Below are 72,089 nucleotides of genomic sequence, written 5' to 3'. Positions count from 1 at the left end.
TTTCTAAGCAAATTGATGCATCAATACATCCAATTGCTCTAAAGGTCCCTATAAAAGTGTACCTTTTGTGTGTTTCTTTTTTTATTTAAAGAAAGATATACAGGGTGATTTATTGGCAAATCATACACTAAAATACCTTTATTTTTTATCTATAATTTCATATTTATTTATTTTATCAATTTTCAGTCACTTAAAAATCGTTATTTTAAAGGAAAAAAGGGACAAGTTGTTAAAGGATTAATTAACCTGAAACATGTTAACTTTAATGAATTAATAGTTAACAATAAAGTAATTGAGTAATCATAATACTTTTTTAGATTTTTAAGGATCTCGTGACAATTATAATCTTGGTAAGTTACCATTACTACTGAGCTTCCAGGTGGCACCTAGAACTTTTAGCTTGTGCGTTAGGTGACAGTCAGGGTGAGCATGATAACAGCGAGGTTGATAGTTACTATGATAAAGATAACGATGTTTCTAAAAAATAATAACTAGGACATGAGAACAAAGAGGTAAAATGTTAGAAAGGATACAGCGTGGAACAATAAAGCAAACATTTAAAATCATTACATTTCAGAGCTAGACATGAGTACAGAATTGTTGCTGAGTTAGCAGTATTTGATTGCTCTTTTGAAAATGAAAGTTTGCACCAACTGTAAAGTGGTGCAAACTGAGTTTACTATGCAAAAGATGTTCTGCAGAATGGGACCTTACAGTTACCAATTGAAGCTGCTCTGGTAGATCTGATCTGTAATCTCTTGATGTACAAGCTTTACATAATGTATAACAATAAAGTTAACAAAACTTAAAATGTGTTTTTACTTCAAATGCAGCATTCATACTGTAAGAACAACCATACATATTATTTATCCAGTGATAAGAAATATTTGACCATTTGTGTTACTAGAAATATAATATGTAACATTGAATGTCTCACCTGGTGGGATGTACTGGCAGGATCCTGAAGCATTTACCAGCACGTTTGTATGGAACGTAGCATCAAACCTCTCGTCAGCACTGCAGGGAGAGACAGTGGATAATGTAAAGCATTTTGGAAGAAAGCACCAAAAACAAGGTAAATGGGGAGACTTCTACGAAACAAACAAGAAAGGGGAGTAAAGGGGCTAGAGGTTATAAAGTTGCAAGTTAAGAACCAAAGTAAAGACGGATGCAAAGATTAAATAAAACAAACAGACAATAGCCAGCAAGAAAAACAAAGGTGACAGACAGAGAGACAGAGACAACAGGGATTAGTGTAGATCCAGACAGACACTTTTACTTATTATCTTAAACAAACATGGTTGTCTGCCATGTCCTTCAAACAGAGAGGGATTGTGTACACCCAGAAAGCAAAGTAGGTCTACAGATATCCTAATCACAAAATTATACATTTCACACACGTACAAAAACATCCCTGGAACATCCCAAAAACAATAGAGTCAATTCAATATCTACTGGCTCAATGAAATGACCTTACCCATAATGACATTTCATTCAATGTGTGACCATAGCTATACTTATCGTAACATCGCAGATTTTACTGAAAACTGCACCTGGAGGAATGGAACATAAATGGGAAGGACATAGCCATAGCCACAGACAACTTGCACTTTATTTCATATGATGTTTATGGCATCTACATGTAAGTTAAGAGAACAGAATACGGTATATATTTTATGTTCAAATTAAGTATTGTGACACGTGTATTGTGATATCGTATCGTGAGGTGCAACCCGCTAACTAGTCACACAGCTAGTGAGACAGACGCTGTTTTGACAGAGCCACAAATTGAAAGACACCTATTACTTTTTTACATTTTGTTTAATGTGTGTGCGACACACTGAGACCAAGCACGCAGTGAGCAGTCGGTGTGACACTTCTGCCTCACTCCTGCACCATGGTCGGAAACCACGACGCGCTTGTGCATTCTGCTGCAACCTCAGATTCTCTTCCTGAATGTGTGCAAAGAGACAGAGAATTAGAGGAAAGGAGAGCTCTGGGCGATGGTCAGAGAAAGAAAGCATCCACTCCTAAGGAAGGGTTGTCCGCGTGTTCATGGAGATCCACAGTGCGTATTTTGCATACAGCCATCTACCATTTAGATCATACACTAGTCTGGCTTTACAGCACTTGGCTAACTGGGAGAGACTACCCTGCAGCGCACTGAAGAAACCGCCTTTCCTGCATTATCGTGGGTACTGCTTTATGATCAAACAATGTCAACTATGAAGTCCCGAGGCGGCTTCTTCTTCTTTATCCCACCTAGTGACTCAAAGAAGATCAGATACTTTAAATTGCTGTTTCCTGCAAAGGCATAACAAGCAGCCAGAGCATCTCCTTCAAAGCATGCAGTCACAGAGTGGAAACTCCAACATGGCAGCACTCAGGTTTGTGATCTTTGATACCTGTGTACCTCCTTCACTACCCGGTGGTTGCGTTAGACCTTAATTTGACGGACAGGATTGAAAAAATCAGGATCTATGGTTACTCGTCATTTACATTTATTTATTATAAACGGCAGAGTCTGTGATTTAATCCAATACACTTTTTTTTCCAATTCCTCCGGGTCCGCTAGCTGTTCATTTTGTATGTGCAATGAAAACAAATCTGATGTTCATAAATAGCCCAGGCTCTGTAAATTGGAACCAAACAAAGTGGACCGATCAACTAGAGCTGTACTTAATATCATTTGTTTTCACATTGAAAGCTTCTATTTAGGTTTTCAAATTAAGTTTTACATTTCTGTAAATACTGTTCTTTGTGTACATTGGGAGAACAAACTGTTTTTGACCACAGTGAACATTTTGTTTGACAGCCTTAATGCCAACAGAGATGGACAGTAGCAGGATATGTTGTTCAATTAAAACGAATTTTGGAAATCATTACATCTATTATATCTGAGTTTTGGACTGAGGACTTATATGGTAGTACACACGCTGGAGTGGCAGCGATCTCAGTACTCGATGTGTGTGTGTTTGATTTTTTTAAATAATAAATATACAGAACAAGCTTATGGACTGTGTATTTATAAGTTAATGGAGAGAAAAGATCAGGGTTACCATATTTGCCTTGGACGGACAACTTCTCATGGCCGTTTTAATCTTTTTCTGAAGGCTTAACACTCGCTCTGCTGCCACACCGTAATTAACCAGACTCTGAACATGTAGAAGCAGTCGCGTCACATGGATGACAAATCCCACAGCATGGGCTCCTTCTGCACCTGTGGCACAGCTGCATCATGCACCTCTGTGATCCTGTCACGTCTGTTCACAGACGTGCGCCAAGGCCTCCAGTCCATCGAAATGATGGACATGCCTTCATATTTTTCTGTCATTGTTTTAAAGATTCAGTCAGTGACAAAATATTTGGTTCACGCGACCTCTGGCACTACCTGTGGCTTCTTCCCCACCGCAGAGCTGACAATGGATCCTACCCTCACCGCACGCATGATGACGGAGCACCAGACCTTTACGACCGTAACAACTAACTTTACTAACATGGTACATCTGCCAGTCCCCCTCCCATGCTTGGCTCAAGGAGGGCTCCTCAGTCAAGCCTTAAGGCCGGGGTATGCCTAATTAAACAAACAAGTGTATACAAAGTGTCCACAACGCCGAAAGAAAAATCAGTTTTTAAGCTGTTCCAAATAGCCACAATTGAAGGTAAGACAGACCTTGCAGGAGAGACAGTGAGTCATAAAACAGAAATAAGGGGATACGCTTTTGGACAGTCTCTACTGAAGATCATTTGTGTTATTGCACTTGGTGATACTCAGAAAATAATGAATCTTCATACACAGATAGCCGACTGGCTCTGGAAGCCCGCTCCCTCCACACCTTTCCAATGGGAATTGGGCACTTTCCGACAATTTATATAACTTTACATTCTTGACACAACTATTTTGGTCACTTTTCATGTGAACAAGCACAAGCAACACGATGAATGGTTTCATAGTGTTTAATGTGCGCTGTTATCCAAACAACATCATGTCTTCACGCAAAGATTCTTAGATTTCCTGGTGTTCTTTTAAACGTTTTGTTCTCGTTGTCCCAGCTGAAGTCTTTCTACTGCAGTGACCTAATTTACAGATGGCGAACAGTAAAAGTTAATCTTTTCTCATAGTTTTAATCTCTCTTCCTGCTTGCTTTGTTGCTTCATAAAAACAGGAGTTAATGACTGTAATCATGATTTATAAAGTATGCATAAGGAATGTCAGTTTAAATCTGGGTCTCTGTCAGGACTATATTGCTGTTATCATTAGCGTTCACTGATCCCCACTTTAAGATGCTTAATGTTCTGTAACATCCAGGTTAGAAAGCCAAACCTCTCTCTTCTCCCTTTCCGTTGTTCATACACTTATATGTGTAAAAAGGTTAAAAACACCGAACTGCAGTACAAGGTAAGCATGTTTTATTCTACTTCATTTTTGAATATGTTGCGAAGATCAATCACAAGTCAGTATAAAAGTAGGATATAGATTCTGAGGGCCTGTGGAGTAGAGATTAAATATGACATTTTTATATTAATACTGATGTGACATTATAAAATATGTTATTACTTTCTGAACTGACTAGCTTAAAATGTTCAAAAGTGGTATTAAGTAGTATTTAATCAATACAACTTTAAAAGCAACTCTCACATAGCAGGTGTATGAATACAGCAATTAGGGTCATATTAAGTGGGAGGGAGGAGTACAAAACAAGGCATCATGAGGTGAGACAAGGCCAAGGTGCGTATGAGTGTGCCCTACCTGTTGTAGAGGAGGATATCTGGGACCCAAACCAGATGAGAAGGGAAGCGCAGATTCTGAACCCCAGGGTAGCTCTCTTGATTCCATGAAAGGTAAATGTCTGTCCAATACTGAAACAACAACAGAGAGAGTAAATGAGAGAGACGTTAAGTTGAGGGCATTGACACAAGTACAACGCACATATGAAAGATATGTGAACACATGACAGAACAGAGTTAAGAAATAAACAGATGTTGAACAAAAATGAAAGAATTCAAGACTCATATGGAGCTTCAGTCTCTAATTCTCCCTGTGATTACTCTATCAACTGATTGGGGTGTGTCCACTTTAAATTAACCAATCAGATGCTGCACTGTGTCCTTAAGCCAATCAAATCGTTGCTGTCAAACCTTTAATTAGGTTCTCCTCTCTGCTGCTGTCAATTGTCTTTTCGGCTCAAAACCAGATGCAACCCTCCTCCACCCCGGGATCCTCCAGTCAGCATTCAGTCCTGCTCGGGTTACAGCATCTCCCTTTCTGCCTTAGCAGAACTCAGCATCACTGCCCCTTGATTATCCGATTTCAGTCCAATCGCCTCGGTTCTCCCGTTTGAGTCCATATTGAGCAAGGGGCTAACTGAGCCCAGCATCAAAGCATCTAGAGGCAGAGGGAGCTAGTGTGTGTTACCTTTGTGCCTCTTTTCATGACTTACAATCTGTAGCAAGATGATATGTGTGTGTTACTGTTGTAGCTGTGTTTGTATGTGTGTAAATATGTATATGTCTGTGCAGCATCCGTATAAAAGTCATACAGATGGAGGCACTCAGATGTTGTAGCCAAAGGGCACATTCTCTGTGGAGCAAACACAGTCCCATAGCTAATGTGGCCTCTGTACACTGGGCACATCTGTTTGTACCTACATTGATATGTATGTCTTTGTGCATACATGGTCATCATATGCATACGATGTACAATGTGTATTTTTGTGTTTGCATAAATGTGCTCTTGGGATTGTCAATGTTTCCATGCACATGCCGACATGCATATGCACCTCACTCAAACAATTTCAAAGAGGTGCCATCCTTCTAAACTGGGCCTGCTGACATATGTGTCCACTCATGCAGCTAATGACTTAATCACTACACTTGTCGTCTGTGGGCCGTGGCTGTTTGGTGCTACAGAGCCTTCCTTTCATGTTGTTCACATGTCAGGAATAGACAAGCAGGACACTGGGCTACGTGAGGTAACAGCTTTCTAAGAATAGGTTTGGAGTCACATAACAGAAATCTAACAAAGCGTCACTAATTTGAAACATCTAGGTTCTCATTAAGAGAGTGAGAAATTCATTCTCTGAATGCAATATTTAGGGCAGTATTTTTGGGGTGTAGGATGTAAATATGCTCTTTATTTATCACACTTACCAGGAGAAGTAACATACTAAATAGTTGAGCAGGTGATTACATATAGTACTGATTGTCTTTTGTTATTTCACGTTCATGTACAGTACATCCTCCCAAAAAATCTGCTGCCACCAACTACAAAGCCTGCTTAGCCAGACCATTCAGTATACTGTGTGCAGAGATAATAGTTTTAAGTTTTTCCTTCTTCCATTATTTAATATATTGATATACACACACACACACAACACTTGCATTTAAGTTGTATCTGGATTTAAACCAAGATCATTACAATTCACATAAAAAAGCCTATCCATTCGGATGTGGGACATTCATTGCCTGATAAACCTGAAATCCTAAAATCCTCTGGGATGAAGCGAAAGTGAACGTGACCCTTCTCCGCCTGCCTGTGATCTTCTTAATGTACTTCTCAAGTCTCTTTCAAAATCTGCTGCATCTGCAAAGCCCCCTCAAGCCATCACACCAAAGTGGATGCCCGTATTGACAAGGTGGCTTCCTGAATAATTGATTCATTCATAACTTGTAAGCCAAGTCAGCAACCAAGTCAAACTGAATGCGTGTAGGCTGTGATATCCTTCTGGGGTGTTCTGACTGGGGCTGCTGTGATAATGAGGGTGTTGCACCTACCTTACTGACACGTTCCTGAGAATTGTAAATTCCCTGTACCATTAACTTCATTTCACCTTTACATAATAGGATAGTTGTGCTGTAGCTGAGCTAAGTAGCTTAGTTTCCTCATGCCGATGGCAGTACTTGATGCTGTTAAGCTTTGACAACTCAATGACGTATTCACAAAAGTATTGTGCTGCTGTTTTGACTGCTAAACCTGCACAAATGAGACAAACAATAAACCATGTAAGAGTTTGGAAGGTTGTGTCTTTCCAAAAACTAAAAGACAAAAGCAAGGAAATGTATCAACCCATCAACTGGTGAGGACATACTGACTTCCTAGGACATTGAGGCTGAGCTTCTCTTAACTTTTAGCACAGTGTCTTTCATATGGCCATGAAAGATCTGCAGTCATTTCAGCCAGAAAACTCAATGGTTGGTCAATGGTTAAGACGTTAATCTTTGGGAGAACGGAACGCTCACAAGCATAACAACAGCCAATGTAAGGCTTAACAATACATTGTCCTGAGATAATATCTTTAACATTTGTATTTGCTTTCTCATTTTCCTGTGAGCCTTATGCTGATGATGATGGCCTATTAATTTTGCTATTTTTAAGTATAAAATAATAAATAACTCACAACATATAATTTTTGACAAAACATAATGGTACTGCCTTTTATTTCGAAGGAAACAACGCATCATGACATTTGACACTTAAGGATCTTGTATTTTTTTTTGTCACATGAAGCCCTGGAGATTCACTTATTCATAAATGTCTTTGTCGGTCACAGAAAACAGATTCTGTTCATAACTAAAGGTTATTGGTTGCAACTCTAGTCTGGCTCAATGCCTTCAAATGCAGTGAGATGTGAACACTTTTTGAAAATGAATGAATAAATGGCCGAGCCCATAGGACACAAGCATCACACACACGCTTTCCAAAAATAAACCAAATGACACTTATAACACAGGGATCAAACAAAAAGAGCTTGAAGAGGGGACATACCAGCTGCAGCCAGGCGTTTGTGATCAGCACCTGGTTCTTTTCATCCTGCAGGGGAAAGGAGAACAATCAGCATGGAGGAGACATTGCTGTGGACAGATAATGAAGTTATTTATTTTGCAACGTGAGAGAAAAAAAGAAATAGAAAATACATGTCTGGTAAACATGAGGCGAGATTATGAGACAGATCGGCAATAATGTCAAACTGCAGCTCAATAGACTCAGAGCAGACATGCTCTCCGGATGCCAATGATGCACACTTTTTTTTCCTTCTTTTTTCTGTTACAGCACTCTTGTGATGTAAAGTAGCAGAAGTGGTGTTTTGCCATTTTAAACAATTCATAGATACTAAGGAAATAAAAAAAGAAATAATATAGGTAAAACTGCAATTTGAACCTGAAATAGACATTGAGCAGAAATGATGTGGCTCTTCAACATAGAGATGCGTTTACAGCTATTTATATCTACGGCGTGAAAACAAATAAATAAACACTATTAATTCAGCTGCATTTCATGTATCCAAGGGTCAGTTCATGGTCAAATAACCAGAGAGAGAAAAAAGGGAAAATGTGGACGAAGGCGTGGGGGGGAAAAGTAAAGAGAGGAGAGTGAGATCTATAAGAGTGGCAGAGAGAGAATCAAAACAGACAGAGGCTGAGATCATGAGTCAGCAAAGAGAGAAAAAAAGAGTAAAAGAGGTCAGACGAAGAGCCCCAAGAAAGAAGAGCAAAGACGTCTCGTGTGAGGTTGGACTTCTCTAGAGTCTGTTTAGCACAATCCTACATGACAGCGACAAGTTGTACTCCTTGTTGAACACTGGTGCGCTGTGTGTCTCACGGATTACCGCCCTCTTACCTCTGAAGAAAATGAGGAAACAACTCGGCAGCATGCTCTATTCTGTTTCTTCACATATTTGTTCTTTTTCATTCATTTTTGTAGAATCACTCTTCCCATTACTCAAGATACAATTACACCGCAAGTTCAACCCTTTGATACTTTTCCTTTCTTGTGACAAAATCAATTTGCTCACTTTATTTCTTTATATTTGTCATCCCACCAGACCTCATCTAATTCATAGTTTTATTTCGTTTCATACACTTTTTGCTCGTAGCAGCCAGCTTTTCTTCCCTCACTACATTTTAGTTCCAGATTTTACTGAAAGAAAAAAACATGATATAAGCATGAGAGATACAACTCTTTACTAAAGATTAAACCACTGTTTTTTGGCTTGTAACCCCTCACAATTAATTAATTAATTGAGGTTCCTTTTCATCCTCCATCCTCCTCCTTAGAAAAAGGATTTTGGACAGTGATGCAACAGAAGTCATGAATATGGATTCACTATACACTCAAGTTTGGAACAACTACTAATATGAAGTATTGTTTTTCCGATCGCATAACTGTCGAGACATTATGCACCTGACTATCTTAATAGTTAAGCCCAAAAAAATGACCATATGTTATAGATAGTCTATGCAAGCAGATTTGTACGACCCATATTAACCTTTGTGTTTAGGCTGTGACCTCTAGTAGCTGTAGAAATTATGAGGGAAGCAAAGGAGGAAGCCAGGTGTCATAGTTTAAAGGGTGACCAAGTCTACATAGGAGGAGCTCTGGGTGGATGAGTAAAACAAGTACTAGGAGACCGCTGTTTACCCCCCGTGTGAAACCAAAAGTCAATGCGTTGAGTTATTTAAAATTATGTATGTAATTATGTTAGTACGTAACCACGTCACATATGTCATGTAACAAACACACTTATGTGAACACGAACCACGATCACATTCACGTCAAACAATAGTAGACATTAAATTTATTATGTCTTTTAGGTATAAGGACGTGTTGCTTAAAGTACATAATTCCATCATTATTCTTTGACATTATTATTAAGATGTATGGATGAACCTTAAAAGGTGGTTAAAATCGGTGTCATCGATGAACAAGCAAAGCAAACATTGCTGCTTTTAATTTGTGCTTAGTGAAAACAATTTTCACTCATTCACCGCTCACTCTCTCATCCTCGCCTCCTCCCTAACTCCCTCCACGCTCCAGTCTTATCTCCCCCTGTATCTCTGATTTTAAACAGCCTCCTTTCTCCGCTGCTGAAATAGAACAGCCTCCAATTGTGTGCTTCACAAAGCATGTGTTTCTATTCCGTTGGCGAGAGTGGTGCGATCGAGCTTGCTATCATGGAGATTTGGCTTTGGTTTCAAGGTTGTTGTGTTTTACTTTGTGCCTGCCCTTTCTTTTGTTGTGATTTGGGAGATTTTGCTCGACTTCAATAAGCTGTATCAGCCCTGTCACACCCACTCTAATCTCCTGGTAAATCTGCCCTGATTGGTTTTATACAGACTGGCAATGGACAATTGACTTCAAAGACACTCAATTGAAGAAAAGAAAATGTGAAGAAAAGAAATCATGAATCATCTCTTTAGATTATACTATATATTATTATATTAACTATATAGTGTAAAGCAGCATTCATTCAGAGGAATGTTTCTGGCCGTGTTAATCTTCGTCAAGAACAGCACTTAGTTTTTGGATTTTTCTGTCTCTCTTTCTCTTTCATTCTAGACTTACATGTTAGTGTTTATGCATTTCATGGAACCTTGAAAGTGGTGCAGGAAGTTTTCAGGTCCTAAAAGCAAACATTTGAGAAAATACTGAATTTGCTTTCCGGTTGCCGAGTTAAGCCCCATTTGAAATGGATATATTTATATAGAGAGGTGGGTTTATTTTACCATTACCTGCGCGCATATGGGGTACTTTTTAACCCCCAGTAATAACTACAGCTGCAGTCCCCTTCCAAGTTTTTCTGCGAGAAAAGCTATTTCCATTCCTTTGCGTCTGTGTGAAATTTCACTTTTGTGTGCAAATGGAGGAAATGTTAAAGGTTTTGCTTAATCTGTAACACAGAAACATGTTAACATCATCATAGAGACTGGAAATAAATTAAATGTTAGCATATGGTCACATTTGGGAGAGACAGTGTGTGTGTGTGTGTGTGTGTGTGTGTGTGTGTGTGTGTGTGTGTGTGTGTGTGTGTGTGTGTGTGTGCGTGCATGCGTGTGTGTGTGCGTGTGTGTGTGTGTGTGTGTGTAAAAGAGAGACTTTGTAGAATGTTTTGGAACTGGGTTGGTGTGCTGCTTGTTGATTGAGTTATTGGATGGCAGTTTGTGACCCTGAGTATGTCTACCAGAGGGAACTCAAATGCACTCAGGGTATTTAGCTTAAAGGAAACTCACTAAAATAGCTTACAGGAGCTCAGGCTGTTCTGGGTCAATAGGACTCAAATCTATTCAAAAATGTTATTGAAAAAGTGTCACAACTATCACACATTTGCATAACTGGCTGTATAAATAGTGTCAGAAATATTAGTATTTTGCATTTTCGTGATGTTTATTCCTCAAGCCCCCGGTGAGTAAAAGCCTTTATAGTTCCAGAGCAGCAAGGTGAATATGTTATTCACCACCTATAACACTGTAATGTTAATCCTCTCCATATGGGGCTTTAGATGAGGAGATTGATGCCGCTCTCATATTTGTCAATTTAATACAAAGCTAGGACCGGCAGCTGTTAGCTTAATTTAGCACTGGAAGCATGAGTGACACAGCCAACCTGGATCTCTGCAAAGGTCACAAAATGCTCCGACCGAAAACTTACTAATTAACATATTATATCTCATTTGTGTAAACCATGTACATTAAAAACCACAGGTAAAAATTACAATCCTCCGTTTCAGGGGGGGTTTTGTGATGGACTATTTTTTGACTCAGTTGACAGCCATCCAGTAGAGACTCCAAGAAGTCACCGATGAATTGTGTTACCTTTGGACAGAGCCAGGTCAGCTTTTTCTCTCTGTTCCCAGTCTTTGCCGTTTTTGGCAAATTGAAAAGCATTTTGGATAAAAACACTATATAATTGCAGCTATTTATTTATATTTATTTCCTGTGAGTGTGATACTTTTATTATAGCATTATCAATACTGATGTACTAATGTGTAAATAGCATTTTAATGTTATATTTGACAAAGCGTACTTAGTTACTGAACCTTGGCATCTTTGTTAGCTACATAAGGCACATGGTGGCCCTTCCCATACTGGATGGTGACCCGTCCTGTGCTTGTCTGTCAGTCTGCCTGTGTATCTGCCATTATTCATGCTGAACTCAGTCTGCGGCTTCAACCTGCCCCAGTTCCCTGGTTAGAGAGTTACCCAGGAGCAGATGGAGGAATCAAAGGCCACATTACACACACACACACACACACACACACACACACACACACACACACACACACACACACACACACACACACGTGGGAACCAGCTTTATATTATTTACAAACTGCCCAATGAGCTTATCCATTATGTAGTGATTTTGCGAACAGTGTAGTTAACAACAATATCTAAATAGTAAACACACATATCAATCACATGTCAGCCATAATCAACAAATGTTTTTCTTTGGTTTCTGTACATTTATAGCTAAAGTATGTGATTCGTTCTTTCGTTTGTTCTAATTCGAGCATAACTGTTCAATCAACAGCACCTTAATAACATAAACTTAAAAAGCACTAAATACTCTTGTCACATTGTGCGCCATGTGTTCTCTCGGGAGAGGCCTCGGCTCTTGACTGTGTCTCCAGTCTGTCGTTTGCAAGTTTCTAAGAATACATTCAAATGTTGTTATATATGTATGCTTAGGGGACTTGCCCATATTAATAATAGAATAAGAATTATATATTATATCCCACCCTATATATGGCTTTTACCACCATGTAGTTATCATAAGAAGACATACACATCTTGTGACAGGGCTGGCTCAGGGATGTGACGAAGTGTCGGCTTGGGTTTTTTGGATGAGTGCGCCGGTTGTGTGGTGGAGCCTACAGGCAAAAGGTTATGTGTGGGTTGGAGAGAGGTTAGGTGCCTGAGACGGGGAACAGGAGGAAATACACAACAAAGCGCATGGTGAATAAAGAAGAAACAAAGAAACTCTACTCGACCACATTGAGCTAAATTAGGATTCTGTGTGTTTCTGGGTAACATTGATATCACTCTAGAGAAGCAGACAGTTATTTGTGGTTAAAGTACTAGAAACAACTAATCTGGTTCCGTAGAAAGGTTTAAAAAAAAAAGGCCAATGACCAGACAATCTGCTGTCAAGCCAAATCCTGAAGCATTTGTATGACTCAGCAAAGGTAATGTAAGTGCCATTTCAAGTTTGAATGGCAGTCAGTGTTACTGGTGGAGGCGGAGTATACCATGTACTTCATCTTGTCTGCATTTAAACTCTAGCCTGTGATTCAGGAGGGATAATTGGAAAGTATCAAAGACAGACGGAGGACGAGTCAGGGGCTGGAGTGGAGCCTGGGGCAGATAAAATTGTATCGTCAGCAAAAAAACGTGTCAAGGGAGAACACATTGTTATCAATGACTGAAGCTGCAGCTGTTATTGTGCTGTGACCTGTGTTAAGTGGAGTTATACGCCTCACTTTTTCTCGGCTGCATTATTTGCTTAAAAGTGAATGCTGAACCACGTCTACAGTTTGTGTTTATTCAACCCAAACAACCAATGTAACAGTGATGGTCACAGTTACGTAGCCAGGTGACAAGCAGAGTCATTGTACCAGCTCTCACTCTTTATTCGTTCTGCTAAACTAAGCTGCTGCTGTAGCCGTATGTTTAACAGACATATATGGAAGTGGTATTGATCTTCTCATCTAATGCTCAACAGGAAGAGAAATAAGTATTTTTTCCAAAAAACGAATTGAACTAGGAGACTCACTGTTGTGACCAGAATGAGAAAAAGCTCAAAGCCGGAGGAAGACTGAGGAGCAGCTCGGGAAAAAAAGCAGCAAAAATGTGCGAGAGCATATCTCAACACTGAGATTACATTTTCTTGTTGAATGAAAGAAAGGACTGAGAGCCTGTGGTGCCAGAAAATGAAAAAGGATCGAGGGAAGAAACAAAGAAGTTGCTCTTTCAAAGACAAATAGTCTCAGTTGGTTTGGTGCTGCAACTGGTACAACAACAGTTTTAACTTCAGAGGAAGAATGATGTTTAGTAAGCACAAATGGTTACATCAGCATGCACCACAGTCACTGAATCAGATGGAATACCTTTAACACAAAAGACAATCCTGAAAAACTGTTTCATAAAGAGTACGTCCTCCTTTTCACCGTTGATTTTAAAATGAATTCCACACACATCCTTGCTTTCTTTTTGTCTGTCTTTAAACATTCTCTATACCTTAAATGTGCCAAAACACACACAGGCGCACACACTCACCACGTCAATGATTTGTAGCAGTGTGAGGCCGAGTTCCACAACAATGGGCGCAGAGTCGTTTTGGACGGGTCTTTCCAGACGATTGTAGTTTACCATCAGGTCGCGGTACAGCTTCCGTTGGTACACACCGCCATGACAACCTGGAGAAACAATAGGATGGAATATGAGAGTGGACAGAAAGAGTGTGAAGGATGAAAGAGAGGAAGAAGGTTAAAGGATATAAATTGTTGTGGGTTGTAAAGGAGGGAAAGAGGTAGGGAAAGAATAATCGATTGTGGTTTTACAGGAGTAAAAGAGAATAGTAACAGGTGAGAGAGGAGAAAGTAGAAGAATGTCATGGTAACTAAAACCATGACTTAAGTTTCTGCCCTGCCTATGATGTGTTGACCCAAATGCCATAGTTTCTAATACTCATAAGCAATAAGCATTTGATGAGTGGTTATTAACCCACTTAATGTAATTGTTAGCCGACACAAGTGTTCATTAATGTATTCATCACAAACCATAAGTCTCCCGGTGGATTCCTTTAAGTGGAGGCTGGTGTGAGAACAGATAACGACTGACAAATTTAATAAAACACAGGCTGTAATAACATAACATGTCTTCATGGGGGAACTTGTTAGAAATTAGTAAGAAATACTATACATTATTAAACACTTAAAACATCCTTGCATTTGCTTAAATAGTATTATTAAACTATAGTTTAGAACATTTTGTAGTATACTACAAAATGCAAAATTGGCACTACTCAATCATTTAAAAATAATTCTCTCAAGTTAAGGTTGCCACCATATAACAAACTCCCAGACTCCCTCATCCTTAAGTGTCACATCTCAGCCACAACTGAGAAGGTCTGCTGGCATCTCCCGGATGTTGGAACATATCCCAGCAATTACAGAGTGACAGCCAAGAGGCAAGTTCACCGACAGTGGCTGAGTGGATGACTAATTAGCTAATAAGGCAAACATAAGCAAAGACAGCTCCCTGTGTGTTTGTGTGTGAGGGTGTTGGCAAGTGGTAGGTGGGGCACCCCTAAATCTTAGCATAATGAGGAATCTGCATAATGGCAGCCAGCAAAAGTGTTGAGAGTCGATGGAGCGAAGCGAATTGAGCCAAAACAAGCTGAACATCTTTGGGCTTAACAGTTAAGAACCCTGACAAAGAGCTCCTGTAAGAATGAACACATCTCTGACTGGGTGGCATCGTGGGCTGTAAATTGCATTAAGTCATTAAGTCAATGCCCGACTTCCTACCAGAGTGTTTTCATTGTTTGCAACACATAGTGGGTGTATCACTTTTCTACAATAGTGTTCTTGTCCTTTAAGTAGCACTCCACAGCAAACACTATGTACCTCCTGCCTGTGAGACAGAACACACAGTCAAAGACAGTAAGTCATGAACAGTTTGTTTTTAGGGTTCAAGCTCGGGAAGACACAGAGTACTTCCTGAAGAAAGCAATTGTCATCAGTTATTATCTTCAGAAATCAAATGCTGGACCCCCAAAAACCTTCTCTACTTGAATGAAAACAAACCCCCATTTTTAACGTTATCAGCTGATTGCTTGGGTGTTTTCAGTGGTTATCACTGCCATTGTAATGCTTCAGACAAGCCACAATACATCTCCCACATTGTGAAAGTGAAACATACCATTGTGACCGGATCCATTCTGCCTACATAACTTAGACTCACATAGCCTCCGTGGACAGACTGAGCTACTAACAGGTCCAGTAGACTGCACGAGATACATACAGTATGTTGTTAGTTGGTTGTGAAGAGATATTTTTTGCTTTTGCTGACCTCCGGCCGTTGGACTTTATACTTTGCTGTAGTGATGTACAAATGTACTCCAGGGTGCATCAGTACACCATGACATCACTGGTGGGAGTGGTTACAGGTGCAAAAGAGCTGAGGTGGAACAGACTTGAAACTTTCACCCAGAGATGGCAGTAAAACACTGCGTTTCTGCCTGGTGTTAAGTCACTCTTTAAAGACCTCTACTATCAACACCAAATACTAGCTGATGGCAGCTTTACTCCCTAAGAAAAATAAAGCTTAACTGATATTAATCTGCCTTAGCTGAAAAAGTACAGATCAATATCACTTGACAAACCTAGAGCAAATAAAACAGCGTTCCCTTTTGACCAATGAAGCAAGGAGAATACCTAATGTAATGTTCAGTGTGTTTAACAGCCATATGGGGGTGCTGTAAGAGGATCTTAACTATTAGGCCCTTTCAAGGGAGTTTATGTTCTTGGGGTTTTCTAATGTCGCATTAAACCTTTAGTACTTTTTAAATATAGGTTTATGTTGAGTGAATTAAAAAGCACATAATTATCTTAGAGCTATTATTTCTTTTGCAAGGTCAAGCCATGTAATGTGTGGTATATTCTTCACATTAAAAAAACAATTGTATTGTTTTAAATGACAGAATTTTAATCTGAAAATCCACTAACTACAGTTTATTTGGGACCTGCATGCGCAATATAGGTTTAGGCAAGATTTTGTGTTTCCCAAATGTTCACAATGGAGGGGGCAAGTGCAAAATGTGCCTTTTCTAAACATTGTTTCTGTTACAATCATAAGCAGTATGTGCACATTTTATTCAAAATGTCACAACAAATGAAAGTAAAAAAGGCGCATTTACATCAACTGGTTTGGAGTAAATAAAGTAGGCTACAGTGTAGTTTCAATTAGTTTGACTTATTCTTTCATGTCAGCAGGTATTGCCCATGCTTCATGCGGTCCAGAGACAAAGACAACCATTCGCACATTATGGGAATATTTAGGAAGACAGCAGAAACATTTTTTTGCCAAACGTACTTTCATAATTCAAGTCGTGTATCAAATCTTTTTAAAGGCAAAAACCACCTTTATCGAGCGTAAAACATATTGTTGCACAATTTAGGAATTTTGCCTTTTCTATACAGATTTTACAAAGCGATACTTCAAAGTGAGCGTACACATACGAATGGAAACAGACGTGTCAACCGCTGTGTTGTATCTGGTTGTTGAAAAGAGCCAAACAAATACACTCTGCCTTATTCATTGTATACATCCCATGCTGTTGCATAATGTGGTGTGTGGCTATATAGCATCTGGATTTGGAGGGAGAGACAGATGGACAGATAATTAAATGATTCATTGAAATAAATGAGGATAAAGTTCTGTCTCGTGAAAGATTGCTTGAAAACGCATGTGTGTTGTGAAGGATAACAACAGATAGCTCAACATCAGGGTTCTACCCGAGTGCACTTAACGTGGCTGACAGTGTGAACTGTCACGATGGAGGAGGTCACTAGGGTTTTAAGGAATAACAGATTACGGTCTCATTATGTTGTGTGGCCTAAGGGCAACTACTGCAGTGTGGAGAATGTACAGGAAAAAATTATTCCATGATAGTTAACCTCTTATGGATTGTTCATCTTTATTTCTTCAGGAAGAGGCTTACAATGTTGTGGTTGTCAGGAGCACCTGTGTAAGCATGGATGTGCTGAAAATCAATTAACATAATGCTCACAGCATCATTACAAAGAAATTGGAAAATGAATACAATACACGGTTTTGGTTCAGGGAGGGAAGTGATTGGTGAGTCTCATTAGTTGATAGTAGGGCTGCAACGAACAGTTTCTTTCATTATTGATTAATAAAAAAAATTGAATTTAATAATTGTGTCTATCAAACATCAGACAACAGTGAAACATGTTAATCATGGTGACTGAGAGCCCAAGATGTGGTAATGAAATGTGTAATTTCACTCAGTCCAAAACTCAAAGATATTCCTTTTCCTCAAGTGTAGGTAAAACAAGCAGCAGAAATATCACAAAGAATGTAATCATCAAAAGGTTGTCATTTTTGCTCGAGAAATCACTGAAATGGTAATTGAATATAACCATAGTAAATACTACAACAAAACCTCCACCAACAACAATAACAACAACAACAATATATATATATATATATATATAAGCTATACAAAATAGTAAATAATTGTTAGATACAGTTAGCAGTCACAGTTGAAAGACGCTAAGTTTCGTTGTCAAACTGTCCCTTTTTTTTAAAGAATCCTTATTGTCCCAATATTCATGTTGCCCTCAGAGCTTCCCTCTGACATACATAATTCCTGCCTAAGTGCTCCACAGCCACACCATAGTGCTCCTCTTGTCGTCTTTTGCATCTCCCAGCATGTCGTTCCACAAGCTCTCAGTGAATTGCTCCACGATCCAGAGCCTCATTAGAGATACTGAACATACCAATGCAGACAAAGCCCTAACGTGGCCTGGAGGCATCTATCAATTTCAAATGACTACCATATATCTCTCTCTCGTGGCATTGGAGACCTCGCTTGTTTACATTTCAGAGCCCACTGGGGGCCTCGTTCGATCCTCAATCATTAAAGCTCAGTTGTATTGTACAGAAATAAAAAAGGAGTCTATTATTGCTGTGATGCTGCAGCAGTAGGTACACAAGTAATTCACTTCATGAGTATAGCTCAATCTTGAAACAACTCCCTGCCTTCAAAATATTTTGTACAGACTTATTGTTCATGGTGAGCTTGTTATTGTCTTGTCATAAACAGTGACACTCACAGGTTTAACAAATCATTGAGACAAAACATGCCAACGGTGTACTTGAAGATTTACAAGTAAAAATGTATGCCTGAGATTACGTGAAGTAACAGAAACAGTGAAGTGAAATGCTATGTGAATCAATTTGAAAGAATACAACCTGGGAATAATTCAGTAATGGACTATGCTATGACAGGTATTTTTAGTAGTCTTGTCAAACTCCACACCTCCAGTTCGCCACACAGACTTTCGAGGAGTTTTATCGCACCATCGGGGTTATTTTCTTGAGAGCTACATGAAATGAAACTGTGCTTGCATAATAAAAGTTTAAATTCCAAAGTAAAATAAAAACTACAGGTCCATCAAAACACCTGTGTATCTCTAAGTATCCCTGCTCTTCCTTCCTCTTTTAGCTATGCAATGTGGCATTTCTACTTTATACTCATGCAACGGTTGAAGTGAAAGTCCAGCAACATTATATTCGGCTGACAGTTTTTAGTTTTTTTAAATAGACCTCTGTTTTCAAAAGAGGAAATTTAGTTAGGTTTAAGCAACAAAATTCCTTGGTTAGGTTTAGTCATTTAAAATAACTACAGAAGTGGAGTTACTTAAGTATGAAAGTCACATAAGAAATAAACCAACGTTGACTTCTCGTTTTACACGTGGCACAAATGACTACTTCCTGGTTGAAACACAGATTTTGTTTGCTCATTTTCAAAAGGAATGACTTATTTGGATCAATGATTGCTTCTGAAAATGTGCATAGAGTGCATAGAGTATGGCTGAAGGCAATGTGTGTGTAACATTGTTACCTGCCTTTCCATAGAGCCTCCAAAAACATTCACATGCAGTCAATATTAAAAAAGAGTAAATATGAACCATTTGTTTGGCTGACCCCAGCGTGCACACACCTTGCATGATCACATGACACACCCTTAAGGCTTCTCTGTAGGTCAGTAGAGAGCAGGTGCGGAAAAAAACTTTTTACACCCCAAAGACAAATCCTAATCTGTTTTTGTTTCACTTGTATCATATTGGCGCTTTCAAGGGCCAGAAGACTACCCATAACAGAATGCTGCTCGCAGCAATAGTCACTTTATACTAAGAGGGACAATGCCAGAGAAGTGTCAATGATTAATGTCCCCAAGAGGCAGTGCAGTTTCCAGATTGTCGTCAGAATTATTAACACATGAAAAACTATTCTGAATCTATACAATAAATAAAATACATATAGTACACAATGGACCATTGTCACCACAACCATTTGAGTATGAGCTATGAAAACAAGAAACAACCTGCGATCAATCCAACAGGTGACTAAATGACAATAATATTGTATAATACTTTTAAAATATTGTTTTTATAGCTTCTGCTTATCCACATGTTGGTTTAAGCATGAATACATTTTCTTTGACAGATGTTTCTTTGGTTTTTAACGTTGATGTTGCTTGTGCATTCAACTCAAGAGCATGACAGCACTCACAATGGATATCCCACCAGAGAGAGGAGAGAGATTAAATATTGATAACCCTAATCAAATCACATCAAAGCAGCTGGTTTACAGATAGCTGTAATAAATCAATAAATATCCAATATATGAAAAGCAAAGAAGACAGTAGAACAGAATACGATGGGGTCAACTGATGTTCCTCGAGAATATCAAACACGGTCACTTTGTTAGCTTGTGTAAATATATCTAAACATGTTTCCTCTGACCCAAGACACAATGATCAAATTCAAATGTACAAGAATGATCCATTTTGGTGGCTGTGGTGCTGCATCATCTTCTTCCTCTAGGGACAGTTTCTTAAACCTGCAGCAAAGCACATCCAGCAGACACAGAGAAAAACAACCATTCATTTGAAGTTGTGTTGATGGTCACTTTAAGAATGTAAGTTCAATATTCACTCTCCATTTAACTCTCTTGTGGAAAATACCTGACTGTTAAGCTACAGGCCAACCAACAAAAACCATTGAGCTGAAAGATTCCCATTAATAATATCAGAATATTGACAAGCGCATGTTAATTAAATTATGTCATCCCTATATAACATTGTCTATAGGAGCTTGATAAAGAACAAAAAAGCACCCAAAAGCATATTAAAAGGGTGTTAAATGAATAAGCCAAATTGTCACCAGGGTAATTAAGGCAGTTGAATAGTAATAATCAGAAACCATAAAGGACTTGTCTGTGAGTCACCTTGGATGCAGATGAGTCATTCAATTGCATATTTCTTTCATTTGATATATGCACAGTGACGTAGTGGCTAACAACATAGACAAGCCATCAACAGGTTTAGATATTCGCAAGAGTACATTTGACACCCTGTGCCCTGAGAAGCCTATTGGAGGGACTGTTATGTGCAGCTCGACAGGAACACTGGACCCAAACGCCGTCAATGATGGAGAAGCAACTTTATTGCTAAACAGGATTCCAAAAACAGGCTTCAAAAACCAGGATACAAAACACGCACACAAGATCTTCCACGATCTAGACAAGACGAACCGACAAAGGGGAATGACATGAACAGGACTTAAATACAGAGGGCTGGTGCAGGTGATTGGACACAGGAGGAAACAATCAGGAACAGGGCAGACAATCACAGGGACAGGAAGTGAAGAGAAACAGAGGACACGAGAGACAAGGACTTCAAAATAAGACAGGAAACACGAAACAACACTTCAGATCCTGACAGGGACAGCGTCTGGAACAGAGGGTGCACATGATACAAACAGCTAATTGCGTGCACAGGAGGGAATGTGTGACCCTGTACTAAGAACTTAAATCCTGCTTGTATGTTGTTCTAGAAAATGTCTGTTGAGACACCAAATCACTCCCCAATGAGGAAAAACATCACTTTATTGAGGGTAGAAATCTCCTTGGTACTTCCAGACATTTTCATATAGACATTTCAAAGACATGCAGCTCAGGTTAATAGGACTTTAATTTGCCCGTAGGTGTGAATGTGAGCGTGAATGGTTTTCTGTCTGTGCCTTGAGATAGTCCAGGTGAACTCTGCCTTCACCCAAGTTCAGCAGTTGTCATAGGATCAATGCACATTATGATCATGCAGAGCATTGAGTTACAGTGTCTCTCTATTGTCTGCCTTCTCTACTTTAGTCAGACAGAGCAAAGGTACTAAACAAGTGTAGTAAAACATGATTGTATGAGTACAACTTTTATTTTAAAGAAGAAAACGTCCACATTTGTACACCAGGGATTCAATTAGAGAGATGCAACCTCCTCCGAGGTTTCTCCGCTCCAATGTAGTCACGCATTTAGCAATCCTTTAGCTGCAGATTACATTTAAGGGATGAACGGCCCCAAATAGGCTTCCCGCATCACCTCCGGTCCACGCGCTGCACATTTAGTAACACCGACGTTTATTAAACTGTGGTGATCTCAAGGGATTCAGCAGCAGAAATGTAAACATTTGAATGTGCAGTAAGATTCATGCTGAAGGTGATTCTTTGAGTCCTACTTTAAATTGCTATTCTGAATGAATAGTATTACTTTTTTTTTTTTCTTGTCTAATAAAATATATTGTTCGGACAACTCCAACGCCTTTGACAGTTCTGCAAGCAGCACCAGACGTGCAGTGCACTAAGCCGAAGTGTGTATGAACTGCATGACGTTCAAATGACACAATATATTCATCCGTTGATAGGCAGACAACAGCCTGAAGGCTCCATCAGTGACCCACCTTTACAGCAGAATGTCGCCCACAGGTAAACTCCAATCAATACAGATCCAGGACACTTCCGAGGCTCCATGGCAGCGGCGGAGCGGAACTCCCTCTGTAGCCCGCTGGGGATGTCAAACTTCGAGGGAGTGCAGTTTTGTCAGACTGCTGGTGCCTCTCTCTCTCTCTTCTCTTTCTCTCTCTTCTCTCTCTCTCTCTCTCCTGTCTCAGCCACCGTGTGCGGCGATGATGACAGCCACCTGTCCGCTGGCTGCTCCTGCGCAGTGGCGTCACGGTGTATCCCTTCATGCCATGTGGGCTTTATCCTCATCTGATTTATAGGTGATGGTGACTAAAATAGGGACGACCACGCACGCAGGGATCCGCAACAGACATGCCCCCGCCCCCTATCGTTTGGAAAACGTGTTCTACGCATGCAAATGTTTTTAATTAAACATTTGTTCAAACCTTGTTGAGTGCATGCTGAACTTGATCACCAGGATCTTGGAGGCATCCCTCCGTTTTTGTTTTGGCAGTGGTGAACATGACCTCTCTTCCAACCAAAAATATGGCTAAAATCTGTGACAGCCTCATCAATGTCCTAGTGTCCTCCAACAGGTGGGAAGGAGTCTAATGCAACTGAGCAACAATAAAGAGCTTCCTGTAAAAGCTAAAGTTCAGGGACCAGACCCACAAGGCAGTAATTTCCCCTCTCATCCTTATCCTCTTTTGCAAGTCGTGTCAGACACTTTATTGCAGCACTGTTTTTTCCTGATGCTGTTTTTCCTTATAACTGTGTTCCTCCCCTCCTTTTCATTGTCCCCTCTTCCCATACTGTTTCTCCCCTCAATTTTCATAAGCTGCCCATTCATTTAACTGAGAACTGTTAAGCATTGGTAAATGGTAATCCAGCCCGCTGATCAGGTGCCCATGACTCTTGTGCGTTCATGTCTTTCTCTGCATACAGAGAAAAAAGAGTGTGCCTATTCTGATAATGAATAAGTGAGATAAACGACTTCCTGTCAGAATGTACCACTGGGTCCATCCCAATCAATGTGGCAATTATATTCAATAAAGTAAATTGTGGCGCATGATGCCAGTTGTTAAAGCTCATTGCAACACATAATTATCTCCGATGAGACAGCCTGAGCTTCATGTGGTGCTGTCAGCGGGGAGGGAAACATCTTCAGGGCAGCACACTTTACACCGCCAAGACTTGAGATTGGAGTATTATCGTGTGTTTGTGATGCTTCAAGTTGTTGGTTGGTGTGATGCTTTGTGTCGTCATCTTAATGCTCTTCTCACTCCTTCTGTCGTCCTCTTAGTCACCCATTCACTCACTCTAACTTCCTCCAGTTTTCTCCTTTCTTTTACCCTCTGCCATACCCACTCATTCATTGTCCCTTCTCCTCCTTCTCCTCCTCTTCCTCCTCCTCAACCTTCCCCCTCTCTTCTCACCCCCTGTTTCCTCTCCTCCACTATTCTGTTCTGTGCTCTCGCAGTGAGCATCAGATGCGGTGATGTCCTCAGACCATTACGAGAGTGCCTGCAGCGCTTCTCTAGCCCTCACTATAAATCACTTCTCCCGTTTGCTTCAGTCTCAGTGTGTAAACCTCCATCTCCCCTCCTTGTTTTTCTGTCTGCCCTTGGCTTCGGTCTGGACATCGTGTTGTACATGTAGGTAGACTGCCATCAGCTCACATTAAATAAATGTCCTATTGGATGAACCTGAAAGGATTGTAGTTGGTACGGCGTGTGTGTGTGTGTGTGTCTGTAGGTGTATACTTGTGTGGGCGTCGGTTTTCTTGTGCCTTTTTCTCTTTGTGCACCTGTTCATTTACAGTACGGTCCTGTCTCTTGTAGTCCAACTGAAAGGCCCCCTCCCTCCCTTTATCACACATAACACATATATATATATATATATATATATATATATATATATATATATATATATATATATATATATATATATATATACATAGTATGCTGTAAGCCATGCTTGAATATGCAGCTGCCCTTGGCTTTATGGAGCTTTATAGCGGGTTTCACCAATCTAGTTTTGCAGCTACCGCAGACGGCTGTTCTCAGTGAGACAATTGTAATAACCAACTGGACTGCCTGGTGAACATAGTGGAGCATGTGGTTTGGTGGTGAGCAGGGTTGTCCTTCAATCAGAGGATTGGCACTTCAATTCCCAGCTCTGCTAGCCCATGTCGATGTGTCCTTGGGGTTAACCCCAAAATTGCTACTGTAGCTGTGCCTACGGTGTATGAATGTGTGTCAATGTTAGTTAGTCCTGATGTGCAGGTGGAACCTTAGTTCCTCCCATCAGGGTGTGAATGGGTGAATGATGATGTCATGTAGTGTTAAAGGGCTTTGAGATGTCGGAAGACTAGAAAAGTGCTCTACAAGTACAGGTCCTTCCATAGTTGCTAACTTTGTCTGTCTGTTAGATGTGGACAGGTCGACTGGAACAGTATAGTACGCTTTCTGCAAGATAACTTTTCTTCTCCTGAAAAGCTGAGGAATGAGCTGAAAGATGATGAAACGTTCTGCAGAGCTGAGGGGGATGATTCTCTATCTATTCATATTGACGACAATTCTCACATTACTCACTGTCATTTTTTGTCTTATTTATTATATGAAATACAGAGATCAAGCTTTAAAATCAGCCCTGCTCTATTCAAGAATGACATATTTGACCTTTATCATATCTACCATTGACACATTTATTTACACAGGAGTATGAGCAGTGTAGGCTTGTCTTAAATCCATAACCACTAACACTATGTCAATGTACCTCTCAATGTAGCACAAAAGCTAATCATTCTCTTTGTCTCTTTGGCCTCTCTATCAATTTCTACTCGTGTATTTCTCTTGTGTCTAGGTGGGCAAAAAACATGAACTGAAGGTCATGATCAAAGCAGGTTGCATTTTCTTTGAACGGCAGTATCAAACCGAGAGACAGGGGAAGTAAGGCTAGCAATGTGTTGCACCACCTAAAATGACTGTATGCCATTGTTTGTGTTATTGGCAGTCTGAGTCATATACTTGGGGAGTAATGAGGCTCTCTCACACACAGTTTGTATATGTGACGTTATAAGTTATAGCAGGTGATACAATCTTTTTGCTTTGGTCTCTGGCAGTTCAATCAGCTCCCTCCCATCCACACAGCTCATTAAGAATGAGACTATGTGGAGAACTTGTGTTTCAGCCTCTCCATCCAGATAAGCTTCAACTTTTCAACAGTGATAAAAGCGGAAAATTGAGTCTTTCGACCAAGAAAATCCCCAGAGTGGTACCCTGATCAGCTTTTCAATCTTTTCATGTTCATTGCTACTGGAGCTGTACACAGGAATCACAGAACATCAAGTAAGGCAATTAGGTATTGTGTATTTCAAGCCTCTGTCACGCAATGTTATGACTTTAAATTGCAATACCTGATATATATAAATATCATATATTGGTAGAATGGTATATATTGGATTCAGACTGCAGTAGATATATAGTAAATTGTGTTCACTCAGATGGATTAGGTTGCCCACTTCTATTCAGTCAAAATCTCTAACAACATAAAATAGTGTATGTAGTACAGAGTATTATCCCGAAATGTATATATGCAGTTCCTATTGCATAAATATAAGCCACGCTCTCTGCCTGGCTCTAGGGATAGGATGGTCGTTCTGCCAGACTGAAACATCTCCACAACTATTGGATGGATTGACAGAAAGGTTTGTACAGATATGTTTGACCCTTAGACGATGAATGCTACTGACTTTGGTGATCTCCTGACTTTTCATTCAATGTTATTAGTAGTGCTTTACTTATCCTGTGAAATGTCATATAACATATACTAGATGAAGGCACAACATGGTGTACATAGTTCCCAGAACTTTACATTCTGGTGATCCCCTGACATTTCCACTGGCCTCCACCATGAGTTGGACATGTGTGGTTTTAACTGAAATGTCTTTACAACTGGATTTCCATGACATTTGGTATAGACATTCATGTTCCTCTGCATTGTAAAAACGTTAGTGATTGCTTAACTTTTCATCTAGTGCCATCATTTCTATATTTCTTTATCCAAAGACCTGAAATATTGTTGAATCGTGAGGGGTTAACACCCTGCTCTGTCATAGTCTGTCTGTGTCACAGACACACACACACACACTGTGCCCTTCTCGTGCACTCTCATTCTGTCACACCCAAACAAAGAGATACCTGTGCATACACACACGCACACCTGTCTGCCTGAGTCAGATCTGTAGCTGTGAATAATAGAAGAGTGGGCTGAGGTCAGACTGTTTAAGTGCAGGGGAAACAGGGGAGATACTTTCACTTAAGCATGCAAGGCATTTTTAATAAGTCAGAGAACAAACTCATGTCTCTCTAGAACTAGGCCAAAGCACACAACACAGTGACATCACTAGGGACTGCCACTTGTAACAATATTTGGTGGGTGACAAAAACCCCGAAGGCTAGACAAAAAAGTTGCAGCTGCTAGTAACCGGAAGGTTGACTGTTCAGACTCAGCCAGCTGGGAAAATAAGTGTGTGGGAAATGAACAAACCACTGCCTCCTCTTGTAATTAATATGGTAATGTGCCCTTTAGCAAAGCTCACATCTTGGGGAAGCTTAAGTATAGCCGATCAGAGGGGGGTTGACAGTATAATGCTATATGACCTATACCCCACCACTACAAATATGGGCTTGAATCACAACAAAAAGTCAACATTGTGAGCTTCATAGAGTATATTGTATTGTGCCCTCTCATTGGATGTCTGCACTGCTCTGTTGGATAAGAATGACTGCAACCTTCTCCCATGCAGCTACTCATCCAGGTTGGAACTGTGAATGAAGATACATAATTAGTGTCTCAACATGGCCACAAACATATGCGCCATGGCATCCTGATAGGTAATGTGTTAACTTCTTATTTGTGTGCGGATATATACTATATTTGAAATACTTTTTATCACATCAATAAAGTCTGTGAATTAAAATCACCTATTCATAAAGATATTTGCTGCCATTTAGTGGTGATACTGTGTCATTACAGCAAAAAACAAAAACATAATTGGTCCACTCGGGTAGTCTAAAGTTTATCCCTTAAACCCAGGGGAAAACCCCTTTCAACGCTGTTTCTTGGCACTGTGCATTGTGTTTTACTTAGTAATTAGGAAGGAGTTGGTACAAAATCCTGGGGTTGTGTGAGGTGTTTATTTATAGTCTGTGTTTTACTCACAGTAGATGAGCCTTCAGTTAGGGTAAGGGGGCGGGAGCAAAGCCATGTACGGTTGTGGACGTGGGACATCTGGAGAAAACGTATTTTAGCAACCTAAAAGAAAGGCCTACCTAAAAAAATCTATATCAGTCTATGCTATATATAGAATATCTTCGCCTTTTTACCTTTGCCGTCAAGACACTTTACAACTGGGATCTGAAGTTGTTATCTTCATCTTTGCTATCCGAAGAGCGAAGAAAGATCTTCAGACCTCGATCATTTAGTTACTTTCTACTATTGTGGGACTTTGGTGAATCTGAAGTAACCCTTTAAAACACCAACGCCACACAATAACACAAACAAAATAAGTGATCGAAGCAGTGGTAGACCAGCAACTCCGGTGTTCTGCATGGTAAAAACTGTTTTTGGGAAAGGAGTCGTGTGGCTTTGAAGAGAGCAGATAACGGCTTCAGTAGTCTAGCAGAAATATATCCCTGATGCTTTTGTGTTGCAAACAGTAACACATTAGCAGTTGATCAAAACCACACACACAAATTGCCATGCTGCACACCTACAGTCCTCCATTGGATAGTTGCCCACTTTGCAAGGTTGTAAGCAATAAGTTCAAAACAGAACAGGAAAATGATTTGGTATATTGGATTTCTTTTAATTATCATCATCATGACAGCATTTACAGCTGGCTGGACAACATGGTGCATGTGTGACACACTGCATGTCGTTGCATGTATAATTAAAATGTTAGAGTTATACACACATGCTTGTTTAAATCATACACGCGACTATAACCTACGTATTGCTTTCATTCCTTTGCACTCCTGTGCATGCACCTCACAATGGGCGACACGGTGCATCTAACACTACAGTTCAACTAGTCATTACAAAATGCAAACCATACTTTAGAACTGCTACAAAAAATAAATATGCAGTGTGAATAGTTTATTGAGCTTTATCATTAAGTCACTGTCAAACAAGACAAACTGTAAAACAAGATGGAGCTGTTGAGTATTCATGAGTTTGTGTGTGACTTCATCACGGTGTGCTGAAGAACAACGTCAGAGCAGGGGTGAAGATTAGGACAGTTCCCAGTATTGACACTGTGAGGAAAGCCCAAAGGAAAATCCTGTCTAACACCTGAGCCACGAACTTCCAGTCTTGAACAACCTGAATGAGACAGAGAGATATATAGATATATAGACAGACAGAAACAACAGAGAGAGAGACAAAAAAGAAAGGTCCACAGGTGCAAATCTGTGTCAAAGCAATAACATTCTTCATTAAGGACACAATAACTACTTTTTGTCATTTTGATAGCCATTATTGAGCAAATAATAAACTGTAACAATATAAACTAGAATTACTCCTCCACCTCTCAGATGTCATCACTTTCATTCCATCGAACATTTGTATAAAATTGTCAAAATTAGTATATGAAATCCTAAATTTACGTCAAAAACTGTGACCTTGAACTTAAATTCTTCTCAGTTTATCCTTGAGTCCAAATAGACTGTTGTGAAATATTTAAAGAAATTCCCTCCAGGTATTGAGATATTGTGTTCACAAAAATGGGACAGACAGAATGACAACCCGAAAACATAATGCCTCAGGCCATGGCGGTCGCCGGCACAGAGGCATACAAATTAGAAGAGAGTGTAAAACAACATGCGAGCAAAGACTTTCATCCCATGTCTGCCCACACACCTCTCGTATGAAATGCTCCTTTTTGATGTGACGGCTGATGTAGCGAACTGAATTTGTGGCTTTCTCCAGCATGGCCAGCCAGGCTTGGTTCTCGTCCTCCTTCCCTCTCTGCTGACCGCCATTGTGGCCAGGAGCGCCCCTCCTCCCCACACCTTTGCGGGTCTTCAGCTCCGGGCTGCGCATCTCCATATCTGCAAAGTGGAATCTGAGGAAATTGACACCGACTGTTATATTTTGCATAGTTATCTTCTAATGTGTATTGACAGATATTAAAAGAATAGCGTATCAGCTCGCCTGGCTCTGGCCAAAGGTAACACAAGCTGACCACCTCAACAAATTGCTGACCATTACAAAAAAGTTTGTTTTAACAAACACAAATGTCAAAAATGACAATTTGCTTTTTCACGAAGGCTGTATTTCTTGGCCAGGGCCAGTAATTTCTTTGGCTTATAGTTATGCTAAGCTACGCTAATCTTCTCCTCTAACTCTTGGACAGAAAGCAAATAAGCATTTTACTCAAAATGTTGAACCATTCCTTAAACTATAGATGGTCCTATATTACCTGTCAGTGTGCCCCCTCATACACAGCAGTCTGGGCAGTCTCTGGAGGAAGAGGCTCTTTACCCAGGGGGCCATGGGGTGGTAAGTGGCGGAGGAACGGTGGTGGACATTAATGACAAAGACGGTGACGATGATGGAGAAAGTGACGAAGATCATGATGAAGAGCAGGTATTCTCCAATCAGTGGGATCACCTGGTGAATGAAACATTTAAATGTTACTGTAGCATGCCTGTTTTAATAATACACATTGACTGCTTTTTAATGGGCCACTCCATTAATTTGTTCACATAAAGTTAAGTTTGCTCTTCAGGGGGATTACCATTTAGCCTGTGAAAATAGCTCTCCTGTGGCTCTAGAGGGGTTATTTGTACATGTCCCTTTAAAAACTTTCATTCATGTTATAGAAGTTTGAAATCTTGATTAGTTTCTGGCAGTTTGGTAACATGAATTACACTTATTCACTAAGACTAGGAAAACAGCTAGTCACAGTGGTGCAAGCAAAGTGCTAACATTATATTATATAGGATTAATATGCTAATGTTTAACGTTTCTTAGTTTAGCATGTTAGCATTCAAACATTACACTAAAGTATAGCTGAGGCTGTTGGGAACATCACTAGTTTTGCAGGTTATTGCTTGGAAACCAAAGTATTGGAACATCTTGACCTTGAGATGGCGGCAGTTGAAAAGTCAACCAAACACAAATACAAAACTACCCACAATGCATAATGGTAGTTGAAGATTTGATAGTTTATTGCTTGTTCAGTACTTTTTACGTTGAATTGAGGGATGATTTTGGATGCAGTCATTGTATTTTGAAGCTCTGTAAGCTTCTATATTGGACCGAGATGAATTTGACGTCACTAGCTTCTTCCAGTAATTGAGTTGACATGCAGTTTAAGCTGCAGTAATTGAGCGGGCTGTGGTTGTGATCTGGACATAATGCAATTAAGATTACAAAAAGTAAAATAGATTGAGAAATTAAAGCCCAGTAAAAACTTTAATATGAAAATAGACTTTTATGTAAACCCCCAGAGGGAACCCACCTTTGAAGATGAAGGGATGATTTCTTCTATGACAAGGAGGAACACAGTGAGCGACACCAGCACAGACGTGGAAAGTGACAGTTTCTCTCCTTCGTCGGATGGCAAATAAAACACCAGCACAGTTAGAAAGGAGAGGCCGAGGCATGGGATGATGAGGAAGAGGGTGTAGAACAAAGGCAATCTCTTAAGGATGAAGGAGTAGGTAACAAACGGGTACCAGTACATCTCATCCCTTCTGCTTCCCCTTTGTCCTGTTGCATTCAGGATCTCCCACTCCCCGTTATCGAAGAAATCTGTACGGTCCACGTAGTGATCCACTAGGACCAGGTCCACCATGTTTCCATCGTAAGTCCAGGAGCCGAACTTCATAGAACAGTTCTGACGATCAAAGGGGAAGAAGGTGACGTCCATGGTGCAGGAGGACTTGTAGCTGGCCGGTGGAGTCCATGTTATGGTACCATCCCAACGCACAATGGCTTTGGTCATCAAGGAACCCTCAAAGCGACCATCCGCACTGGGCGAAGATGAGAAAAACAGAGAAAGGATGAGGTTGTAAGGACATTAACACACATCGTATTGTCTGATCAAAATATGATCTAAGATCAAATAGACTTGACATGGGACAGTGACGACACACATGTTACCCTGCAATCATCATGGCATAAAATGTACATGACCAAAATATCAAAGAAATTATTAATGCAATTGATTAGCTTTTTATAGTCTAGTTTAGACTATTTTACAAAAAATCTAATTAAAAAATATGGTGGAGATTAGTTTGCCATTTCAATCAAATATATGGCAAATTGCACCATTTTAAAGTAAATCCTACATTGTTTTATCACAGGCGTATTTCCTAGGTGGAAATCTGAATCACCTTAAAAGCAAGCTCTTCAATCATCACATTGTTGGAGGGCCCGCTCTCTCTATGGGCCCCCTCACCCCACAGGCCCCAGTGCAACCTCACTGCCTGCACTGTCTATATTTACACCCCTGGTAAGATGTCGAAGAAACATCAAAAAGGAAAGGAACATTTATGTAAATGCATCAGTGTTATTAGACAGTTCCTCTGAATGTGCTGCTGATGTGTAGAGTGCAATATAACTCACTTTTCATATAGGACGATATCAGGCAGCCAGATAGTCTCTGAAGGCACTCTGATGGAGGTTATACCTCCATAATCATCTGGGTTCCACTTCAGCTTCAAGTCAACCCACTCCTTCAAAGAAATAAATAACACCGCATGATAAGTATACATGATTGGACATTCAACTTAAGAAAGCTTAAGAAGTCTTGAAGTGCATCTTTTTTATTTCAGCATCATGGCCACACCAGACTGTTAGCTGCCCGAAGCAAATGGAAACTATCATGTATAACTTTCATGTGTCTTTGCTTTAATATTTTATTGTTGATACCCTTCAATGCTATGTTTTGATTTTATATACCAGGGCCTACCAAGGATAATGGTTAAGAATGCTGTAAAGGATAGACATAGGAGTAGAAAAAAGTTACTTGATGAAAGTGAAGAATAAGACTCATTTATCAAGCATCATAGATGCTCATATGTAAGACAACCACAGACAAGGAATTACACTACATCTGCCATGTAAGCATTTGTTTAGATTTTTCTGAATCAATTCAGACACAAATTGTATGTCATTGCACTTATAGAAATATGTGTATATAAAAAAAAGATATTTGCATAAACAATGCTCTCACAATGTTCACACAATTTAACTTTAATTGTCAGTTTCAGTAAAAGTATACAAAACTCAATATGTGACATTAAATCCTATATTGGCCAGAGTATATTTCAGCTCATGAATCTTACCACATGTTTATCAAACTGTTCAAATCAACTGATCCAGCCTATTTTTTTTGCACACTCACAGATGTTAAAATATCAACTAACAATTTAAATATTCAGTTTTGGAGATGGTAGCATTGTTTTTTACCTGCCAGAGCCAGACATTTGTCGTCATCAGTTGGTTCTTTTCATCCTGCAGGAAAGGAGACAAGGAGGAAGTTGTGTTCACTATGTATACATCATTGTGATGCTTACTATGAAAGATAAGAGAGGCTAATGAGGAGGTGAGGAGCAAAGCAGAATCTGGAAACAAAAGGTTGAGTGGGATGAAAGAAATAACTTAAACCTAGAGAAACAAAGTGAGTTAATTGCTTCTCTTGCTTGCCGCTAAGAAAGCCCACTGAGACAGCTTGGGGGTTAAGTGCCTTGCTTCAGGGTACATCTACAGATATTAATGAGCGAGAGAAGCACAAGATACTGAGTGGCCAATATCACTGGCAATACTTGCATAGGCACAGCTGCCTCATTTGTGCAATAAGTATCGACATATAAATTACAAAAATAAACAAAGAGAAAGGCACTGAGTAAACCTGATCACGTACCCATCCGCTCTGAATAGAAATGTATTGGAGGTGCAGTAATTTAGCTAGAATACCACAAGATGGCACTCTTCTATATGTTAATTGTGCGTGGCAGAATGTGACCCTCTGTGTAATTGTGGGAGCAGCTTTGTGTGTGTATATGTGTGTGCACCCATGCATGTGTATGTGTGTGTGTGCCCTTGTCTAAATTATACATGCGATCTGGTTCCTCTCAGCCTGATGGCCTCATTACTTCCTCTGCTACTATGTAAGACCACTTTGGACCACTCTTTTAATAACCTTTCTTCTTTGCTCTTCTTTTTATTCTCTCTTCTGCCCATTTAAATCCATCAGCTCCTTATCCTCCTCCTTGCTTATGCTCACACTTGTGTCCTTAGTGTAACTTCCATACTATACTTTCTCTGTTGACCATGCCTTCCCATCTCTCTTAACCTTCCTTTCTGTCTTTTGTATTCGCCTTCCTTTGCCATGGTTTCCTTTATCATTTCTTCTGAACATGAAATAGTAATGCTCTGTCCTTTGCTAAACAGATGATGAGCCAAAACCTCTTTCTATAACTTCCCATGACTCTTTCCAGATAATCACCCGTTCTGCTTATTCTTATGTGTCTTAGTGATGATGAGTTTCACTTCATCCCTTCCGTCTTCCTTTCCTCTCTCATTACAAGAAATAACCATTATATCCTGAGAAGACTGTAACAGGATTTTATTAACCATGTTACAAAAGGTAATTTTATTTTCTGCATGGAGCTTCCTTAACAGATACACATGGAGACTGTTTACTGTGTTGCTCTCCTGGAAGCATTAGAGCCTCTGTGTCTGGTTCGACTTTGCTCAAGGGCGCTCAGGATGCGATCAATGTAGAGTCTGTTTAAGATACCCCCATCTATCTAATATTAATAAAACACATAATGTGTGGCATGGACAGAGCCAGAGCTATTCAGGACAATGAGGTCATGTCTTCAGCATTCTGCTTTATGTGTCTTTCTGATTGGCTTTTCAAAGGTCAGCCTTCCTATATTGATGTTCCTTATTTTGTTCTGCCTCTGTCAATTGAACTAAAATGCTAAGTAATTTCAAAGGCTGCATACAAATAAGATGGAGAAACAAAATCTGTTGAGTACGCCATACAAATAAAAATGGCCTAATCATTTTTCCACTTTGTTATATATTTCATGTAAACCTACTCCCTTTCCCATCTAATTCAAATACAGGAACCTCAACAGCACAAACTGGCCTTCAAGATGACCGAACAGTGGAAATTTGATCAAGATAAATTCCACAAAGGTAGAATTCATGCAGATGAACAGGATACGAAGATGCAGCATGTTTGTGTATCCTGGTGTTGTTTCCTCACCACATCAACCAACTGTGAGATCTTGAGTCCAAAGCATACAGTGATGGTGTCGTTCGAGTGCAGGACAGGCCGCACCCACTTCTGGTAACCCCTGAAAAGGTTCCTCAACAAGGAATCCTCCATCTGGGCCAGCGACACAAAGTCTTCCTGCACTGAAAATAGCCAGAGAAGAAAATAGAGATGACGACGAAATAGAAAAGAAGATGTTCATAAGAATATAGCTATGAGTATGATTATAAGTAGTGCTGAAATGTGTAGATCATTCTAAAGCTGCTGCTGCTGCTCTGCAAACATGTTGTGTTTGCTCCGTGAGCTGTGTCTGAATGTCTGAATGAACCCTGTGCAGACAGTGATGGATGACTGATATATTCATGTTTTGGTCCTGCTTGGCTTTCCATACCCTTGGCATGCTGTAATTTACACAGCCACGCTAGCAGCTCGGTGAGGTCGTAAGGCTAACAATGACAGTGCTAACATGCCGATGTTGAGCAGGTGTCATGGCAGCCTGTGCTAGACGAAAAGTCAGAGGATCGCCAACGTTGTTCGGATTCATCCTGTGGGTACTGTGGATATCTGTGAAAATATTGACAATTCATTCAATGGCTGTTATTTCAGTCTGGAATAGGGATCTTAAAATGTATACCACAGTATTGTTAGGGAACATATATTAAGTAAAAAATAAAAGAAATACAGATGTGTTTTTTGGGTCTGAGAGGGTCTTGCTGAGCAACCTAGGTCAGGTCGGTATTGCAAAATCCATGTCGTTGCCCAATGCGACACAGGGATGAAAGCGGTATAACGCTCACCTCTAGTCTGGACCAGTGGGGGACTGACTGGTCAACCAACAGATCGACATGGCCATAGTCAGAGCCATGCCACTAAACATGGACAAAGCAAGACGTTTGAGAACACTATATCTTTTTTGCATGCATGGAATATTCATGTGCACAGACAGATGTGTGCATACATGTCAGCTATTTCCTCCATGTTTAAGAACATATAAAGACACAGTTGTGCATGAACAAAGTTAACCACCTCCCCAGAGTCTGAAAAGCAAGTGGAGGGAAAAATTAAGTCAAGGCCTCAGAGTCGGAGCACACACACACACACACACACACACTGTCAACCCTGGACTGACAGCTGGCCATGGCCGAGTGAATGCATCTGAGCTCCCAAGGCTGACAAAATGATCATGCTGACATGATCACCTCAGACAGAACAATTGCCAGGGGAGACAAGCTGAGCTCAGAGCGCTCTGTGCATCCAGGCACGAGACATAATAGTCAGTTAAAGAGTGATGCTCACTCTAAGCAGGAGACGATGCATTGCAGGAACACTTTTCACATCATCAGCCACCCGGTCAAGAGCAGACAGTTAGGAAATATCAGGGCTTTTCGGTAGACAAGTACAGAAAACACACTTTAATTCAGTTTGGTTTAACCCAGTTAAAAGTACATTATCAGAGACTCCTCCGTGGCTTAAAGTTATCATACTTGATTCTACTGACAACCATCAGGAGCCGTATGTACTGTCAAATTGTCCTTGAGCATGATACCGCACTGCTTCCCTGTTACTCATTATAACTCATGAAAGATGCGGATGACAGCAGCATTTGCTCAGAGCATTATTTGGTATTTATACTTGAGCTGCACAACAGAGTGTCCCTCAGTAACTCTGTCAACACTGAGTTCGGAGCACTCAACTGCTATAAGAGGATGGCATTTGGCACCGCCGATGGTGTTGCACCAGAGACGGCGGCTGATAGACAGAAAAGAGAAGTTTGAATCAATAGCCTCTCAAACAAGGGGAATGGAGCAGAGGAGTGGTGAGAGCTGATAAGGAAAGGAGTGAGACAGAGTGACCCAGAGCAATTCCCTCCAGTTACTGAGAGAAACAGAACAAGGGGGCAGGGAGAGGTCCGTATCTGAGGAGAAGTTAACTGGGGCAAGGGGAATAAGTACAGACAGCAAAACATATAGAAAGTTGAGAGCTTATTTCTTAACACAAGGTTATGGACTGCTCAAGCAAATCTGACATGCTTTATAGATTATTAATGTATCTTCCCCTGAATTTACAAATTCATTATCCAGAACAATTTTGCAATAGCTGTATCAATATCTGTTTGTATTTCTTGTTTGAGTTCTGACTTAAAGGGGCTCTTTTGATATGAAACTTAAGAGTTAAAGGTCTAGGATTGCATTTCAAATGATTTGTATTAATATGTTTTTACAACTGAAGGATATCGTAAAAAAAAGTACAAATGTTTGTATTATACCCTATGGCCAATTAAACTGATTCAATATTGCAGATCATTTTAATTCAATATATTTGTCAAATTAGTTTAGTCAATTCATTGTTTTATGTTTTTATATAGTTATAGTCTTGTATCTTTTTTTAATGTTTGTCGTCTAAGCATTTCAGGCTACAGCTATGTCTTCGTTTTGTAGAGTTACCATGGTTACAGGTGTGGTTCTCGTCCATCGCAAGGTGTGTGGAATATGCATTGTTTACTTGTTCACACACACACGCACACACACACACACACACACACACACACACACACAATCACACACAAACACACACACACACTCACACACAAACACACACACACACACACACTCACACACAAACACACACACACAGACACACACACACACACACACACACACACACACACACACACAGTGTCTATGTCACTCTACTCTGCAATAAAACAACCCACTCAGTCAATCCAGTTATCATTTCCATCTGTTTGAACATAACCTCTCTTGTTCCTGCTCACCTGTATTAGGCCTAATGCAGTTGTTTTGTTGCATCTTGTTGTCTGAATTAAGGCAATGAATACTTTTCTCCAAAGAACAGGTAGCTCAATGGATTTGAATACACAGACTGTACTTGTTAGTAGAATCAATTCATTGTTGGGTTTGTTTGTTATTCAATTCAATTCAATTTATTTTGTATAAACCAAAATCACAAATTTGGCTCAGAGGGCATTAAAATCTGTAGATATATGACATCCTCTGTCCCGGGACCTCACATCGGATCAGGAAAAACTCCACCAAATCCATTTATCAATAGTTTCTACTAATTAGTACAGTAGGAAAAACATATATGCGTGTTTTCTAATACCTGTGTACTGTGTACATGTACAACCTTGTCTCATACAATTAACGTTGCTATAAAAGTATACATTCTCATTTATGTTCCGAGAGCATACATTAAAACATATAGTTGCATTTTTTTTTTGTGGTTTACATTATGAATTGAAACAAAACAAAAATGCTCCAAAAACTACTTGGTTATGTTCATGTAACAAAACTACTGTGTTAGGTTTTTTAAAGTTTCTTGATTTGGCTGATGTATGTTTTGTTATGTAATTTGAGTTACGTAAGTAACTTAAAAACCTGGGTTGATTTCACCCAGATGAGGACACTTACTGTGGTCTACTGGGTTGAAGTATGTGTTTGTTGGATCCATCCATCCACCCGTGGACTTTGATTTGAAAGACTGCAAAAAATATTATTTTTAGGAGACCAGGCTGCCATGTAACAAAACAAGAAAACAAGGGCTCAAAGGTATGTGTGTTCACGGACACAAATGTACCCTTATATTCTCTGTTTTCAGTCTGTTGGAATCTGAAGTTAAAATGCACAGCCTTTTTAGACTCAGATTACCTCCCATTGCATCAGATTCCCTGTGAACAACAGTTTGTAAGGGCTTGGAACGGCCCCTCAGTCTTCCTATCTACCAGCTCTACAGGAAGCGACAAGACACAAGGGCCAAACTAGTTAAACACCATAGGGATGGATTCCTCTAAGAGTCGGCTCATTCCCTCAGATAGAGGCTAATTGACTCTGTGTGTGTGTGTGTGTGTGTGTATGTGTGTGGTGGGAGGGGGGTTGATTGAGCAGAGGTGAAGGGCATTCTATTGATTCGAACATGCAGAGATGAGTAACATTGTACACTGTGTGCGTGTGTGTGTGCATGTAAGTAACAAACTACAGCGTGCTGATTATTGATACAGACACAAGCTGGTGCAGTGGTACAATCACCTTGTCCCATCCACCAGCTGTTCACTGTGAAACACAGCAGGATATACCATTGAGGGGGGTGGAAGGATGGGAGGTTTTCTTCACACTACATAAAGAAAGACTGTTTAACTTTGGGTTTTCCCCTTTCCTCAATGCAGATGCCGTTGATTATATAGTGATATTCTTCCAATCCTTTGGGAAAGGGGATATTTTTAAGGCAATAATCAAGAGAACATCATAAAGAGAGAAGCATGGTTTCCCCATAATGCAACAGGACAGGTATGGGGACATTATTATGAATCCCAATGTTTTCTTTTTTGCACTCAAGCACTAAGATTGGCCAGTCATCCATGCTCTATGAGCTACCAATAACCTGATTTGTTGAGGTCCTATGCCCTAACTAATGTCCAGACTCAACCAATCATCTCTGCCTAAACCAGTTACGCAGGGCGGGTCTTGTCAAGAATGGAGTGGATTTATAATTATGGCTGTTGGAGCCAAGACTTTTCACAATGGTTAACCCAATCAGTCATTATGCCCTTGAGGCATGTACTGTAGTGTGCATAAGCATACACGCCAAGACATGTCGGTTCACACATAGTCATTGGATGTCACAGACACTCAGCATCACATGACCAGAGGTGACTGCACGTGTGCTATATTACTGCACACAGCCTATGCCGTTTCCTTTGGAACTATTTTCAAATAAATTGTTCCTTTGGAAACTCAGCAATTTATCTGGAATATCCAGAGTAACTGGGACATCAATTCTGAAATGATAGGTTGTGTTTGAAATTGTAAATTGTAAATGCATTTTCCATTCAATAATTGAGTTGACGCCATACATGTCGAAGACCTATATTTGTTAGAAAAAGGAGAGAATACTGACTTTCTGTAACTCAAACCCATAGTGACACAATATCTGATTCTATACTTTTCATAACGACACCATACCTGAGTCACACCTTTATTATGTTATGTACTTATTTTCCCATTAATTGCAATGTGTTTTATTGTCCCATATTGTTCTCTTGCAGCGTGATATAGAGCCACGGACTCAGTCACACATCCCAAGGGGGGCGCTGCGCTCCCATTCTTTAATAAATCATGGCCGTGCTCCTCTCACCTGACCCCATCATTTTGTCCCGATGCATCCCGCACGATTAAAAGCAATTGCCTCAGATTTGTACAATATGACCGCCTGTTTATAAAACTGTTTCCAAATTGTCCAGGGCGGAGCACATTGGCCAATAACTCTGCTAGATTAATGAGACTATAAGGCGGCATGATATGCTGTGTTTTGATCACGCAATACGATCGCAAATGCTCACCAAAAACACCCACATATGTATATCCCGAGTCAATTTTTCCTCAGTTTAGACAAATAAGAGGAACTGTACAGGAGCTCAGCTTCAACAGTTATAAGACGCCTGTGTTCCCCGAGTCTTACCTTCCATAGTAGCCTTCCCGAGAGCAAGGAACAACCACAACATCGCAACCGCAAACTTCATGCTCCCTCCCATCATTTACACCACCGGTCGGATGTGTGACTCCAGTGCGAAGATCAAATCATATTCCTGTTCTCGGACAGTCCCGCAGTGTGCACTTCATCAGCCGAGCGGGACCTCCGGAGGAGCACCGCTGTTTAAATAATACAGGACTTAGTTGCTGGCTTTGTACAACACGGTCCGCCGTCACAGTGTCGAGCAGCAACAGCTCGTGTGGTTTATTTTGTGTCACACCTTCTTCTGTCGCCTGGTCCGGTTCCCCGCAGCCTCTTTTCGCGTGTGTGTGTGAGTGTGTGTGTGTGTGTGCGTGTGTGTGTGCGTGCGTGCGTGTGTGCGTGTGTGCGTGTAAGTGATCCAGAGCGGAGATCGATGCTGCCGGAGCGGAGCGGAGCTGGGCTGAGGGCGGGACAGAGGAGGGCTGGCCCGGTTGAGGATGGAGGGAGGACGCGGACCGGGGAGGAAAGATCCCATCCAGAGGTAAATAAATAAATACATAATGACAGACAGACAGACAGACAGACAGACAGACAGACAGACAGACAGACAGACAGACAGACAGACAGATAGATAGATAGATACAAGGCCAGTTGGATGTAGGTCAAATGCAAGGCAATGCAAAATATAACAACATGAGGAAAAGTCTTGCCTAATATAAAATCTAATCTAATATACTTTAAAAGCAGTGTACTATCCTCTCGAGTTCAAATAGCAGGTCAGTAGCATTGCATATGTACACCATTGATGGGTGTGATCATAAGTTAAGGGCATAGGAGTGGTTGTGCACTTATTTAACATGTTATTCCAAAGCTATCACCTTTCGCTGATACAAGCTGAAGTGATGAGGATGAGCACTTACTATGGCGCAATCTATCTAATTACCTGCTGTGCAAGTTGAGCGGATGAGGTGATCTATACTTATCGATCTGGAAGAGAGTTTCCATACACTGTTGGGAAATTGAGAAATATGCATCTCCTCCAGTTTAGTTTACTACTATGAGAAGAATGGGAGTGGATTTATGGAGGTGCAAAGGTCCGACAGCCAGAGTATCTTACAGCGAACAGAAAGCTCAGATTAATTTGAATTGTGTAATTTATTCAAGCAATCAAATAAGCTGTTAGTTGACTCGTAAAGAACTCGAGGCGAGCCAGGGTAGGAGATGGACTCTCTCTCTCTCTTTCTCTCTCTCTCTCTCTTTGCCCGCGTAATTAATTTTCAGCTAACAGCAGCTGGAAGAAGAACTGCAAGGTGAATCATTCTGCATCCACGCACAAACACGCAAACATATGCATGGGACTTGATGGTTCATTCATCATCGACATGGACACATACCTCTTTGCTCACATGGCACTCGGATGCTTGTTGGCTTTGAGCATCTCATTAAATGTTGTCTTGCTCAGGCACCTGATCGCTGCTCTGCTATTGCCATGACTTCCCCAAGGGGAACCTAGCCACACACACACACACACACAAGTTGACACAACTTTCTTGCTTATCTAATAACACCCAAACAAACTCTTCTGTGTCAGTGCACACAAATTGCTTCAGTCTTGTTATACAACGCTGGAGGTAAATGTAGATTTTGGATGGTCTTTAAATTGCAGACTACTTCAGTAATTAGTCTCATTCCACTTCCAATCCATGTTAATTAAGGACATTATTTTACACTAAGGTCATCAGCGCTGAGGGAAGGTCTAGGGCAATCTGTGCTTTAATTATGAAAGAAAGCAAGAATTGTCAAAACTCCTGAATATTTTGGAACAGGCCATGTTTTTGTTTCAGAATGTGGATGTGTGGTAACCTAATGCAATGTTTTATCTTAGATTACTCAATCACTGTAGAGTTGGAGCTGCCCTTTCAGGTAACCTCAACAGGCCGATGCTTGATGCAACAACATAAAAGCATGGCTGCCTGGACACACACACACACTGCATATGCAGGCAAACAATGTCCCTGTGCTCTTTATCAAACTGCTGTTGTTCCAGCTACTATTTAACAGTCATGCTCCAGTGTGTGTTCAGTGACCTTTTCAATCCAAACAGAAAGGTAAACAACAATAAATAAATAAAAAGCATTTGCCTGTAGCTGTGTCACAAGTGTGTTTTTTTTTGCATTTGTTTTTATTCAGTTTGAACCCCTCAGACCAAGGAAACAGAAGCCACCTTATCCCAGAGTTAGGGTGACTGTTAATTGAAGGATAACTAATTACATACAAGATCAGTTTGGTCGTCATCAAGAGTGCAAGCCTACTCAGCATTTAAAAACAGAGAGAAACACATTCCCTTATTAATGTCATTAGGGTGACCTCTGTTTGGGCTTGGCGACTACACATTTATAACAGAAAGCCTTGCGTTAAAAACTGAAGTCGTCTGAAGTTACTCATGCTTTTGGAAGTGAAATACTAAGAAGCTTGACTACCCTTTTATGGTTGAGGTTGGGTACTTGAGAATAAATTTAATTAAAAAGTGATGAAATAGAAAGGGAAATGTGTGCGTATGTATTTACCTACCAAGCACACACAAATCACAAATAGACAAGACATGCCTGATGACTTTGAGACCTGATCTATGCATTGCAGTATATGTTAAATAAGCTACATTTCACACTTGAAGATTTAGAGAAAGCTGACATGATTTTGATTTTGAATCCCTACTGCATAAGCTAATACCTGTGACTTCAGCTGCTGTCATTTGTCATACAGATCTTATGTCACGTTATTATCCTTCCCTGAACTCCTCCTGTCCCTCCTTTTTATACTTGTGTAGGCCTACTTATATTTTACTTAAAAGTTTTTTATTTTACTTCGCCTTGAGAGTCCTGTGTTTCAACAACAGCATTTACTTCACACACAAGTAAAACAGGCATCTACTCATTAACTTGAACACAGGGTGACAATGAGAGGCTGTTCAAAGACTCACCCGTCAACACTGATCCAGTTTGGCTGAGCCACCAGCAGCTCTAGCAAGGAGCAGCACCCAGGAGAATAAAGCTAAATATTCCTCTAAGTTTGGTCGTCTTAGCCAACGAGTGAGAGAGAGTGAGACAAAGTGGGAGATGGACAACAGAGGAAAAGAGCCTAATAAAGAAAGAGTTGTGGATTTCAAAGATAATTGTTTAGATTGAAATACATGTGTGAAAACCTGCAGCCACCACTGAAGGGGGAGGCGTACAAAAAGATAAAATGGCCAGAGAGGGAAAAGAGGACATGCTGGTGGCTTCGTTATGACACCAGTTTGTGCATAAAAGCAAGAGGATTGATTGATTTATTTCTGTCAGGGGGCGGGAAGTCATCGCTTCATTGTCAGGCATGTAACATCATGTTGTGTGCAGTAACACATCAAGAGCTGAACGGATGTTTTCTTTGTCGAGCATTTTGTTTGTTGTCTGAAGACAGCTAAAGGACCTTTCCGTGAAAAACGAGGGCATCACAGACACACACACACACACACACACACACACACACACAGACACACACACACACACACTCACGCACACACACCAGAGGGACAGGAGTTGGCATTAAGTAAAACCAAGTCTGTCATTTCCACTCTACTTCTCTGTGTCTTTTCTGCTGAAGCTGTCACAAAAATATTCTGATAGAGAGACAGAGATCTGAGTTAGTGCGACTCACTGTCTGCACTCGTGGATCCTGCGTACCTTGATACATGCACTCATGCACCATCTGCACACACGGACGTACACACACGGACGTACACACACAGACGTACACACACAGACGTACACACACAGACCTACACACTCCTCGTGCTCCACCACTGAAGTTGTCACAAAAATGTTCTGGACCCTGAGTTAAAGGTATGACTCAATCAGAGTCTTTCTCTCTTACTTATTTAGCTCCCTCTACTGACGCACACACACACACACACACACACACACACACTGAAAGTCTCAGTATATGTATGCATGCTCACACACACACACACACACACACACACACACACACACACACACAAACCCTGTGATCTACTGTATAATACCACCCTGGAACAGACCAGTATCTGAAGCTCTGCAGTATCCTGGGGGTATAGCTGTGTCAGCTATCAAAGAATAATGATTCATCCAGCCATGCCTTAATATGGAATATTTTTTTCTCTAATATGCTTACAGACACACACATTGTTCTTGTTGTATTACTCTATCCATACTAAAAATAGAAACATGTGCAATGATTCATAAGCCTTGCATGTGATTTATCATGAATGTCTGTCTCTGGATCTTCAAATATCTACAAACGTGTTCATATCATTACAGTTGATTGATTATTCCACTCTCGTCTTCGGTGGGGAAAAAAAGTAAAATATATAGCATTATGAATCTTCGTTCTGATAAGTTAACTGACTCATTGTGAAGAATGCTTTTGGGAAATCACACCTTGCGTTGTTTAAGCGTGCCTGGCAAATCTCACATGCAATAATTGGAGATGATTGAAGCTAAAACTGTGGAGGCGAGGCTCGTGAGTGCTGCACATGTACAAAAAAGAAAAGTTGATACTAAAAGAGCGATCAGTGTGTTATTATAAAAACATATCCCTTGCCGCCCACTCCTCTGAAGAGCTCTTAGCGCTGGGGTCTTTAACAAGATTTCTTATGAGTAGGTCATTAAAGCTCTGTTATCTTGTCACAGTGCTATCAGCTTGTACCACCACACTTATTTGAGAGGACGAGAGGCAGGAGGAATATGTCATTCCAATTGTCTCAGTGTGTCAGATCATATTGAAGATTGCGTGACTTCCCTGAATCGACTCTTTGATATCAGTGATCTGGAGCGTCCTGAGAGAGCACTTTAAACATGAGTACCGTGGCTGACTAGATATAATGATATTACCTGTTTTGACCACTGCACACTGTCCTTGTATGTTTATGTTTAATCACGATTTCAGCAAAGTTGCTTGATCTGCTGTGATTATTTTCCCATGAAAATGAATGTAGCCCAGTCATTTTACCAATACCTCATGTTTTTGCATTTTTCCCAAGAATCTCTATAGAACCTGTTGATTTCCATATATTAACGGAATAATTGAGCATTTAGGGCAATTCAGTTATTATCTTTCGCTGAGCTTTAGATGAGAAGATCACGTATCATCTCTTTGTATTAAAGACCTGGTGAAAAAAGTCAATTATTATTCAGTTTCCATTTTTTCAAAATACCTCTCTTATTTTATGTTACGATATTTTCGATGACTCATCTTGAATTTGTGGGCAAAATAAATTAATGGGATTTGCGTCAATCAATCCGCCTACCGTATAAAATAGCACCTGACCATTAGCTTGCTGTAGTAGCGAAATGAGGAGGTGTGCATTAGTGTGTCAGTTGGCAAAACCTGTTTACATTTTCAAAATCAAAGCAGGGTTGACCCTTGATTTATTAATGACTGTGTCCTGTGCTAGTGAATGGTCATGAACATCTCCGTAACTCTCTACAGCTCTGTATTTCTCTTCTACACCCTGTTTTGCATTGACAAATCAAATTGTTAGGATTGCATTTAAATACCTAGGCAACAATCCCTTTCACTTGAAAAAGACTGGGCGATGGGAGAAATACAATAGCTAGCTGGCCTTTCTTTAACTTTAAAATAATATGATTATCAAAACCCTAAAGCTGAACTTGTATGTTGTTTAATCTGTAGACATAATATAACAAAAAGACGCTGGTTTTGTCTTTACTGTGATCATTTGCTGTGACTGTTTTGATGAACAGTGGCTAGTTTTTATGCCAAACTAAGCTAATAAGCTTCTGGCTCTATAGCTAACACACAGACAGTGTGGCATCAATGTTTCCCAAAATGTTGAACTAATATGTTAAAGCATAATTCTGGTTTGTTCCAACTTTGGACTATAACATTGTTGGCTATTGGTTAACATAGGGATCTATTTAAAACCTTCATAAACATTTGACTGTTCATGTTTCTTGCATTTGTAGACTTCTTTTCAGATTCAGAGATCAGTGCTTGGTTATTATTACAACTATAAATGATGGCCGGCACTTAAAAAAAAAAGACACAAGTTGGAATAAACAAGGGTTTAACAGAGGTCATTATACAGTAAGGATGTACTTAGTCCACCATTTTAATCTCTTCACTTACATAAAATGTCTTACTTGTTCCTTCTTTCCTGTCTGACTTGTTGGCTATAATAATGAGTACTACACACGTGGGGTTGTTCAGTCAAATACACATATGATACTTATCCTGCCACTATGTACTGTATACATGAATTATGTAAATACATTTTTTGAGGAATCAACATTTCCCTGCTGACGCTGAAAGAGCCTTATATGTTGAACAACTGTTAACCGATCAGATTTGTCCCACCATCTTCCCGATGTTATTGTACACACAGAAAGAAATTATAAAAGTCAGAGAGGTTGGCCAGTGAATGAGACCATAAGATCTAGGGATGATGCTTGGGTCTGCCTGTGGGACCTCTGGGACATGAGCACAGACTTGTATGTGATCCTGAGGCAAGCGCTCACATGCCAGAAGGGTTCAAATCAGGGGTTCTGAAAATATGATGACCCAAAAAAACATACTAAAACCATGAATAAAGCAGTAAACAGAGCTAGACAGGCTGCAGTTATTCAAAGCTACTTTAGAAAAGCCAGCACAGAAAACAGAGATTCAGTCTGACTCTTTGATAATCACAGTGGCACACCTTCCCTTGTGTTAGGATATTTTGTTTAGTCAACTGTCAGTAGGTTGAAACAAGAAGACATTATAATGTAAATGTATCCTTTGTGATCAGTAAACAAGAGGTAAGGACTGTTGAATTGAGATACTGGATATATTGTTCCCATTTTCACATTAGGTGTTAGCTATTCTGAATTAACTAAACACAAACAAAGCATTATTTATGTGACTACAGACTGTAGGTTTGGACCCAAACGCAGACACAGAAAAAAGGATTGAAATAAGAGAAAGGTTTTATTGCAGGGATAATGGGTGGTGAGAATGACAAGAGGCTGAGATGGAGACCGAAGGTGAGAGGGCGATGGTGGATGACTGAGCCGAGCAAAGCAAGGAGCGGACTGTGAGCACAGCAGGTTGGGGAAAGAGCTGGCGATGCACTGAAGTACACGGGAAGTATAGGTATGCAATAACACAAGGAATAAGCTCAGAATACCCCATTTCTGAGCGGCCAAGAACAACTAACTACCACTGTGGTTACAACAACGACCTGGCGATGAGTCGTAGATATACCGCTGAGTTGGTGAGAAGACATGTGAGGTGAATGAGCCCGGAGGAGACCAGACACAGAGACAGACAGGGGGAAACAAAGAGACACCGGGGAAGAGGGAAACACAGGGCCAGAACTGTGACAATTTATTTTTGTTTATTAATCAGAGAACTGACAATCATCACTCAAAATCTCTCTCGCTCTTTTCCCTTTCTCTCTTTCTCTCTTTCATGTCACAGTCGCAAAACAACCACTTCATTATTGTGGGGCATCACAATTCGAAAAGGTTGGGAGCCACTGCTGTACCCAATGGTCATTCATTAAATCCATGAAACATAATATTGTTGACTCTTGTGTCTGTTGATTGCTGCTTGTGCATAATCTGTGGCATTATTGTTTTTTTTATAGAGAGATATGTTTATGAAGGCAGGCTTTTGAACCGTACAACTATTTCCCTTGAGCTGGATATCTCCTCTTGTGTTTAACACAAAATGACATTGTAACTGTTGCTTATGTGCATGAGTACGCATGCAGCTCGCCTGAATTTGGACTCAAATACTAAAAAAATAACACTTTGTCCCTTTACTTTGCTTCAAAATGCTAGAAATCTGTGTTTGTCATGGGTATGATTTTATCCTTGAACCTTTTGCATTGTTTTGCATTATGCATTCCCTCATTTATTTGTCAGAATGTTTGTTTGGAAGCAGCATGCAATCATAATATATATTTTGCAGCGAATTCACAATATCATCGGCAGTATGCGATGTTGTTCTAGATCTCCCTCCCACTGTTCTGTCTGAAGTGTGCCTGTGAGAGTTGCTCAGTTTAACATCGAGCATTACATCGTGTGATTTCCTGCCTCCGCTAGCCATCAAAGAAACACCTCTCTGCTGCTGTGGACCACATCTCTGTCTTTCTTCTCTTCCTCTACCTCTTCCTCCTCCAAAATCCCACAAGAAAAAGAGGAAAGTCAGAAACGCCCTCATAAGTACAGCTGAAAAAGGTACGGGAAGGATTTCAGTATATACAAAACACCTTGTATATGTCCAAAGGTATCAGAATCGGTGTGCATGTTCAATACACGTGTCCTCCAACAGAAACACAGGGTTTTTAAAGGAAAACACGTTTTTCTATTCTTATCTTGACGATAACGATCATGTGTGTGTGTTAAAGACTCCGTTTCAGAGCTTTGTTGGTGTGGTTGTTCTTGAAAGGGTATTTCTCTTTATAAGTGAGTCGCATTTCTCAGTCCATCATAACTCTTAACACCAATTCACTCCAGTGTTTACACAAACTATTTAACATGTATTTAAAACTGATGCTCAGCTGTTTGATACTCTTTGTCAGTCACTATGTGAGCAGAGCTTCAGATAACACAATATGCAGTCATAGATGTGCATACTTTTTTATTGCAAATACTTAAATGTCCTAAAATAATAAGGACATTTAACAGTTTTCAACACTGTCATCATCCCTCTTATTAATGTTATCAAATATAATGTCTTATTTACCCCCCGCAATCTCTTTATTAAAAATAAGTCATGTTATAGTATGTTTAAAAACGTCATTTAAAAAAGTCATAGTATAGTATAGTATGTCCAAAAGTCCTACAAATATTGTATAGTATGTCGAAAAAAGTTATACAAAATATAATCTAGTACAAGGGTATTCAACTATAATTCAGCGAGGTCCAGTTAGAGAGAATAATGTCTAACTTGCGCAATTTAGTGCCATATGTATTGAAGTAGCCAATAGTTGTATTAACGGCTGTATGAAGTCAACAACTGACTTTTAAATCAAATAAAGAGAGTTAAATTATATAATAGTTTAAAGCATGTTGAAAAATTAATTGTATATAGTATGTCAAAAACCTCATTTAAAAATTAATTGTATAGTGTGCCAAATAAAGTCACTTTAGTATTTTGCAAAAAGTCATGAAAATACCCACAGTATAGTATATATACAAATGTTAAATAAAATAAAATGTCATAATAAAGTCAGTTTAGTATGTCCAAAAAGGTCACAGTATTGTATAACAAAAAAGTAATTACAAAAGTATGAAACAATTTCTTCTTTATTTTAGTGACAGTGCAGCCGTCAGTTGACACAGCATTGACATCATATTTATCTGAAGTTACGAAAGTACAAAAAAATACAAAAATGTTAACAGAGTCCATACAGAATATAACAAACTGGAAAAGCCATTTAATTAGCTTTTCCAGTTTGTTGTCCAATTGTTTTGTTAGGTCTATATCCACTAGGCAACAATTAGTTGCCTCTCGGCATGTACAGTGTGTTCTCTTCTGTTAGCAGATCCCTGTTAGCTGCCCCTGTTCACTGCATCACAGAGGCCTTTCCAGCCTCTCGGCTACAGCCATGTGTTTCATGCTCGGATGGCACCATAATTTACCATAGAAGAGATTATCCAGTGAGTCAAACTGCTCTTTGATCTCTTTCAAGTCTGTTTGTTTGTGGGTGCGTGCAGCCGGCATGCCTTCCATGAATTAGGTTCATATACAACCATAGTGCAGATTGATGTTGACTTTTTATTGCAATGCAGGGATTCAATGAGGCGTTCATAACGTTTGTAAAGATCGGGTTGGTGGATGGATGTCTACTGTATGTGTTTGCTTTCTACTTTCAATGTTTTAACACAATCTGTATATTGTCACCAAAGACATTTACAGGAGAAAACATTTTGAAAAATAATTCTCCTATACTTTGACAGAAGGATGTAAAGGCATTACATTTGTATTACTTTATATGTGATTATTGAACATTTCATCATCGGTATTTTACTTTTTTGTCGGTATTAATCTTCTGCTATAGTACAGTACTTCCACAGTAATGTTAACGATCTTTTCCTAACCCTAAGCTAGTAGTTCTAACTCACACACCTCATCGCAGCCGCAGTGAACTGGTGCAACTGAGCGTAGAGAGGGCTCCGTGTAGAGAGGGCTCCGCGTAGAGAGGGCTCCGCGTAGAGAGGGCTCCGCATCAGCGGACGCCTCATATGCTTGGAGCAGATCGACAGTGTAGACGTGCATAACGACAGTGAAGGTTGCGTTCCCCGGGCCTTTGCTCGGGGTCTTGGTGAAGGTTCCCTTTGATCAATCGGAGCCCTCCTCTCTAAAGGTGTTGTTAAGACAGTTTTGTTGATGGCACTGACCTCAGCTTGTGTGAACTCACCGCCCTGTCGGGGGACCCCAGTTGCTTGCTGCTAGGTGGTGACCGCTGCGGGGCTACCCTCAGACCACATCGCTCCTTTGTTCCCAAGAACTTAAAAAGTTATTTCAGGTTGATGGTTATCCAGTCGGATATTTTTTTTCTTCCACCCCATGCTTTGTCCAGTTTGTGCTGAACCAGTCTAGTTTATGTAGCAGCTGTTTGTGTTTTTTGGGGACGGTGTGGCCGGTGAAGCCATTTTCAAGAAAAGCCTGGAGGGATGGCTTTGTGTGTGCATCTCCTCTTATCCTCATGGAATGTCGCACTGGGGCATGCATTCATACACGTTTCGTGGACGGGGGTAAAAATGGTGGATATTTTCAAATCCAGGAACTAGTGACTAATTACAGCCTGCAACAAATTACTCTGCCACTGCAACATACCTTTACACATGAACTTTTTGATAGATAAATATGATTATGTGGCGCTGTCATGCATAATGATGCATTCAAATTGGAATTAGACTTTGCAACTGGAGGCTGAATTATACATCCTGTGGCTGTTTTTGTGCATAAGGGAAACAAAAGTATCCCAGAAATCCCCCCGTGTCATTGTGTTAGTGTGTGTGCATGTAAAATGCTTTTGTGTAAAGTCCTCGTAGCATATTTTAAAACCTCTACCAGCAAATATTATGCATTTTATTTGAACAAATATTGTATTTATTTAAGTTCAAAGAGAAAAGCAAGGTAAAGATCATTTGTACAAACATGTTTGCTCCCTTTAGCATGAGTTGTGCATTTCCTCATCATATAATCAAAAAGTATGGGGATAAATTAAATGGCATAAAATAAGCAGTACCTTTACACAGATGTAATCCAACAACATTATATTTGTGATCAAAGCAATGCGTTGCATGTTTGCTCTTAATAGTAAACTTAATCAAAAGTGAAAATAAAATGAATAGGCTTGGAATTGGATGATAGAATCCTCTCATAAATTAATAGAAATGCTATTTCAGGAGCAACTAATCAAGTACCATTTAATCCAATATTTACCAGGCCAACCAATTACCTTGTGGAACATTAATCAGAGAGAACATTTATAAAAACATGGTTTCTAATTACAAAAAAAGAACAGCCTGTCCTTATTTGCAAAAAGAACTGCCAAGTGCTCCTGAACTCTAATTGTAAATGACACAAAAAGCAGTGAGCGCGATTGGCTCTGACAGTGAGCAGCTTGATTCGACTGGGGAGCGGGCATGACAATCATCAGTCAGCTCAATGGGGGAGAGTTGTTTGCTGCAAGGTGGAGTTCAGTGTGGTAGAGTTTGTGTCACTTCTACTGCAGGTGGAGTGTTCTCAGTTTGCTAAAAATCTGTTGAATTAAAATTCTCTGGCCCCAGTCCTGAAGGACTACTAGATGTGCAAAGTTTTGATGCGACCCAAACTCTAATATCAATTAGGACTGGGAGGCTAAAACACAGTAAATAAACATGTTGTCAAAATTAAGTAAAGACCTTTATATAATATCAGTGAAGACAGGATGTAAGATTTGATAAAAGAAAAAAAACTAACAAAAACAGTTAAAAAGGGTCTCTACAACATGACAAACCTAACAAAACAGAGAGACATTTAATTATTGTAAACTGTAAATTATTCATAATTTAAATAAAGTTTGTTTTCTTAAACGTATAACTTGTGAAAAATGCTGAATGAACACATTTTGAGACTGCATTTTAACCTTGTTTTTATGAATGTTATCAGAAAGGCAGAGTCCAGTTTTTGGTAAAAAATAAGCATTCTTAAAGGGCATAAAAATTAAGGCATTATAACCTTTGTACCTCTTAAGCAGTTTATCAGCCAGTCTGAAAACTTCCATTGTTCTATATTACTGCTCTATGCAAAAGGCAAGAAACAAAACTAGCACAGCAAATAGTCCTTTAGGACTCAAAATGCTGTCTTCTGATTGGCCATCCGAGAACTGAGAGTTAGTAGCTTGTTCAGGATTGGTCTATGCAGGGTGACAGTGAACCCTAATCGGTTGGCAGTTATGAGAAAAAACTAAGAAGAGGCTGGAAGAAGAGGCCCACGGTTCCCAGGACGCACACTGTCACAAACACCCAAAGGAAGATTCGATCGATCACCATGGCAACATACTTCCAGTCATCCTCCACCTGTGAGCAAGGGAGGGGAGAAAACAGGTGTGAGAGTGTCAACAGTGACAAATGAAAGACGAAAATTGAGGACAATTGTTTTTTTTAAGCAGGTGAGGATAGGTATGCAGTGAAAGAAAACAGGTGATTTACAGGTGAGAGGTTTGTGGGTGGGGGATGTGCGGATTACACAGAAAGGATGGAAAGAAGGCAACACCCACACATTTCTTGCAAGCCAAAAGAAAATATATACATAATTTACATTGGAGGAATTGTCGATGATAGTTGCATTCAAACCACAACGTTAAAATAAACGACAGGCAATTTGACAAAGCTCATTGAGCCACAATATTTGCATATCAAAGACTTTTTCTACCCTTTGGGAGATTTCAACCACTGTGTTTATAACAGAGAGAGAGAGAGAGAGAGAGGAGGGAGAGCTCTCGACTCACAACTAAAATGATTTGATTCTAATTTACACCAGAATTTACACCAGAATTACAGTAAAACTCTCCAGGGCCAGCTGTTCAGAGTTGTTTTGCATACATACATTATGCATTGACACACTTGCTGTGTTTTTGCTTCCTATGACCGGCTGGAAGTTTGTATAAAGTTTAGAAACTGGAATATTATATTTCTTATGTGACTATTATATATATTATTATTTCCAACAATGGTAAAGCTCAGAATAGTCAAATTGCATTTACAATAAGAGGGCATACTGAGCATGTTATTGTCGGATGTGTTCAAATGCACACGTACAATAGATAGGGCTTTGTCTTTATGGGACCACACAATGAAGGCTGTTTTGTGTGAAGGCTCTGAGGTGTCTTTCGTAGTTTGGCCATGTATTATTAGATTAACGTCTGACAGGGCAAAATATGGGTTGTAAAATCTAAACTATTCCTGTGCAATAATCATTTAAGTACAGTGGGTCCAAATATACAATGGTCTGTAAGCTATGTATGTTTAGCATAGTTTATTATTTCAATGTTTGTCTTTCTTTTGTCACACAAAAAAAATAGTGTGTCTTTGTTTGAATTCTATCTTATAGAACTTCTTCACAGCAGATTTTTTGACATAAAGCACAGGTGTAAACAATGCAATTAAGGATAGCTGAATTCCATCCAGCCATTTAGAGTCCTGGTGTTGTGCATGCTTACTGGGACACTTGAATACAATAGAGCCATTGTTATTGCTATAATTAACACATGTGACGTTACAATGTTTGGCAACCATCAACTCTGATGGCTAGCTGGGGATGGTTTACTTCGTATTCGTTTCCCTCTGTCCTGCTTTGATTTTTGAATTATATGCTTTTGCTTGGCTTACACAGTATGAATTTGACAGTAAATGTAAACAAAACACATTTGTTGGATAACATTTGAGCAGCAGCGGCACTAGATTAAAAAGCATGTGTTGCATTTGATGTATTTTACCTCTGAAACATTGACATTCTGAGTGATCAAATACAATGAAAAAAGGAAGTACTCACTTCTTTGGCCTTGTTGCGACTCCTCATGTTCTCAGCAATGTACTTGACGCTATCGATTGCCTGTTTGATCTCAGGTGACACCACAGAAAAGGCCACCACGGTGTTGATGCTCTGAGGACTCAGCTGACGTGTTATCTTCCCCATGTCTGGTGTTTCTGGGGTCTCCTTCCCATGCTTGCAGGGACAAGGGCATTTCTTACCAGTGCAGCCATCCACGGACGAGAACTTACTGTCCCCGAACTCCAGACAGTTGAGAGAGCCTCCTCCAACCTGCTGGGGATCACAAACAGAGTTTGGATTACATTTCACTTCCTCCTTCAATTCAATATGACATTCTTGGGTAATTATGTCATATAAAACATTGGGATCCAGGGATATATCTATACAGCAAGTGCAACATTAACAAGGTGATATGAAGTAGATGTTTCCAGTGTTTTGGGGATTAAAACTTTTTGTTTAATTTGTGGTGCTTCCTCGGCGCTGCCAATGTATCTACAGTATGATTCAATAACAACAGTGTGTGAGAGAACTCTGTTAAAAGTCTTTACCAGTAGAGAAGAGGTTTCTAGTGGATTCAACTGGCACTATACTTACAGGAAATAGGCATCTAGATCCCAAGAGCGCTCGAAGATGCACGACAGTGATGGTCTGACAAGCAAGTTATCAAATTGTTAGAAAAACTCTCAGTCTGTTAGTGGAGGTAATCCAAGGGTGGATTCCCAGAAGGAGGACTACATTTTGAATATAAATATATCTTGAGTATTACTGTAGGGTGGTTCAGTTACTTCTCCTCATCAAGGACCACTATGATGGTTCCCTGTACCAGAGCTGAAACACAATTGATTCAATTTTAGATATAATATTGAGTTGTCTTTCAGACATGCAGCTGCAAAATTAACTCTAAATTATAGTGTACTTGTCAAAGCCTACGTACCTCTTCCTTATCATCAATAGAAGCAGAAAGGAACTGGATAGCTATGGAAATAAACTAACTTTAAATGTTTGGACATTCACAGACACTTGCCCTACTGTTGATGGGGAGAAAGGATTGTGATCATAGTTCTATTTTTTATTGATACACTATATTTCTGTCTTTTCATGTGGACACTATATGAATGCCTTCCAGAGGAGATTTCCTGAAAGTGTAGAATATTCAATAACAACTGTGCTTGGTGTGGTGCTGTAGTGCCTCGAGTTGGCCTTCACAAAATGATGTGGCCCAGGGTAGCCACATCAAGATGAATGAACAAGTTCACCTTTCTCTGGTTTATAGAACAGGTACAGACACTTGAGACTAAGAGCTCAAGTGGACTAGATGTTTTGGGTTGGGTATGTCTTACCTGCATCAAGCTATTCTTTCGTTTCTTCCCTCCTTTTCCTCCTTTCCCTCCTTTCCCTCCTCCGCCTCCTCTTCCCCCTCCAGCTCCTCCTGCCTCCCCACTGATATCCAACCCCTCAGGCTTGCTGTCTTCGTCAATCGGTCTCCGCATCAGCATAATCCTAGGCAGCACTTTAAGAAACACAGAGCGCACCCAATCCGGCATCGTGTGGGTCATTGGCGTGCGGTAGTGTACATTCAGCACAAATACGGTGATGACGATGCTGAGTGTGACGAAGATCATTGTAAAGAGCAGGTACTCTCCAATGAGCGGGATGACCAGCGAAGTGGAGGGGATGGTCTCGGTGATAACGAGCAGGAACACAGTGAGGGAGAGCAGGACGGAGATACAGAGCGTGACCTTCTCTCCACAGTCGGACGGGAGATAGAAAACCAGCACTGTGAGGAAAGAGATGAGGAGGCAGGGGATGATGAGGTTGATGGTGTAAAAGAGGGGCAGGCGTCGAATGTAGAAGGAGTAGGTGATGTCTGGGTAGATCTCCTCACAGCAGTTGTACTTGATATCATGCTTGTAGCCCGGAGCGTCAATGATTTCCCACTCTCCACTCTCCCAGAAGTCTTTCAGATTCACCTAGGTAATGGATAAAGATCTTAAAATGAAAACATGCATTGATTTAACACCAGAACAACATGCAGGGTCTGCTTACCATTCTTACCGTTCTTACATTTCCCTTTCGGTCAGGACAATACATATAAATAAGACTCATGGATTTGGTTTTTACAGTTTTTTTTCCCTGCTGATGAATATGAATTTGTTAGAATGTGCAAAACAAATTAATACCGATTTTCACCTAAGTTTCATGTCCACATGCACCCAAAATATTGTATGTCGTTGCAAGAAGACGTTGATCACTGTAGGCCGTTCTGTGATGTTAACGGCCAAAAAAAAGATTGTACAATATCGGAAGTGAAGAGGAACATGAGTGCAGCCACTGATTATCCACCAGAGTCCCTCTAAGTAAGGACAAAACTAAAACAGTTGCGCTTCCAATTTCATGTTTGTTTATAAAAACAGACTATTGGAGAGTCTATTGTCTCACAGACTGTCCACAATTTACTGCCATGCAAAACATGAAGCAGATTCAATTTCACGGAGATGGAGAGAGGCAGTCGTTGGGCATTGCACGTCGCAAGTTGTATTTGTTTACTAGGAAATTCATGTTTTTTGGAGTGACAAGACAAGACGCGTTTTTGCCAGTCAGTGTTTTGAAGCCCGGCGGCACATCATCTTAGCAAGTGTGCAGTTGAAAGAGAGAGCGAGAGATATGAAAGAGAGAGAGAGAGCATGTGTGCGATGGTGAGTATGAAGTTAACAGTAACATCATATCAGTGTTGTGTGTGTACAGTTTAGGCTGTTGGTGTATAAATGCTACAGCTCCTAAGTCAAGTTTCTGTGTCTTGCTTGCCACCTGCTGATTAAACTGTAATGAGGTTAGTGCCAACTTCCAGCCAGGCTCACGTAAGGTGGGCTGACCTTTAAGGCGGACTAGTATTCTCATATTAATGATAAGCCACTCTTCCGAGCTATGGGCTGCTAAGTCAAGTGCGACACCTAATGGTAACATTTTGTTTGCCGGTCCTGTTCATTCCATTATCCGAATTCTTCAGTGCTGTCCAGTGTTTGGTTAAATATATCAAACCGGTTTGAAACGTTTTACACTTGCCCAACCCTACCCTAAATACCCACTGCATTCAAACTCCTTGTCCCAAGTTTATGACACAGGTAGGTATTACTAAAGGTGACCCTAGTGGCACCACCATGGCACCATCAGGGTTATTTCCTCAAGACTGTAGCGATATCCTCCCCGAGTTACAGAAGACATTATAACTGTTTTCACAGACTGAGTAGTGCTCACTATTACAAGTTATTTGACCTTGTTGTGTAAAATCAGTGGCGTGCCCCTTTTATTAATGTAAAACAAAAACAATGATATCTGCAGTAGATGCATACAGTATCTAGATGGATGACTGTAAGCAGTGTTTTTTCTTGTAGATAGGACAAGACAAGAAAGAAAGAAAAATAATGAAATAGATCAAAGAAAAGCTGATAGTTACGCCAAACTTGGACACAGTAACAAACACTGACCTTAGACCCAATAAGTACCAGGTCAATCTTGGCTTTATCATAAGTCCAGGAGCCGAACTTCATGGAGCAGTTCTGATAGTCGAAGGGGAAGTAGGTGATGTCCATGGGGCAGGAGGATTTGAAAATAGCTGGAGGAACCCAGGTAATGGTACCATCAAACTTCAGTAGAGCCTTGGTCTTATCTTCCACCAGGAAATCCCCTACAGCGCTGTATATGATTGGTGTGTGTGTGTGTGTGTGTGTGTGTGTGTAGGTGTGTGTGCGTGTGTGTGTGTGTGCAATAAAGCAGAGGTAGACCCATGGCAGAGAGGATATGAGGAGATAATGATACAAGCATATGTGGGTTTTGATTAGGACACAAAGGTTAGAAGAGATGTCAAACAATGGGAGGAAAGGTGAGGAGGAAATGAGAGCGAGAAACACAAGAGGGGAGAAGACGAAAGGTGGGGTTATGGAGGTAAGAAAGATATGATTAGGATTAAAAGACAGAAGACAGTGAAACTGTATTATTAATTATTATTGTGAAATACAAAATTGCCTTTGATTAACATTACGAGTCATGATTGTCAGTACAAAGACAAAAAGACCAGAGCAGAGCACAAACTGACCCTAAATAATAGGCTTGTGTATTCAGTGTAATTAAATAGTGCAGCAGCTAGAGGTATAACAGGAATTTGTAAGTAATGACATATTTTAATGATGATACTACTAACACAAGTTATTGTGCTGAAATGATTAAATATTTTTTTACAAAATGATTGACATGTGATTTCTTATCTGTCATCTCTACCGAAAAGCTATAGTTTAATTTGTAGAAATAGTAGTGAAATAAGGGTGAGGTGACATCATTACGTGACCATATGAGACAACACTGTCAAGCTTTTACCTCAGTTTTTTGCAAACAATTGCCTATTTACACATATACAGACACAGAGCAACATTAGCATTCATTTGGAGTCTGGATTCTCATTGCTGGGTGAATGTAAGTCCAATATTAATTTCCATTTTAACTCTGTTTTGGTCTCTACCAAAGCCTGAGGGAAACATATGGCTCCTTAGCTGCTAAATGCTCCACTGTGTTGACCAGCTAGTTGCTGCTGCTGGAAAAAAAGATGACAGTGGTGAAAAAGAACCAAAGCAGTGAGGTTGCGGGCCATTAAAACCAAAACAATGAGCTGGAAGAAGCTAAAACATTCCATAGAACTGAGGGGAACTGCAGAGTAGGGGGATCATAATTTGCAGTTAAAGGTAAACAACAAGCTAATGATAAATATGATGAGTCTCACTTGTTGTAGAGCACAATGTCGGGTCTCCAGATCTTGTTCGATGGAACTCTAATGAACTCAATCCCGTCAAACTCTGCCGGCATCCATTGCAGCTTGTAGTCATTCCAAATCTGAAAGAGAAGAAGAGAAAAAACATTGAGATTATGTCGGGGAGCCAACCATCTGTTTTGTATTAGTCACTTGAGACATTCCTCTTCATGGGAATATTTTGAAATGCATATTTATACTGCATTCATAACTTCCTTTGATGTATTACAGCAGAGCCAAATAAAGATAATGGAGAGAAAAAAATATATAATGTTTATTGACAGGAAAATGCGTGCTTTCACTGCTTTTTCACAGAAAATCAAGCAAATGTGTGCTCATTAATGCATTTCCTCCTGGTAAAGAGCCACAATGCTTCAGTAAGCAAATAATACATCTAGAATACATCTGAATAAAGAGCCATTCAAAGAGGACCATATGAGGAAATAACTCACTGACTGAACACTGACTGCATTTGATTCACATACCTGCGGGTAACATTTCATGAGCCATAGATCCATTAGTCTTGGCTATTTGCATTGCATTCAAGATTAATTCATTCATTAGCAAGGAGGATTAATATCCTGTTATGATCTGGGAGATGTTTAATTAACCACTTCATGCTACACTGCCTTTTCTATCCAGGGAGTTTTCAATATGATTGGCTGGAGATGTAATTCCTGATAGGTTGAGGTTTATGGCTTAGTGTTTACAAAAATAAATTATCCTGCATTTACTTTCTATCATCATGACAGCATGAGAAGCAAGTAGTGGGTCATTTTTGTTAAGTGTAACAATAATCAACAACGTGAGTTTTCACAAATTAATAAACGTAAATTATTATTAATATTATTATTATTGTAATTATCATTAGCAAAATAGGATTTTCTCATATTTTCTTTACATTTGGGAATTAGTATTTTAACTTCTTCAAATGTATGTAATATATTTATAGTCTTGTTCCTTTAAGTAAATATAAGAAAAGCATACACCAGATACAATCCATTATATTTTGCATCTCTCAGTTATGAATAGTGAAAGTAGATGTAACAGTACTTCATTATTTATTATTTTAAATGCTGGTGAGAGGGTCTGTCTCAATAGCTTTCTTCTGAATCTCTGCCGAACAACAGAGACAATGTTAAGCGTTGATCCCTGTAAATTGATTAAGAACCAATGTCTCAACTTGAAATTCATATGCAATGAAATACATAAAAAAAGCCGGCCCTGACACTCTGTACCAGCTAAACCACAGTAATAGGAACAGGAATGTATCTTTTGCCGTTTAAAATCAAATGATCTTATCCCTTTCATAAAAGTAGTCACTGAAGCTTGTTTGTTTGGAAACACGTGTACGCTGCTGCAGAAGGAATCCCCTGCAGTGTCACTGCAGAACTGATGCAATGCATTCTTCAAGGGGGGCTTTCTAAAAAGGCTAACACTGTAAACCCACTGGCTGCGAATCAAAATCTGTATCAGTGACTGTGGTGTTTACACAGCTTCTCATTAGTGATGCCTTGTAATAAATAAACAGCTCAGCCATTACCAATACGATCATCCTTTACAGGCCTTTCAATGCATTTTAATTTGAGCGGTTGAAAGAGATCCCAGTATCATCTTAGCCACCATTGAATTGCAACAGCATACAACAGCTGTTTGGCCCTCAATTAGTCACTGATTTAAAAGGGCAATGTCTCTATGTTTATGATACATTGAAGCTTAAATTATATGGGGCGTTGGGGTATCAAAAATAAATTCTGATTTAGTACAGTGAAAAGAAAGAAAAAATTACTTGAAGGTATCAGGCAGCTTGGAGGAAAGGGTATGTTATTTGGGAGAATGGCTGTGGGAGGTCGGAGTTCAGGGACCATGGCTATGGATCTGCTGAGAGACCGAGCGTGACTCACCATAATGCGGACACTGATCACTGGCTGATGCATTCAATTATATATCTAAGATATATCCTTGTTCACTTGTCGCATGTTCTTTATTATTATTACTGTGTTTAACATTTCAGTGATGTATGACATATGACACACACACACACATGAACACATAAGGATAGTGAGAGACAGAGTGTGGCATCCCATTGATTTCTGCTTATGTGACAACATACCTCTCTTCAGTCTTCCCTTACCTCGTGACTAGCATTTGTGGGTGTGTATGTGTGTGTGCGTGTGTGTGTGTACTTACATGTCTGAGCCATAAATTTGTTTCCATTATCTGATTCACCTCATCCTACAAAGACAAAGAGAAGGAAGACGGCTTGTTAACATGCAGTACTGTGTGTCTGTCTGTGTGTGTGTGTGTGTGTGTGTGTGTGTGTGTGTGTGTGTGTGTGTGTGTGTTTTGTTACATCAGCTCATCAAGCAAAGTGTACACCATGTGGAGTTTTAAAAGAAGATAAAAGACGAATATAGCCAGGAAAAATAATGTTCAAACTTTTCAAAAATAAATGAAATTTTTCCTCTAATCTTTGACTGAAAAGGTTGATAGTGAGTAAGTTAATAATAGATGGAGAGGTTACAGATGTCACTTCCTCTCAACCGCTCTGTGACCTGAGTCAGTTGGATTTGCAGTCCTGTGATTCTCAGAATTCCACATAAACCACAAACATAAATATATCAGCTAAAACACTATGTACAACCGGATATGTGAAACTCTGCGCACAGACACACACACACCTACATTCGCTCAGTGCACATCCACACGCTCACCTTAAGATTAATCTCACCTTGCCGAGCAAGTCGATATAGCTATATATCCGTCAAGTCTGCAAAAGGTTCCTGCAGGCAATTTCCCCTTAATCTGAGGATTTCCATTTTGAGCTGTAAACCTATTTTCACTGCGGGATGTGCAGCAACACCCCCCCTCCCCCTAACCATCCCCCACTGCTTTAAACTTAACATTGCCAAAGCAAAACAGCAGTGTATAACAACACTGTGTGACATTTTTACAATCCGTGAAATTGAACAGACTAAAAAATAAAGACTGTATTCACTTCTCTCGTTCTGCAGCTTATCTTTTGCCTTTTCTGTATCAAAGGTATGAAATATGATCAAGATGCTCATTGGAAGACGTCTCTCAGTTCACACATATACTGTTGGGAGGTTACTATTAGTGAAAGTTTCATACTTTGCTCAAAACAAATATTAAGAAAGGTATGAAATGATTGTGCAAAGGTGATTAAAACACCTTTGACATCATATTGAACTGAGGATTTACACGTTTTGTGCAGATGGAATGATTGGAATATCTACTCCAGTGTGTGTGTAGCTTACAACTTTGACCAGCTGCGAGATGGAGACCTCGAATTTCACAGTGACAGGGTCAGAGACATTCTCCACTGGTCTGATGAACTGGTTATATCTTCTGAACAGTTTCCTGAAGAGCCGGTCCTCTGCCTTGGATGAAAAGCAGTCTGGACAGGCAGAAAGAGACAAAGAGGAGAGGAGCAAACAGAGTGGTCAGTGGCAGAATAAGTGACTGTGAGTAAGAACAGAGGAGGAGGTGGAAAGGGAAAACAAAATTAGTTTAATGAGGAATCTGAGCAATCGTCTATCAGAAAGTCCCTGAGCGTTATAACTCTTTGAACCAGTCTGTGACATGAGTAAACTTTTTGGTTGTTTCTTTTGGGGATTGGGCTGCTTTAAATGGACACTGAAAGCTGTTAAGTAAGGAAGCACAAAGCACTCTGAATGGTATGATATCATATAGTCTGTTTTCGTATTTACTTTAGGGTCATTGGTTCACTAATTAATTTCAGTCCAAATAGTCATTGTCATTGCTGGAATAAATTCATGAATTGATTGACATCCATTGCATGTATGTGCAGTACAAGTATGAATTTAAAAGCCCCAAAAGCAATGCTGTCGGTTTTTTAGGAGGAGTTATGGGCAGGTGATCTACATCTATCAAATTGCATTTAAACTCAATAAATAATGTCCTCTTCGATAGGTGTGGGCAGTTTAGGGTGTTCATGGTTTATTATAACGTATCTAAATATAGGTACATGTTTGGTTGCACTGCGGCTTAAGTGCTGTACACAATTTATGAAGGGTCTTATTTACTAATCATCCAGGAAGGAGCCTAGAAGGCCCGAGGCACAATATCAGCACGTCTACCTTGTGGAAAATGCATGGCAAGCTATTTTAACTTAGTGCAGAGGAGTTGAAGACGATAGCCTGCAGCCCAGTTGAGGAATTGATTTGTGGGAGGAGCTGCAGCTTATTTTCTGTGCTTTTTGTTGTTGTTTTCCTTTAAAGAATATACTCAGTGTTACTTGATATAGATACATTGCACTCTCTGGCTAATGTAACAATGGCATTAATCCAAAATGTAGCACATTTAAAACACTGTCCCATAGTTATGAGCAAAATGTATTGAGAAATCAAAAGTGAATTAATTTAGTCATAATCCTTAAGATTATTAAACTCCAATTCTGATACTATTAATGGTCACTCTTTTGTCACCAACGGCCATTCAGTATATTTACATTCAATAATTTCCGCCATTTCCACCAGGGTTGAAATTAAATCTCATTTGTATCAGCCATTATTGTTCGCTCTATCGATGCTTCACATTAAAAGTATTTAACAAAATATACTTTATTGTGAAACAGCCACAGGAAACGCATTGTATTTGTCCCCGCAGTTCGTGGTGACTGCAATTGTTAATAAAAAAGGCATATTTATAATACAAAACATAAGTCATTTTCTAGATCTTTCTGACATTCTGGGATCTGGGGACTATTTCATGAAACCTAAATAGCTGATTAAGCCAGGATCTTCCAGTTTCATGGAAGCAGAGGCACATACTTCAGTCTAGAGATGTATTTTGTGCAGCTAGTCCATAACAGCGCATTATTTTTACAGATATTGCTACGAATGCTGGATAAGACCAGCCTCCTCACTGAGTGTTAATAATAATAATAATAATAATACCCATTATTATTATTATTATTATTATTATAAGACCAGCCTACTTACTGAGTGTTAAGTACGCCTGTATCTGAGTTACTTGCACCTGGCCTAACAACTCCCTGGCTTGGCCAACGTGGAATATATAGAGCCAGGATGCACTGACTCGTCTAGGTCAAGCCTCAGTTTCCTTTTCATTTTCCTGTCAAACACTAAAGGCAACATGAGACCATCCAAAATCCTAAGAAGGCTAAACACTGACATAAACTAGCAGACAACCTGACACTGAAATGGTAACACAAAGACTAAATACACAAGGAACAAATTAACTAGTGAAAGTCACATGTGGTGGAAAACAGTGATGGAAAAAGACAAAATGTGACATACAGTGAGAGTAACTTTCTTAAATCTAGTTAAATAACTTTACCAATAGAACCCCGTTCTTGTGGTTTGTTGTGTATTCTACGAACCTTTTCAAAGTGAAACATATTAAAGCGACAAGTTGAAGTTTCCCCACACAGTTTGCTGCTCTGAGGCCCACTGAGTCACAACAAAACATCCTGCTGCCCTTTGTGAAGGTGATCACCCACTCTTCCTCCTTTAAGACCCCCAGTGCTCCGAAGGTTCTCGCGGAGATACACAGCTCCATCACTCCATCACCCCATTGCTCCACCACCCCATCACCCGATCGCTCCATCACCGTGTGAAATATCTAGATCAATACCACATTCTTTTCTGTGGAGCCGCTCTCAAGGTGGTTGGATGGAGGCGAGGATGCAGGATAGAGCTGCATTGGAGGCGGATCATGCAAAAGAGATAAAGACGGCGACAAACAAGACAACAAACAAAGACAAAGAAATATGGGAAGCAGTAAGACAAAGACGATGTCTACTATCCGAACTTTGCAGAACTCAAGACAGCAGATTTCTCCTTGAGATACTTCTGTTGTTTCCCTCTGAACTCTTTTTAAATATAGCCTCATTTGACAAATAAATCAGCTAAACTGAGTTTGGGATAGATGAGAGAAAAATATCTTAATTAAAATGGACTTCTTTAGAGGAGGCCTTGAACTGCTGATGATGAAACCGTGCTGACCCTATTAAATCAAGATGCTCCTCTCAAAGGCAAGCGATAACCCTATTCATGCAGACAACAATGACACCAGAAACCCAGCTGGTTCTGAACTTCTGGTGACAGCCCTCTAGAGAGAATGACAAGGGAAATAAGAAAACACCAAGTCAAGCAGAGAAGAGAGGAGACTGAAAGCAAAGCCTTCTTAAGATGTCACTCAGAAGATTATGAGAATCCAGACTTCATAGCTTCTGTCTAGTAGCTGCCTAGCATGTGCAAATGCTATGCTAAATACAGTTTAAAAGGAACATGGGAACAAACACAGCCAATCCGTGTCTGGCAAAATTAAATTCAAATACACAATGTTGAAAGCAGTATTTTCTAAACAAACACAAAAAATAGAATACAAAAGAAAAGAAGCGAGGTAGAAAAGATGGAAACATTGTCATTTTAACTAGAAGATAAAAGAAAAGAAGTGGAGAAATTTGCTGGACTAAAATGAACTTGTATGGTGCTTATTTAAAAGGCAGAGCTGCTCTCTGCTATGTCCACTCACTAAACCAGCTCTTTGATCTAAACAGGAAACACACACACATTTGCACACGCAAGCATGCAAACATTTAACATGGTCAGATACATTTCACGTTCAAAATCATAAAAGAACCATTATATAAGTAAATGAGCAAAAGACTTACCCACTTTCATCTGGATTTGTCACGTCCCGCCTCCCCTCCTCTTACCCCCCCCCCCCCCCCCCCCCCCCCTCTCTCTCTCTCTCTCTCACACACTCTCTCGCTCTCTCGCTCTCTCTCTCTCTTATTAGTCAACCAATCTCATTTGTCAGTTTTTGCTGGCTGCTTTCATCAGGCTGGATTAGCATATTATGTGGTTTTATGGTAAAGAAATTAGAAACAAAGTAGAAAACGAAGAAGAAAGAGGCCTATTGAAGACACAACTGTCAATACTAATAAATAATTATGTATTTTGGGATGCATAAATAAACCCAACATTTACAAATATTTAATTAGTAAATTAATCAAGAACATGGCCAACATGTGTACACTGTGGGTCTGTAGCAATGAGACTCTGCATTGAAGAAGAAGTGTTTAAAACTGGGTTGGTGTTATCTGCTCTAATGTGAGCCACAATTTTTAGCATGTCCGTGACACACAACACAACATTTGACACATTAAATATTAATAAAAAATGAAAAACAAGCAAACAGCTGTGTAGCAGCGGAGGAGGAGCTTTAAGGCTCCAGCATGGAGTCCAGCATGTCACCAGGCTGCGGGCAGACAGCGACTCATTGACTGCAGTTATCTTTGATTGCTGGATGCTGCATATAGCCTGCTAACACCATATCAATGCTTGATAACGTTACAATTCAACTTTTCTTCACTTCCCTGCAGTCAACAAGCACAAGCTGATAGCCTGAACAGCGCCGCTCTGTCATTACAACTCCATACAATAAATTGTAAATAATGTGAATGAATAAAAATGTTGCATTACTGACTTATAACACATATAACATTGCCACAGGCTGCATAACACAGCTTAGCTGTAGAAATGCACAGTAAGTAGTATACAGTTGAGTTGCATATTTTTAAAATGGCTTTTGGTGCCTTTTGTAAGTTTTAACATAGTTCAATAATACAATAATAACAAACATCATACATATAGAGTTGTTTTAGTGAGAATTCTTTTAGATCGCAAGGCCCAGGTGGCTTATCTTACCTAACAGTAGAGTCTATTTGTATTTCACGGGGGATTCTGAACGTGAATACCTAAACTTGTGTGTTCGACGCAACTTCTATTATGTGTCATGGCAGCTCAAGACCCAAGGATGCAACTTGGAACTTTTTAATTTATCACCAGGTCTTGGCATCTAGTTGACGGGTAAGGAATTAGACATTCCTTTACCCAGCCACCCATTTGGGGTGTTGAGTGTGAAATTGTTTGTATGAGTTCTTCTCGAGATAGCTGCAAGCAGCAACACCACAGTTAAAGCACAACGCCCCTTTTCAACAGGCATGTTTTGAACGCGCAACCCATAATTGCACAGTTTTCTGTCCTGTCACATCAACCATGTGCTGTGTCTTTCCAGCAATTATTTCCTCACCACTGCATAAACATATGTATACTCATTAACTACCTATGTCCTAATATAATGATAATTCAAATATAGTAAGCAGTCTGGCTTTTTACATAACTGTATAGCTAATGGTTAAGCTTATCTTTCCAATTGGACTCCTTTTTTTTAAATCAGGAAAATAAATAAGTCAGCTGCAGTTCATGATAGAGGGCAGTGTGTGAGCTCAGACTAAACCTAGCAGCATGTAGAGTTAATGTACTCAAGTGTTAGAGTATCAATTATTCAATTAGCTATACAGAACATGTCAAAAAACACTTTCAAAAAGCAAGTTCATTAAAATATAGATCCCGTGAGATATTTAATGCACCCAAGACAAGAGGGCTAAACTAGAAAAAGATGAGGACGATGATGAAGAGCAAGTGTGAGGTGAAGGAAGAGGGGGAAAGGGGTAGAGTGTGAAGGACAGAGAATGAGTGATGGAGAAGAAGAGGCCATTTTATGGGCTGTTTGAGAGTGTTAGCGAGCCATTTGGCCTTCATTCTCCCCTGAGCATGCAAATGCTTTTACAGGAGAGTGAGAGCAAAAAGAAGAGAGAGGGGGGGAAGAGAAAGTGTGTTTTTACTTTAATATCTTCATCATGCACAATGTGTGTGGTAAACACTGTACAAAGGAGTAAATGCTTTGCCATGAGCTGAAATGCTCTGCTTATACTGTTTGCTTTCCTTGAGTTGAAAGGAGCTGAAGTCAACTGACAGAGATTAAAGAGCAACAGAACCAAAAAGAGATTTGTGAGTGAGAAAGTGTGGAGACAGGAATGTGTGTAGTGTGTGTCTGTGTGTGTGTGTGTGTCTGTGGGTGTGTGTGTGTGTGTGTGTGTGGGTGTCCAGTAAAAGGTAAAGGAAAAGATGTAATGCGTGACCGCAGCATGCTCTTTCAAAACCTTGCAAACAACTTCCCTTAATTTTTCTTTCATTCTGGGTTTTTTCAGCAGATATGCACTACTATACATATAATACAGTGCTATTAAAAGCCTTGTGACATTCACAGAAGACCGCACATCTATCAGAAAATTAACTTGTTTCTCGTTCAAAACGAGCAGATCAAATAGAAATTGCACATCTTTGCCTCAAGGAGCGTTGCCCAAAAAGTGGGTTACATGAATTTGAATATGTTTCATGTAAGAGTCATTCAGCCTTTGTAGTTCATTATCTGAACAGTGAATATCTCATTTTTGTGGTGATTGGTTGTAAGTGAGACCCTGAAGTGGCCATATTATTCTTCCTGGGTTTAAATAGCATCTATCTTTGAGAGAAGCCAGAGCGGGAAAGATTGGGCATCAAAAACGTGTCCTCTTTGAGATAGTTCACATATTATGTTTCAATACATACACTATTATGAAAAGTGTTAAAAGTGAAACATGTGTTGGCACAAAAAAAGATTTAAATGGATCCGTTTTGTGGAAATAAAAAAAACGCTCCCAAACTTTATGTGTACAATTGTGAAATAAAATGATAAGTTGGATGTTCATGAAAAAGGGCGGACGACACAGTGTTTTGAAGCGGACTCAGTTTGTGTTTAGCCACGCCCCCTCTGCTCTGTGTTCTGCTCTATAAATGTTACTGTGATACAAGCCTTGTTACCACGCAGCAACAGACACACACACACACACACACACACACACACACACACACACATACCTCACATCACCACAGTTCACTAACAGGATCATCAGTCATGCATTCAAATATATTAAGAGAGCAGCTTCTATTTGAAAACAAGGGACAGCATCATGAATAGCTACAGGCTGAGGTAACACATTAGTAGCACATTTTGAAACCACCAGAAGCAACATGTATATATGTGTACATGCTATTTACTCTGTTCATGTTTTTTTAAGGCACTCGGGACCTCTATGTGCAGATCAGTTGGTGTAGATATGTATGAGGCTAACATTGTAGCTTACGGGATGGTCACATAAGCACTCTGTTCGCCTACATTTCCCAACACACGGACCTTAAAACAAATGTGGTGTCACAGTTTTGATGTGGGTTCTGATAAATGTTGATCAGAGTAATTCGCAAACTATAATCAGCCTTTCAGAGAAATGCTACAGTTACAGTAGTGTCTGGTAGTGTAATGTTGTACTTGACAAGGTGATTATCACGCAATAATGACTTTTAAATGTCCAAACAAAGTACCGGTACATCTCTGGTTGACTGGCCGGATGTGGAAAATGTGTTTATATCCTACAAATTTGCTCTGAAAAATATGTTCCAGAGGAAGTGTAATTGCTGCCCTGATTACATTAATTAGCAATGTTTCCTCTAATCCAAATCAGCTTTTTTTCAACATTTAACCAAGACTAAAATATTTTTTTCACCTTAACCAAGTACTTTGGATTGCCTAAACATAACCAAAAATCTAATTTTAGTTGACACTTGATACTGCAAAACAAAGATTTTAAATATGTTTGTAACATTTTGCACATAAGATCAGTACAAACATTACATTCAATATACATTTTATTTATTTGATCGTATTATGTCGATGTTCTGCTGCAATATTACATTTTTACAAAAAGTATTTATTATTAAAATGTGGACTACTTGTTTTGTGATTGTATAAATACATCTGTAAAAATAAAGAGGTGGACGTGTTCTTGAATTTGTTAGTATAGTCTTAAATTGGTGGATGGGTACAATTATCTGTAGATGTGTATTCAGATTTAGAACATCTGCCGGTTAACATCACTGTTGATGCCCCCCAGTAAATACCAGGAGCCTCAAGATGCTGACACTTAATTCCCAGAAGTCTCTTTGTCTTTAGCAGTGTGTCTGAGTCCATTATTAGATGTACATATTGAGATTCAGGGTCACAACTATATACACAAACATTTACAAATGATTTCAAATGCTACGAACAAGAGAGTGAGGGTAACACACACACACACACACACACACGCACACACACACACAAACAGAGGCACCCCCAGCCAAGCGGGTCATGCATGGAATCAAATATGTGTGTAGAGCCCGATAAACCATAACGAGCCTATCGGCCACCTTGCATAAATCAGATAGCTGATATTTATGCCTTTGGAGCAAATGTTTACGTTACTGCTTTGAAATGCCGCGGCATAATTACCGTCTCTGCATCTATTCCACAGAGTGGCTCCAGGTCACATGGGCTCTCTGCCTCAGCTGCGGACAGTGATTAAGTATGGGTGCATTTCAATAATACCAAATCCCTCCTCCCTTCTCATACTTCCTTCCTTTCCTTCCTTGCTACCCTGTCCTCCTTCCTTCCATTAATCATGTCTTGCTCCCTCCGTCCCTCTCTTCCTTCCTTATCCAATCAATTTCAACTGAATGCTTACAGACAAAGCTGCTTATTATTCCTTATTTAAACAATACAAATTATATATATATATATATATATATATATATATATATATATATATATATATATGTGTGTGTGTGTGTGCGTGTGTGTATATTTGCTAGTCCTAAACTCAACCATCAATACATCCATAATTTTGACTCGCACCTGCCCTTAACGTAATCCTAAACTTAATCCAGCTAAACACAATAGCCTAAAAATAATAATGTTGATAAATTGAAGAGAAAGTGACCACAATGACAAAATAGTCTAAAAAAAGATATAGTTATATCTCTTCATAAAGCAGTAGAAAAACAAACGCACTAATACAAATGTAGATACAACATTTGATTCATACCATAATTGATAAGAAATAAGGTTGTAAGACGTATCCACAGACGCACATGCCAATTAAAGAGGTTTTTTATCACAATCTGCCAATCTCCCCTGCCTGAAACCCACCTATCTGCCCTCTGTCTGAATAATACAGTGTCCTACAAACTCTCTCACCAGCCGTAAACAGGAAAACAGACCCTGTAAACAAATTATAATCTGTTTTGGTTTCCCTAAATCACGACTCACGCCTCAAAACTAAATTTGCATTCATCAAAATTCATCCCTCGAATTCTTCCGCATTTCATTTTGTTGGCCTAGTTAACACGGAGTCATGGATGAGGTTTATGACACGAGCATGACGAGAGATATACAAATAACTGAAGGGTACAGTTTTGCATTAAATCGTTGGGTACTTTAACGACTATTGCGTCATTTTCAAAATGATAACAAAAGTGGAAAAAAAAGATTGGACTGATTATCGATGACTATTGATCTAATGACTATTGAACTTTTGTTGGCTTTAACACACTGGACATAAACTCGACAACGTAATTGCTGACTTCTCACAGCTGAAATATTATGACAAAGTAATTTTTTTTAAAGCGTTCAACCATCTCCGACTGTCTAGTCACTGGCGCCCAAACCTCACAGCGTATCATCGCCTCACCTAAACCAAACAAATGTGAAATAAATACGTATCTGAAAGCATCACATCTACATTATGCCTACCTTACACACTACTTACCTCGCGCTATCAAACCCACGAGAACAAGCAGCAAAGTCCATCTCGCCGCCGGCTGCATCTCCCCGTGTCGTTTGAGGATCCTCTTCACTTTTTCTTCTTCTGAAGGAACTCTGCCTGTTCAATCGATGAGCGAAATAAATAATGTGTAATGGCATGAAAACGTGCGTCTCTCCCCTGGTACCGTCTTTCCAAAACTGCCGGTGCGCTCCTTCCTGATCTGATCCGAACTTGACTTCGTTCGTCCCTCCCCTATGAGTGCAGAGCTCCCCTCTGGCGCATCCATAAGGACTCGACACAGGGAGGAAAGAGCCGCTATGACTCGCTCTGAAGGATAAAAGGCGTAATTTGATTCCGTGGATGACAGGAAGAGAAAATGTATCTGTAAATACAATAAAAACTTAACCTGTCTTCAGGAGAAATGTGTGACACTGGTGTCCAGTAACTACAGACAAGTGTTGCACCACCACGGCGTAGTTTTCTTAAGGTTTAAACAGAGCAAAGATCGTACACAATAGCCTCAACTCACACTGGGGAACATTCAAATGCTCGTTAATTTGTTTGTGGCTGAGCCATAAAAAAAGTCAGTAAATACAA

At 39.8% G+C, this 72,089-nt stretch overlaps 3 protein-coding genes across 3 annotated transcripts in view; all 3 read right to left on the bottom strand.

The window, feature by feature from the left end:
• LOC117731385 (neuronal acetylcholine receptor subunit alpha-7-like) overlaps positions 1–22,391 on the bottom strand; it is a 28,307-nt gene extending 5,916 nt beyond the window's left edge. The window contains exons 1-5 of the mRNA XM_034533714.1: positions 22,322–22,391; positions 14,053–14,192; positions 7,766–7,810; positions 4,751–4,860; positions 938–1,017 (exon numbers count right to left, since the gene is read on the bottom strand). Of these exons, the coding sequence (XP_034389605.1) occupies positions 938–1,017; positions 4,751–4,860; positions 7,766–7,810; positions 14,053–14,192; positions 22,322–22,391 (445 nt within the window). The remainder of the gene's footprint in view (positions 1–937; positions 1,018–4,750; positions 4,861–7,765; positions 7,811–14,052; positions 14,193–22,321) is intronic.
• Positions 22,392–28,577: 6,186 nt separating this feature from the next.
• Positions 28,578–40,174, bottom strand: chrnb3a (cholinergic receptor nicotinic beta 3 subunit a). The gene is made up of 8 exons (XM_034533725.1): positions 40,099–40,174; positions 34,618–34,769; positions 32,808–32,852; positions 31,962–32,071; positions 30,853–31,366; positions 29,809–29,999; positions 29,247–29,451; positions 28,578–28,709 (listed from the first exon to the last, which is right to left on the bottom strand). Exons 1-8 carry the CDS (start codon positions 40,172–40,174, stop codon positions 28,578–28,580), a joined length of 1,425 nt encoding a protein of 474 aa, XP_034389616.1.
• A 12,385-nt stretch (positions 40,175–52,559) lies between these two features.
• chrna6 (cholinergic receptor, nicotinic, alpha 6) lies at positions 52,560–71,553 on the bottom strand. The gene is made up of 8 exons (XM_034534533.1): positions 71,496–71,553; positions 62,236–62,375; positions 61,148–61,192; positions 58,931–59,040; positions 57,645–57,852; positions 55,500–56,129; positions 54,160–54,432; positions 52,560–52,685 (listed from the first exon to the last, which is right to left on the bottom strand). Exons 1-8 carry the CDS (start codon positions 71,551–71,553, stop codon positions 52,560–52,562), a joined length of 1,590 nt encoding a protein of 529 aa, XP_034390424.1.
• Between the last annotated feature and the right edge of the window lie 536 nt (positions 71,554–72,089).

This window comes from Cyclopterus lumpus, chromosome 1 (genome assembly GCF_009769545.1).
Source record: "Cyclopterus lumpus isolate fCycLum1 chromosome 1, fCycLum1.pri, whole genome shotgun sequence".
Lineage (NCBI taxonomy): Eukaryota > Metazoa > Chordata > Actinopteri > Perciformes > Cyclopteridae > Cyclopterus > Cyclopterus lumpus.
Note: the sequence above shows the minus strand (reverse complement) of the source record. Positions and strands in the feature narration are given on the sequence as shown.

Bases quoted from the DNA above. Each gene is read 5' to 3' on its own strand.
- chrnb3a (XM_034533725.1), bottom strand. From the start codon at position 40,174: ATGATGGGAGGGAGCATGAAGTTTGCGGTTGCGATGTTGTGGTTGTTC. The intron at 32,072-32,807 runs GTAAAAAACAAT...ATTTCTTTGAAG, and splicing joins CAAATGTCTGGCTCTGGCAG to GAGTGGGTTGACTTGAAGCT. The intron at 30,000-30,852 runs GTGGGTTCCCTC...TTCATTCACCAG, and splicing joins TCATCCCTTCATCTTCAAAG to GTGATCCCACTGATTGGAGA.
- chrna6 (XM_034534533.1), bottom strand. From the start codon at position 71,553: ATGCAGCCGGCGGCGAGATGGACTTTGCTGCTTGTTCTCGTGGGTTTG. The intron at 61,193-62,235 runs GTAAGCTACACA...TTGTCTTTGTAG, and splicing joins TCTCGCAGCTGGTCAAAGTT to GATGAGGTGAATCAGATAAT. The intron at 56,130-57,644 runs GTCAGTGTTTGT...TCCATTACCTAG, and splicing joins TGGTACTTATTGGGTCTAAG to GTGAATCTGAAAGACTTCTG.